The sequence below is a fragment of the Ochotona princeps genome, chromosome 24, assembly GCF_030435755.1.
Source record: "Ochotona princeps isolate mOchPri1 chromosome 24, mOchPri1.hap1, whole genome shotgun sequence".
Lineage (NCBI taxonomy): Eukaryota > Metazoa > Chordata > Mammalia > Lagomorpha > Ochotonidae > Ochotona > Ochotona princeps.
This window is the reverse complement of record NC_080855.1, coordinates 6352173-6422023: the sequence shown is the minus strand read 5'-3', so window position 1 is coordinate 6422023 and position 69851 is coordinate 6352173. Positions and strand designations below refer to the sequence as shown.

Genomic DNA, 69851 nt, shown 5'->3' with positions numbered 1-69851 from the left:
GCCCTGTCTGGTCTGGTCTGCCCCCATCCCAACTCAAGCTCTCCCATGGGAGTGGCTGTCCAGCAGGGGAGCCCATATTCCCCCTGCCAGCTTTGCCCCCTTCCTCCCTGGTTCTCACGTGTGCTGTTTGGGCACTGCAATCACATCTGGTATGGCTCACCCCACCTTGGGATTCCTTAATGTGCACTGGTTTGTGTCATGACTGAACCTAGCCCGACCCACACTGCATTCTGGTGCTCAGATTTGCCAGTGGGTGATGTGAACTGGTTCAGCCTGGTCTGCCGCTGACCTATGCCAAATGTATGCCGTGGGTATCTTTCTCTGGCCTGGTCTGGGCTGCTCCCTGTCGTGGTTCTTGTGCTCACCTGCATGGACTGTGTCCTACCAGAGGAGTTTCCCAAGCTCCTCCATCAGAACCTCTCCCAATGCCAGATCTTGCGTGTACTGGTGGTTCCATGGGCCAGCCCTCCTTGCTGGCCTTCAACCCATTCTGGTTCTTACTGTTGGATGTTTCGGCCAAGCCAGGCTTGTCCCTACCCAGACACTGCTCACACATGGCTCAGTAGGGGCAGAGACACAGCCTAGTCCATCCTACACCTACCCAGGTTCTCCAGAGCACCAGATGGTGCTGGCATCTAGCCCGGCTATGTGCGCCCAGCCCCAGTTTACACTTGTGCCAAGGGAGATTACAACCATATCCAGACCAGAACGCAGCCCCCACTCTGGCCCCCACACACTCCTGTGGGAACCCCGACCCAGCAAGGGTGTACTCTCACAGCTCCCCAACCGAGCCTATTCCCAGCCCTAGATTACACGCGTGCCAGTGGTTGCTGTGTCCCAGTGGGGTTAGCCCCTCACCTGTCTCAGCCTTTGCCTTTGATGCTGTAGCCTGGTATCCCTGGCTCATGCAGACCAGTCGTTGTAAGAGCCTAGTTCGGCATGACCTGTGCTCCATCCTGATTTCTGTTCTTCCTTGTGAGTTGAGGTTTGCTCGGCCCTGCCCAGTCTGCCCCCTTCCAGTTGCAACTCAGCCCAACCCACATCCTATTTTAGGATGCACTTTCGGGTGCTGCTGCCTTGACCTGCCCAGACTGTTGTTGGTTCCTTTACCCATAAGTGATGGCAGGTTCCGTGGTCACACCTAGCTCAGCCCATCACCACCCCAGCTTGTGAACTAACCAGTGGGCCTTGTATTTCCACAGGGTTCGGCCCACACTTCCCCCACAGAATCTACCCCTGGACCTGGTTCTCTGGCATGCTGGTTAGTGTCTTGACCCCACCAAGTGTGACCTGTCCACTGCTCCACCACCCAGTCAGGTACTGGTACCTAGCCCTGCCAGACAGGCCCCCATCAGTAGCTTTCGTGTGGACTGATGTGGGGCATTCAGTGATGCTCTACACTAACAGCCCATCTCAGGAGTCCCATATGGGCTGGGACTGGCGCCTATACATCTTATAGACTCTCCCCTCCAAACCACCGGGTCTCAGTCTCCACGTTTGCCAGAAAGTTCTATGACCCCGTTGCTGGGAATCCCCCAGAATTCATCTCTCACCTACACTCACACTGGCCTTATCCATGGGTGTCGCTAGGCAGCAATTACATATTCTAAAAACCCCAGAGCTCACCACCAGGCGGCCAGCAGGCAGAGCCTGGCACCACTTAGTGCAATGGCTGCCCAAAGCCTAGGACTCAGTCACTGCCTGTTGGCATTGACTTTGGCCTGAGTCCCCAGCTTTGGATCCAGCCCGGCTGGGGCACCTCCACAGCCGCCACATGCAGGGAGCTGCTTTTGCCCCAACCCTAAGGCCCGAACCCCTCCCAAACTTGTCTTGCCACAAGATGTTAGTGGCAGGGCAGAGCCAGGACCTTAAACCAGTTCCCAAGTTTTCCTCATGGTGTACTTACCCTGCGGGAAGCTCTCTCAGGCCTGGAGAAAGTCTAGGACTAGGTCATTAACTTTTGGCAATGAATTTGGTCTGAGTCCCCAGTGTTGGGTCCAGCCTGGCTGGGGCACTCCCCACAGCTGCCACACTGCAGGCAGCTGCTTTTGCCCCAACCCCATGGCCAAACAGTTGCCATATCCTCTTGATGCCTGAAGCTCACACAGTGGGAATGGCCCAGGGGACCCAACAGCAGAGCTGCTTCTTGGCTGTGGAGAGCCCTCCACTGCGACCACCCATTCCTGGCTCCATGAAAGGCCACTGGGTGGTGAATTCACGCACGCCACCACTCAGGACTGGCATCACAGAGCCAGAGAGACCTCAGAAGCCCAGCCCGTGGCACTTGGCAACTAGGGCAGCTGTGCCCCGGCTGTCTGTTCCCCTGGCCAGCACGCCTTGACCACAAGAAGCAAGGATGGGGCCTGAGGGTGTGGGCACAAGCACCTTGGCCTTTCTCTTGTCTGTGGGACCAGGAATTTTCCAGACAATGAGGTCCTCAGAGGCCTTTATGAGCCAGAACCTGACAGTGGGCTGGCAATCTGCCCTTGGAATGTTCCCTTTGCTGCATGGGGCAGCTGATGCCACACAGCCAGTACCCGGGATGGAAGTCACCTTGCTGCCCCAAGCTGCCAGCGTGGTCCTCACACATGCTGCCCGTCCATTCCACAAATGCTCCCCAAGATAGAGAGATGTCAGGAGAACCTGGGTCCCCAGAGGGGAGTGGGCCAGAACAGGGAGGTGTGGCTGCATGAGAAACTGCTGGCTGCAGACAGAGAATGAGCTGCTAACACCCCAGAGACCCCTTCAACCCCCTCCAGAAGAGCCTTCTAGACCAAGGCTCTCCGACAGAGCTCTCAAGGCCCCCGGAGGGGCTGTGCCATCTGCAGCCCCTTCATCATCTATTAATTTATGCATCCCTCTGTCCATCCACCATCATCCATCCATCCATTCCTCTATCCGTCCATCCCTCCATCTACTAATCCATCCACCACCATTCACTGTATCATCCAGCCACCCACCGCCGTCCACCCATCATCTATGCAGACCACCATCGTCTATGTATCTGTTATGTGTCCATCCGTTCATTAGTCACTCCATCATCCACCTAGCCCCTTCTTCTACCCACCTTCCCACCAACATGATCCAGTTCCTGCCACGTGCAGGAACAAGACCTCCAGCCCAGCCTCAGTACACAGCCTCTGCCCTGTGGATGGGGGTGGGAGGCCAGTGTCACCCATAGAGCTACTTGTGTGGTTTTAAACGTGGCAAACACCAGCAAAGACAATGGAAGTCCCAGGCTGGCAGGCGATGGGAGCTGGGAGTGGGGGGCATGGAGAAAGGCTCAGTAACCTCTGAGCTGCCCTGCAGGGTGACAGCCTGGGAGAGAAGTGACAAGGGATGGAGCCACATTCCCTGGGGCCGGGAGTGGGCGGGCTTTGGTGGGCAGCAGCGGGAGGGGAGAGAGACCTCCACCTGCCTGGGTGAGGGGCGAGCACATGGTGAACCAGAGACCGCAGGGCTCCAGGTCAGGCCTGAACTGGTCCCACCCTGGCTGTCCCCTTCTCATGGATCACTGGACAGCACTGGTCGTGGGCAGTTCATGTGTCCACTCAGCTGGCCGTCCCCTTGGTCCCGTCTTTAGGCAAAGGTGCAGCAGTCCTCTCCGACCAGCCACCTCCAAGTCAAGGTGGGTGGCCCCATGTGGCCTACTGGCCGCCTGAACGGAGTCTGTGCGGCTGTGAGGCACTGCTCAGGGACGGGAGCACCTTCTGAGGAATGTCTTGGGGATCCTTTCCTTGTTTTGCCAATAGAGAGGGAGACACACACGGGGCTGGGGGGTGGCGGTGTCTTCCACCCACTGGTTCACTCCCCAAGTGGCCACAACGGCTGGAACTGAGCTGATCTGAAGCCAGGAGCCAGGAGCTTCTGGGTCTCCCACACAGGTGCAGGGTCCCAAGGCTTTGGACCATCCTCCACTGCTTTCCCAGGCCACAAGCAGGGAGTTGGATGGGAAGTGGACTAGCCAGGATTAGAACCGGTGCCCATATGGGATCCTCCAGGCTATCGTGTCTGGCCCTCACAGCATGTTTTATTATATGAGATACGTACGAACAGGTGCCGCTTACTTATAGATACAGACCTAAGAGCTTGGTTCTGGACAACCACCCACCCCCCAGGAAGTACAGCCCGCAGGGGAGCCTGGGCAGTGCACAGTCCACTGAGGACGTGGGCAGGGGTGTGGTGCGAGCCCTCCCTGGAGGCCAGGCCGGTCCCTGGGCGGAGGGGCAGCCAGGCCCCAGGTGGCGCTCGGCCGGGGGCCAGCGTGGCCGGCTGCAGCAGCTCACAGGAAGCAGCCATCAGTCCCCTGCAGTGCCCTGTGACTCACTCCCCGCGGCCCTGTCCTCAGCAGCCCCCGCTTCCTGTCCTTCCTCTGAGCAGGAGCCAGCCGCCCCGCTGAGCCTTCAGCCCCCCCTTCTCCCCTTCCGAGGGGAGGGCGCCACTCATCTTGGCTCTGTCCCCCTGTCTCCTGGGAGGGAAAGGGACAGGAAGAGGAGGAGTAGGGAGGAGGGAGGGACCAAGTGTGGACTGTCCTACGCCCCCCCAGTTGTCACTGCCCCTGTCCATGGTGGCCCTGGCCATGCAGGGGCCTGAGGGGGTGGAGCCGGGTCACTGGGTGACATGGTCACTCCACGCTCCCTGTGCCTCTGACTGGTGACCCTCAGTCCTGCTCTGTCCCAGATGCTGGTCAGTTTCTGGGGGATTAGAAACAGCGCCCTCGACGGGTGAGCCCCGGAAGACTACAGGCCACACGCAGGCCCTGCCTGGGCAGGAGAGGACAGGGGCCTTGCAGCAGCCGCCTCTCAGGGGGCAGGAGAGGCTCCCAGGACACTCTGCTGTCATGTTTCCTGGACGGTGCACGGTCCTCTCACGGTTGCTGGAGGAGACCGAAGCCGAGCGGGGCAGGAAGTGCCCGAGCGGGCTGGTGGGGGGAGTGGCGGAGTCAGGGTTCAGGGTTCTCCCGGGGTCCCCCAGTTGCTGCTTCCTGCCATCTTCCTAGGAGCCCAGCTGACGTTTGGGCTTCCTCCTGGGGGACGTCATGACCCCTGGACTCGGTGCGGACGCAGGAGGTGGGAGGGTCCTGCAGGTGTGAAGGTCCCAGGCGCACCTGCAGACCACCAGCTCCTGGAGGGGGGGCTGGGGGGTAGGTGCTAGGGGTGGGTGCTGGGTGGTGGGTGCTGGGGGTTGAGTGCTGGGGCTGGGTGGTAGGGGTAGGGTGCTGGGTGCTGGGGGTTGGGTGGTGGTGCTGGGGGTGGGTGGTGGGTGCTGGGGGTTGGGTGCTGGGGCTGGATGGTAGGGGTAGGGTGCTGGGGGTGGGTGGTGGGTGGTGGGTGGTGGGGGTTGGGTGGTGGTGCTGGGGGTGGGTGGTGGGGATGGGTGGTGGGGGTTGGGTGCTGGGAGTTGGGTGCTGGGGATGGATGCTGGGAGTGGTTGGTGGGGATGGGTGCTGGGAGTTGGGTGCTGGGTGATGGGAGTGGGTGGTGGGGGTGGATGCTGGGTGGTGAGAGTAGGTGGTGGAGGTTGGGTGCTGGGGTGGGTGCTGGGGTGGGTGCTAGGTGGTGGGTGCTGGGGGTGGTGGTGGGTGCTGGGGTGGGTGCTGGGGGTGGGTGCTGGGTGCTCGGGGGTGGATGCTGGGGGTTGGGTGGTGGGAGTGGATGCTGGGGGTTGGGTGCTGGGGCTGGGTGGTAGGGGTAGGGTGCTGGGTGGTGGGTGCTGGGGGTGGGTACTGGGGTGGGTGCTGGTGGTGGGTGCTGGGGGTAGATGCTGGGGGTGGGTGCTGGGGGTGGGTGCTGGGGTTGGGTGCTGGGGGTGTGTGTTGGGTGCTGGGGGTGGGTGCTGGGTGTGTGTGTTGGGTGCTGGGGGTGGGTGCTGGGGGTGGGTGCTGTGGGGTGGGTGCTGGTGGTGGGTGCTGGGGTGGGTGCTGGGGGTGGGTGCTGGAGGTGGGTGCTGGGTGGTGGGTGCTGGGGTGGGTGTTGGGGTGGGTGCTGGGGGTGTGTGTTGGGTGCTGGGGGTGAATGCTGGGGGTGGGTGCTTGGGGTAGGGTGCTTGGGGTGGGTGCTGGGGTGGGTGCTCTCACATACGGGGCTGAGAGTCCTTTTTGCTTCTACCCCTGCACCTGACCTTATCCTGTACTCACTGGGGAAGGGCAGTAGCGGTGGGAATCCGAGGCCAGACTGCTCCCTCCATCTGTAATCTTTGGTGTGTGTTGGGGGCTGCTGCTCCGTGTGTCTGGGGGAAGGAAGGAATGAGTGTCCCTCTGCCTTCCTCGGCAGGTGCCCAGAGGTGGACCCTGCTGAAGGGACCCAGCAAGGTGCATGTCCTGACGCCCTATGACCACCAGGTGGCGCTGACGCCCCACAAGGAAACCCAAGGTCACTCCTGCTGAACCCCCAGGCACCGGGGCTGGGCCGTCTGGGAGCCAGCCGCATGGGTCTTGATTAGCAGCTGGCCATCCTGCCCTGGAACCAGAAGGGCGTGACCTCTCACCGTCTCCTGCTTCTGCTCCAAGCGACTGGCCCTGCTCTGCAGCCAGGGTCCTGGCCGGGGTGCAGACTTCAAGCCCCGGGGCTCTCACCCTCTGGCTGGCTGGCTTTGCCTTCAACTCTGGACACCCCATCTCTAAACCCGGGGCAGCCTGGACAGGCAGTGTTCCCTCCACCTACCTGGGTGAAGCCCACTGACCACTGCCCTCTGACACCCTGGGATTCCCAGGGGTGTACCAGCCAGCTGGCAGGCCCCCTACCATGCTGCAGCACAGTCTGGAAACACCGCCCAAACTCTTGGTGCCATTCAAGCATCCCTGGGTGAGGCAGCTGGCTTGATGCCCGGTGGACATCCAGGAGCGTGGGCAGGCAGACCTACGTGCCCAGCTCCCAGCTTTCCTGGCAGGCCCTGCCAGAAGCCACTTGGGAGAGCAGGCCAGTAGTGTGGCCGGTGGGGGGTTGGGTGGGCAGAGGCAGAATCAGGCAGGAGGGTCGGCTGCGGCGGCCAAGAGGAAGATGGCATGAGGGCTCTGCCATTCGCTGAGAAGGGCGCTGGAGTCCGGGCGGCCGATTGAACAGCTGTCATGGCGAATGGCAGAGGTAAATCAGGCTTGCTGTGGACAGGGTGGCAGGAGTTAATTAGGGAAAGGGAAACAACCGCACCGTCCAATCCCAGAGAAGCCGTCCCCTGGAGGACGTCCCGTGGGATGCCCGGCTGCCCTAGGGGCCCAGCCTGGTCCTGCCGCCCGTGCCCTGGCAGTGGGGCCGTGTGTCTCCTGGGCTCCAGTCGGGGGACCAGGGCTGCGGACGGTCCTGAAGCCGAGAAGGGGCTGTGGGGAACAGGGAGTTGTGGTTCTGCGTGCTGAGGGGGTGTGGGGGCCCTTAGTGCCACAGGGAGGCTTGGGGGAAGTGTGAGGGGAGCGCTGTCGGGGGCGTCCTGAGGAGGAAACCCCACAGGCCCAGTGCCATGGGCAGGCCAGCTCCAGCCCTGCCGCCAGAGCAAATGCGCCTGTGTCCTGGTGGTCAGGACTCCGAGGTTCCCTGCTCGGCACACGCTGGGCAGCCCCCCTTCCCTCTTTGCGGACCCCATCCAGCATACGCTGCCCCAGAGAGCGGGCAAGGCCTGTGGGATCAGCAGACGCACGGGGCACAAAGTGACACGCTGCCCTAGGCGCAGGTGGGCACACAACGCAGCCTGGCTTCAAAGGGGCAGGGTAGACCAGCTGTATACCCAGGAGAAGGGAGCTGGTGCCAGGTGGGGGGTCAGCTGGCAGCCTCTGCTACCCCTGCGAAGAGTAGGGGCTACCCAGACCAGCTCCCCGTGGCTGGAATGTGAGTGTGTGCAGGCATGCATCCTTGAGCGTGGCCACATGAGCGCTCATTTGCATGTCGGTATGTGCCTCTGTGTGTGTGAATGTGTGTACAGCTTGTGACTGCGTGTGGCTACGCATGTGCGTACCCATGAGCACGTGTGTGAGTCTCTGTGCATGCGTGTAGGGGCCGCATGGTGTGGTCAGCCCTCTGGGTAGGGAAGGAGAGTGGGTTGGGGGAGCCCCTGGGCAGGTGGGCCCTGGCTGTGTGCCATGGGAGTGATGCGGGCGGCCGCGGGGGGTGAAGAGGTGTCCGGCCTGGAGCTGCCCCGGCCTGGGGGCCACTGAGCCGGATGGCGGCTCAGGCCTTGTGGGAGGCAATCACTTCTGCTCTGCAGCGTTTCGTAGGAACCTGTGAGTCCCTGGAGGGAGGGCAGGAGCCGCCCTCAGGGACAGGGAGGCTTGACCAGAGACCAGGGCCAGGGATGGGGAGGGTCCAGGGGCATGACAGAGGTTCTGCCCTGGCTCCTGACACCCTTAGGAGATTGGTCCCCTTTGTGGGCACCATGGACAGCCAGGGGCCCCAGGCCGGGCAGAGGGGCCCAGGGATGGCTGGGAATCCCTAGGGCTGCACTGTGACCGTGTCCTGACAGTGCCAACAGCCCTCCTGGCATTGCCTGCCACCTTCCCCCGTCCCTACAGCTCCTTCCCCCCAGGGTCTCAGGCTGTCGGTGCCTGGTGTGGGTGCCATGTGACTAGGGGGCATGGAAGGCTGTGACCTCCCTCCTGGGCCAGCGGTGAAGGCCAGATGAAGAAGTGCCAGGTGTAGCCAGCTGCCCTGCAGGGCTGCGGAGGGCGGGGCGGGGCGGCAGGATGACCTGGGTAGGGTTCCCAGAGGAAGAGCTGCTGGTGCACGGTGCTTGCCTCAGTCCCTCCTTGCTGGGCGTCCCGGCTGTTGGGGCCCAGGAAGCACCGTGCCACCCGGTTCCCCGGGTCCCCGGCCACGCGTCCTGTGGCTGGCTCATGATGCTCTGCCCTCTTTCTTGTCTGATTGCAGTGCTGCCGCTGTGGGCCCACCCTTGGTGGAGGCTGTTCTATGGTGCCTCAGTTTGCTGCTCAGTGGAATGGGTCCATAGCCCCACTGCCTGTGTGCGACGAGTAGGGGGGTGTCCGGAGTGCTCGGACGGTAGCTGCCCTGCCCGAGGCCCAAGGGGAGTGTCAGGGCGTGAGGATTAGATGCAGAATACTGCAGTCTCCGATCAGACCCGTGGCTGTAACTCAGGCCGCAGAAGCTGCCAGCGCTGTAAATCTGGGAGGAAAACGCGGCACCAGCAGTTTGTGTGTGAGAGCGGGGGAGGCCGGTGACTTACAGCCACGGGGGAGGCGGGGGCCCCTGCCTGGTGTGTGAGCCAAGCCAGCGATTGATTGCTCACTGGCTTTAATGAAATTGAATTTTAATTTATATCCTAGCCCGCGGTGGGGGTGGGTGGGGGCGAGGGCGTGCCTGTGCAGCGTGGGGGAGGGGGACGGGACCAGCAGAACCCTCTAGAAAGGAACAGTGGTGGGGGTTACAGCCCCAAGTGTGCAGTCCTGCATGCATTCCCTTGGCAGCACCCAGAGGCTTCCTTGGTGGGCGTGGGGGTGGGGGCAGCAGTCTCAGCAGCTCGCGCAGGTGCGCCTAGTAGCACGTGACCGCCTGAGCTCGCTAAGCCCCCGTCGGGCCAGCCTGGACCAGGTCCTGCCCAGACTAGGGGGATTGTGTGTGATAAGGACAGGGCAAGGACAGGCAGGACCCCACCCATCCCATAATACACAAAGGATTTCCTGGAGCAGGCGCCTGGGGCTGTGAGGCTGCCTCGTGTTCCGCTCGCAGTCGGGAGGGTCACACACGATGCCATTCTGGCTGGCAGGGAGTCTCCCACGGCGAGGCCTGCCAGGCGAGGCTCCTGTGCCCAGCCCAGCCCTGGCATCCTGCTAAGGTGCCTCCTCAGAGCCACCCTCCACACCACTGGGGAATTCAGGTGCCGCCCTATCCGTGTGCCTAACTGGCGACCATGCTGATCTCGGAGCCACGTCCCATGGGCACCACAGCCTCTCAGGGAATCTGGGAGTCATGTGGCCATCCTAAGGGTAGAGGGCCTGGCACCGGGCTCACAGCTACCCAGGGCAGGGGGTGGGGGCAGCGGGCCTCCCCTGAACTGGCTGGTTTATTCTTTGCTTCTCCTACCCTGGCACCTGCATGCCCACCTGGGGCTGCTCATGAACCAGCCGGCAGCAGCAGCTGGCAGGTGCAGAGGGGACGGGCTCTCACCTGAGGTCCCTTGGCCAGGCATGGGCACAGCCCCGCACTCCCCGAGGGGGAGGTGGGGGGACAGGTGGCTCTGGAAAGGAGGGCCACGTGTACTGCCTGTGCAGTCGTCACCGTGTAGGCGGTGCCGCTGCGTCCACATGATGCCCGCCCGGGTCCCGGGATCAGCCCACACTGGATGCCAGCCCCACAGGGACCCTGGAAGCCCCACAGGGACCCTGGAAGCCCCACAGGGACCCTGGAAGCCCCAAAGGGACCCTGGAAGCCCCACAGGGACCCTGGAAGCCCCACAGGGACTCTGGAAGCCACACAGGGACCCTGGAAGCCACACAGGGCCTGGGGGACACATCATCTTTCTTGGAGTGGAGTTCACCTTTTGTGAACACCACACCCTGATCATGAAAGGAAGCTTAGTGTGGGAAATCAGCTTTGCCTGCCAGCCACAGCAGCAAACAAACACGCCTTCCACACACCTGACTTTCTTACATATTGCCTATTGCATCGGCAAGTATGTGTGAATCGGTATTCTTTATACATGTTGCATATACAAGGATGTTTTTAAAAGTTCACTGACATGGCATCTAAAAACATACCTGAAAGGCAGAGTTACAGACAGAGGAGGACATGGGGACAGATCTTCCAGCCACTGTTTATGCCCCAGCAGGAAAGACTGGACCAGGTCAAACCCAGGAGCCAGGAGCATCTTCTGGTCTCCCCTGCGGGTGCAGGGGCTCAAGGTCTTGGGCCTTCCTCTGCTGCTTTCCCAGGCGCATTAGCAGGGAACCGGATGGGAAGTGGAGCAGCTGGGGCTCAAACCTGCATGTATGTGGCAGCTCAGCCAGCTGGGCACAGCACTGGCCCCTGGGGTTGTTGTCAAAGGGGTGTGCAGCCCCCGCTCCCTCCCGCAGACGGGAAGCGCTATGACGGAGCTCTCTTGGGTCCGGACTGTCTGCTGCAGTTGCTGTGGGTGTGGGCACCTTCTGCGAAGGCAAACCTGCCTGTAAGGTGTGCTTGAATCTGGGCAGGGTGGCAGGTGGCAGGGTTCTGGGGTTGGGGGCAGGGTGCTAAGCCATCGTCCCAGCACCACAGGCATTTACCACCTGCCTGGAATGCTGGGTTGTGAGCGGCACAGCGAGACTCCTGTTGGGGACCCTTTCTCGGAGGTGTTCCGTGACCCAGGAGACTCCACAGACCAATTTCGCCTCCCCAAGGCTGTGTGACGATCTGGATTCCTCGGGGCCACTTTCAAGGCCTGGGACCCTCTCCTGGGGGCTAGGGCCTAGGTTACAGAGCAGGAGGAGGAAGCCCAGACCAGCCTGCCCTGGCAGCTCTGCTTTGCAGGAGTCCATACTGCCTCTCTCCAGCAGGCAGGTGCACAGCCCCGTGGCCCACAGGGTGCCGGGAGACTCAGGGTCAGGGACGGGGTCAAGGGCAGGGGTCTGTCAGGGGGCTGAGTCTGCTGAGCTGGCAGGGTTCTCTATGGAGCAGATGGGAAGTGGGGGCTGCCCGAGAGGCAACTGACGCCACCCCTGGAGGAAACAGGCTAGCAGTAGGACTGGGGGTGCCGGGGTGCGGGCGGAGGGGCTGTGCGCATTGCAGTGCCTGCCTGAGGCCCACCAGGATCTGACGGCTCATACGCCGGGATGAGCAGACACCTGACTACACAGCCACACACACACACACACACACACACCCTACACAGCCACACACACACACACACACACCCTACACAGCCACATATGCACACACAGCCTGCGAAGCCTACAGAGTCACACAGCCACACACACCCTACACAGCCACACACACACACACACACCCTACACAGCCTGCAGAGCCTACAGAGTCACACACACACACACCTGACTACACAGCCACACACACACACAGAGCCTGCAGAGCCACACACACACACACCCTACACAGCCACACACACACACCCTACACAGCCACACACACACGCCCTACACAACCACACACATACACATACCCTACACAGCCACACATACCATACACACACACAGCCTGCAGAGCCACACACACACACACCTTATACAGCCTCACACATGCCCTACACAACCACACACACACGCCCTACACAACCACACACATATACACACCCTCACAGAATCTACAGTCACACACACACCCTACACACACAGCCTGCAGAGCCACACACACACACACCCTACACAGCCACACACACACACCCTACACAGCCACACACACACGCCCTACACAACCACACACATACACATACCCTACACAGCCACACATACCATACACACACACAGCCTGCAGAGCCACACACACACACACCTTATACAGCCTCACACACGCCCTACACAACCACACACACACGCCCTACACAACCACACACATATACACACCCTCACAGAATCTACAGTCACACACACACCCTACACACACAGCCTGCAGAGCCACACACACACACACCCTACACAGCCACACACACACACCCTACACAGCCACACACACATGCCCTACACAGCCACACACACACACATGCCCTACACAACCACACACACACCCTACACAGCCACACACACACGCCCTACACAGCCACACATACCATACACACACACAGCCTGCATTGCCATACAGCCCCCTGCAGACACCCCCAACACACATACATGCAAGCACACGCGTGCACACACGGCAAACACAGGTTCCATGTATAGGACGTGCAGTGGGGCTGTGCTACCACGAGAGGGGGCTATAAGTCTGCCAAGAAATCCCTCTGCTATCACACACCTACACAGAAAGAAGGAAAAGATATTCCTCCAAAACCACCCAGCGCTGAGGGCTGTAAATCCTGGAGTCCGGCAGGTAATGAGGCAGCGGGCACGTGTGTCTATGTGTGTCACTGTTGGCTTGAAGCCCTTGAGGTCTCCAAGGCGTGGGGAGACGTGCTGTGGCAAATCGAGACTCTTCTTGTCCACTGTCTTATTGTTGACACCTTGGGGTGCCCAGCTCAGTTCTAGGTCAGGGCCATTGTAGGTGTGGCCAGAGGGGCCCCTGCCCTGGACCCTCAACCCTCACCAGGACCAAGGCTAAGTGTGTCCACTGTTGCTCAGAGACCCTGGTCCTCTTCTCTGTGAAGCTGTCTGGTTGCCCCTGCCTGTTTCTAGAACATTCTTATAGGCCCCAGCCATGCTGGTTTGGGGAGAGGGGCTGCTGGGCCAGCCCTGATTGCAGACTGCAGGGTGGAGGGGACAGGGCTGCTGTGGGGGCTGGAATGCCCCTAGTGCCAGCACACAGCCAGATGCTTGTGGGAGCTCAGTTGGTGGTCTGTCAAGCACTTACTGAGTACCCGCTGGGTGCCAGGACTGGGTGGGGCCAGGGATCCCCAGGCTGTGGCCATGTTGCCCTAACCTCTGCCCTGCCTCTGTGGGTCTCCCATAGCCTCTCTGATGTGGACCCCACCAGGGGGTGACGAGGGGCTGCCTTGATGTGACGACTTCGCCCAAGGCCACAGCCCTGAGTCTGCCTTTGTGTGTGTGTGGGCACAGGTCATTGGCTAAGGGGTGGCAAGCAATGGACGGTAATGCGACACTCCTGCACGGCTCCCACTCCTGCTCCCCTAGCGTGGCCTCCGGAGCCCGCCTCCGCCCCGGCTTCCCATGGCGCACACCGGCCGGCCTCCGTACTGACATGTCCACTCTCTTGGCGTGGGTATGAACGCCGAGAGCCGGTCATTTGGACAAGCAAAGGTTCTGTTCAGGTCACGGTCGGAGGTCAGAAGCCAGCTCAGCCCACAGCCTCTTGGAGCCCTGTGGCAGCTGCTCACGGCGGGTGTGGAGGCTGGGAGGGAGAGTGGACCCAGCCCAAGGACACAGCCCACCCACCAGCCCTGATCCTTCCGGAGAGGCACCGTGCACCGCTGGGGAAAGCCACGGTGGGGCAAAGTCAATCACGGCCAATGGATGGTTTAGGGGCAGGTGAGGTGGCCCCCCACGCTTCCTGTTCCCCTTGCTCCAGGCTTGGGGCTCCTTGTGTAATGCTTGGATCTGTGGCAGCCACAATGAAATCTTTTTTTTTTTTTTTAAAGATTTTATTATTATTGGAAAGCCGGATATACAGAGAGGAGGAGAGACAGAGAGGAGGATCTTCCATCCGATGTTTCACTCCCCAAGTGAGCCGCAACGGCCGGTGCGTGCCGATGCGAAGCCGGGAACCTGGAACCTCTTCCAGGTCTCCCACACAGGTGCAGGGTCCCAATGCATTGGGCCGTCCTCGACTGCCTTCCCAGGCCACAAGCAGGGAGCTGGATGGGAAGTGGAGCTGCCGGGATTAGAACCGGCGCCCATATGGGATCCCGGGGCATTCAAGGTGAGGACTTTAGCCACTAGGCCACACAGCTGGGCCCCCACAATGCAATCTTGAGGCAGAGAGCTCAGCATGAGAAAGCCAGTTCCCACCTTGGTCAGTCAGGAACCAGCAGTGGGGCCTGAGACCCTGCAGGCAGACGACAGGGTCCTCTGTTCACCAGTGTGCACACCTGAGCCTGAAGCAGGTGCCCAGCCCACCTTACTCCCTGGTGTCCCTGCTGGCCCCCAAGGCAGCCCCAACAGCAGTGCACCCTGGGACAGGGCGAAAGCCTCGGGTTTCTAGGAGCCCCCCGGGCCAGGCACACGGAGCGGGAGCAGCAGGGGCCCCCCAGGCCAGGCACACGGAGCAGGCGCAGCAGGGCCCCCCAGGCCAGGCACACGAAGCGGGCGCAGCAGGAGGCGTCTGCCACGGTGGGTAACGCTCTGTGTCCAGGACAGCAGCCCCTGGCCCCACGTGGCAGCTGGACAAGTGAGCTGCATGCCATGTGCCACTTGGCCACACCCTGATGGCCACAGAGGCCCTGGGATGGGTGCGCCCCCAGCTGACCACGATGAAGGCGAGAGGGTGTGGGCAACCTCAGCCGAGCCACACGTGCAACGAGAAGGCGGCAAAGCGGAGGGCGGGGCTTGCGGCTTCATTCCTGGGTTTTGTAAAAATACTTCAAGGAAGCCAGTTCCTGTGCTCGACAAACTCTTCCAGAACTCCCAGTCGGACGGAGGTCTGCCAGACTCCTGCACGAGCCCAGTGCCACCCTCAAACAAGACATGACAAGGATAGGGACTGGCACTGAGCCATGGTGGGCAAGCCTCCACCAGCAAGGCTGGCATCATACGGGCACTGTTCACATCTGGCTGCTCCACTTCCCATCCAGCTTCCTGCGTGAGGTGAGACAGCAGAGGGGGGCCCGAGTGCCTGGGCCCCCGTTCCCACGTGGGAGACCCGGATGAGGAGGGGGGCCCGAGTGCCTGGGCCCCCGTTCCCACGTGGGAGACCCGGTTGAGGAGGGGGGCCCGAGTGCCTGGGCCCCCGTTCCCACGTGGGAGACCCGGATGAGGAGGGGGGCCCGAGTGCCTGGGCCCCCGTTCCCACGTGGGAGACCCGGATGAGGAGGGGGGCCCGAGTGCCTGGGCCCCCGTTCCCACGTGGGAGACCCGGATGAGGAGGGGGGCCCGAGTGCCTGGGCCCCCGTTCCCACGTGGGAGACCCGGATGAGGAGGGGGGCCCGAGTGCCTGGGCCCCCGTTCCCACGTGGGAGACCCGGATGAGGAGGGGGGCCCCGAGTGCCTGGGCCCCCGTTCCCACGTGGGAGACCCGGATGAGGAGGGGGGCCCGAGTGCCTGGGCCCCTGTTCCCTGTTCCTGACTTTGGCCTGGCCAAGCTCTGGAGGCTGTGGCCATTTGGAGAGTGAACCCCCTGGATAGATGCTCTCTAATGCTATCTTTCAAATAAATAAAAAATACATCTTTCTTCTGCTTCTAAAGATTTATTTATTTTATATTGGAAAGTCAGATATATAGAGAGGGAGATACAGAGAGAAAGATCTTCCATCTGTTGGTTCACTCCCCAAGTGGCCGCAACAGCCAAACTGAGCTGATCCAAAGCCAGGATTCTGGAGCTTCTTCTGGGTCTCCCACATGGGTGCAGGGTCCCCAGGCTTTGGGCCGTCCTCAGCTGCTTTCCCAGGCCACAGGCAGGGAGCTGGGTAAAGGTGAGGACTTCAGCCACTAGGCTACGACACCGGGCCCACATCATCCTTTTACAGTGTCCTTGGTGAACGTGATGGTGCAGAAATTCACAGTGCGGAAGTGGCAAAGCTGCACCAGGGTCCAGCTCACACCTCCCGACCCAGCGGGGTGCAGCCCAGAGAGCAGGTGAAGCTGTGCTGGCAGCGACTGCCAGTCACATCACAGAGCCAGGAGAGCCACGTGATTCGGGGAGGACGCTCTGCATGGGGCTCTGTGCCCTGCAGGGTCACAGGGTCACGGCCCCTGCACTGAGTGTCCCATGGGGTCACAAGGTCACAGGGTCATGGTCCCTGCACTGAGTGCCCTGCAGGGTCACAGGGTCACAGTTCCTAGCACTGCGTGGCCTGAGGGTCACAGGGTCACGCACTGAGTGGCCCACAGGCCGTGGGTGATTACACGGAGCGGCCGCTGTCTCCCCACTGCCCTGTTGGAGCTGGAGCCGACAGGGATGGCAGCAAGTGCCACCCCGACTCAGTACAGGACGGGAAGTGTGAGCCAGAGTGGCCACGAGGGGAAGGGCAGAGGAGGCCAGAATGAGCACGTGTGTGGCCGCTGTGTGCACCCGGCACAGCACGGCCGGAGGCTCCACACACGTGCAGCCAAGAGGCAGGGCCAGAGCTGGGGAGGTGGTGACACCCCACACAGCCTCAGCTCTCTCTCGGCTCCGTCCGTATGGCTCCCTCCTAAAGGCCTCCAAGGCAAACGGGGCTATTTGAGGCTGCTCCTCCAGCAGAGCCTGGGACTCCCAGGCTGCAGTCAGGGCCTGGCACAGCGACAGGAACATGGGGCTGACAGGTGCGGCCAGGCATGCTCACCCCTCCTGGGCTGGCCAGGAAGCCCCGTATGGCCATCGGCCATCGGCCTCTGTGTTCCAGGCTGAGGCAGTCACTCTGGGGTGTCGTCAGCGACCCTGGTTCCTTTCTGTGCAGTCATCCCTCTCATGCCTTTGGGGTTGCCTCAAGAGCTAAGATCATGGCTGGGGCTCCAGCCATCACAGCTGCATCCCAGGCAGGTCCCTGCAGGAAAGGGCTGTTTGTGTGTGTCTTTTCACCCCCCCTTCCACTTCCTTGACTGTCTTGGCTGCAGGAAAAGTGGCAGACTCCACAGGTCCCTGGTAGAGTTGGGATTCTGTAAGAGGGAAGCCAGGCACTGGTGTCCCTCACGGCGCCCCAGCCCTCTTGTGGGGCCTGCTCTGCTTGGGCTGCACGCTCTCCCTGGGCACACAGTTAGTGGGTTTGCTTGTGGGGGGCGAGGAGAGGGACTTCTGGGAGTCTGCTGTGCCAGGGCGCCCAGCTTCCCTGCAGCCCCAGCGCAGGGAGGCCAGGCGAGGGCGGGGCGCCCAGACGGCCACCAGAGGACCTGCTCCCATTTAGGACCCAAGTCAGGGTGCAATGGGGGTCTCTGAGGGACACGGCTGAGTCCAGAGTGAGGCAGCCCCACCCAGGGAGGCCTGGGAGCTGAAGACCTCCGAAAACCTTCCTGTGTTTTTGTAACCTGATTTTATTCTCTGAAAGACCGAGATCTCAGGTCTCCCGTCACATGTTCACTCCCCAGGTGGCTCCAAGAGCAGGGCTGGAGCAGGCTGAAGCCAGGAGCTCCTTCTGGGTCCCCAGGTGGGCGCGGGGAGCCAAGGCCCTGGGCCGTCCTCTGCTGCTCTCCCAGCTGTAGCAGGGGGCTGGACCGGAAACGGAGCAGCCAGGACTTGAATGGGTGCCCTTACGGGATGCCGGTGGCCCAGGCAGCAGCCTTACCGGCTGTGCCACTGTGTCGGCCCCTGCGCACTTGAGATGATTGGAACGAGCAGTCGGGAGGTGTTAATGCCAGCGGGCAAGTGCACAGCACTGGCCCCTGCCTGCAGGTGGGCCACACCCACCTTCCTGCCAGTCACTCTGCACTGCCACGGTGCCGGGCTCTGCCCTGGGGGCCCCTTTCGAGGTGCATCTGAGAGCCCGCGGCCACTCACAGCTGGTCCCTGCCGGCCCCTCCGTGGGTGCGTCTGTGCCGAGAGCCCGCGGCCGTTCACAGCTGGTCCTCGTCCACCCAGATGGTCTTGCGCTGTTCCTCGCTGATCTTGTCTTTGAGCACGCGCAGCAGCTCCTCCACGCTGCCCCACATGTCGGCCTCCACCGTGGCGTAGAGACAGGGCAGCGCCTCCAGCTCCTTCTCCTTGAGCCGGCACACCCGCAGGAACTCCTCCTCCGACTCGGGCCGGGCCAGCAGCTTCCTGCGGGGATGTGTGGTGTGCGGGAGCCATGGTGCCTGCTGGGGTGGCCCTGCCTCCCTCGCTGCCCTGCCCGGCACTGCTGCCTTGGACGACCCTAACTTGCGGGCCAGGCACCAGCTGTCCTCTGCTCAGAGCTGTTCCGGCACCTGTTCAGCCCGCCCATCACGGCAGCAGGCTTTGAGCCAAGGCTTCCCTGCACACCAGCCCTCCTGGTGCTGTCCGCCGCATGCGCTGCTGCCCGCGAGGACTGACGGCCCAGATTGGGTATCCCACCCATACAGACTGTGCACGGATGCGCGTGCCTATGTGGATAAGTGCATCTAACTGCATGAAGCCGTGCATATATGCATGTGTGTGTGGGGTGCTGGGGCTGGTCTCAGAACCTACCGGAACCTCTTGCTGTTCTTCTCGGACACCCGGATGAAGAGTACGATGGGGTAGATCTGGCACTTGATCAAGTCCCTGGTGCAGCCAATCCCGGCCTCCAACAGACAGTGCTTGTTCTGTGGGGACAGTGGCCCAGGCTCGGCAGGGGTCCTGACCGCCCCCGGGCTGTATGGGTGTCCGTGTGGGGCCTGCAGCCCAGGTCAGAGGACACAGGGACAAGCCCTGAGGGCCACAGGCTGGCCCAGCCCTGCCCCTTGCTCCGTGCACAGGCACACCGGAGATGAGGCCTCAGGAACTTTTTCAGTGGCATTCCTACCCCACTGGCCGGCCTGCAGAGGCACTCTGGGTCTTGGCCAGAGGGCACAGGCTCCAGGGAGGGAGGCGGGAGGCCAGGGGCTCTGAACCAGGAGGTCACATTCTGTGTGAGGGCATCACAAACCGACCTCGTGTGCAGACGCAACAGAGTCCTCGGAGTGCAGCTCTAGGTCTGACAAACTGAACCCACGGGGTGAGAAACACCTAGAACTTGGTGCGCCCTGAGGCTGGTCCCTGGGCCTCAGGGGTAGCTCTGGCCCTCCTGGCCACAGGCTGGGACTTCTTCTCCCGGGAGGAGCGGGAACTGAAGGCTTCAGCCCGTGAGGGTTACCAGGCTGGCAACTGCCCGAGGCCACAGACACACAAGGATGCCTTCCTGCCTGGCCACCGGACACCCTCCTGGTGTTCCACTTCTGCTGCCCGTTGGGCACTGCTCACCCTAGCTCTCACCCTGGAGTGCTGGCACATATTGTCACTGCCAGACAGATACATCTCCAAGGTGCGCAAACTCACAAAAATAGATGGTGACTCCAACGCGGGGAAGCCAGAACAGAGCCCAGGGAGACAGGTGCAGGGGAGAGGCAGGCAGGCATGGGGGCAGGTCTTCTGTTGCACTAGCCCGTCCAGCTTCCCCTGGCCCTCACCTTGGCTGCCACAGCTTCGATGTTGGCGGGGACGATGCACTCAAACGTGTTGGGGTTCTTCTCCCGGGAGTAGATGATGGTCTCTGTCTTCTGCTTCCTCAGGAACTCCTCTCGTGTGACGATATCTGCAGGGACAGGGTACATGGCGCAGCGTGCCAGCATCCCCCCACAGGCCCTGCCTCGCCTCTCTGGGTCGCGCAGAGCTGCATGGCCAACACCCTCCAGCTGCGTTTGTATTCTCTTCTTCCGGTGGGCAAGGCTAAGGCCCCACTCCACACATCAGGGCAGGCTGTAGGCTCTTGGTCTCCCTCCTCCTCAGTCTCACAGGAGAAGCAGATCAGGCACTGTGTGGTGATGCTGGTCCCCAGTGCAGTCTCAGTCCACTCATCCATCATCCATCCATCCATCCAACTACCCACTATCCATCCATCCAACTACCCATCATCCATCCATTACCCACCCTCCCATCCATCCATCATCCATCTAACTACCCCCTATCCATCCATCCAACTACCCATCATCTATCCATTACCCATCCACCCACGCATCCATCCACCTATCCAACTACCCACTATCCATCCATCCAACTACCCACCATTCATCCATCCAACTACCCATCATCCATCCATTACCCACCCCCCACCCATCCATCCATCATCCATCTAACTACTCCCTATCCATCTATCCAACTACCCATCATCTATCCATTACCCACCCACCCACCCACCCACGCATCCATCCATCATCCATCTAACTACCCACCATCCATCTAACCAACTACCGATCATCCATCCATTACCCCACCCACCCACCCATCATCCATCTAACTGTCCACCATCCATCTAACCAACTACCCACCCATCCATTCATTACCCCCCACCCACCAATCCATCATCCATCTAACTACCCACCATCCATCTAACCAACTACCGATCATCCATCCATTACCTCCCCACCCACCCATCATCCATCTAACTACCCACCATCCATCTAACCAACTACCGATCATCCATCCATTACCTCCCCACCCACCCATCATCCATCTAACTACCCACCCATCCATCTAACCAACTACCGATCATCCATCCATTACCCCCCCACCCACCCATCCATCATCCATCTAACTACCCACCATCCATCTAACCAACTACCGATCATCCATCCATTACCCCCCCACCCACCCATCATCCATCTAACTACCCACCATCCATCTAACCAACTACCGATCATCCATCCATTACCTCCCCACCCACCCATCATCCATCTAACTGCCCACCATCCATCTAACCAACTACCGATCATCCATCCATTACCCCCCCACCCACCCATCCATCATCCATCTAACTACCCACCCATCCATCTAACCAACTACCCACCCATCCATTCATTACCCCCCACCCACCCATCCATCATCCATCTAACTACCCACCATCCATCTATCCAACTACCCATCATCCACCCATTACCCACCCACCCACCCACCCACGCATCCATCCATCATCCATCTAACTACCCACCATCCATCTATCCAACTACCCATCATCTATCCATTACCCACCCACCCATCCATCCATCATCCATCTATCCAACTACCCACCACCCATCCATCCCACTGCCCATTATCCATTCAACTACCCATCATCTATCCAACACCTACCCACCCATCCATCCATCCATCCATCCATTCATCCATTCATCCATCATTCATCTATCCATCCATCCATCCAACTACCCACCATCCATCTAACCAACTACCCATCATCCATCCATTACCCACCCACACACCCACCCATCCATCCATCCTTCATCCATCTACCCATTATCCATCCCACTACCCATCCATCCATCCATCCATCCAAAAGGTTACTCACCTTTTGTCCATTCATGCACTCACCCACTGGCTCCACAGAGTCAGGGGAAGAGACTGATTAGAGGAAGAGAACCCTCTCCTACCCCCGCTCTGGTTACCAGGTGTGAAAACGTGGCAGCAGGCAGGAGCAGTGTGCAGAGGGGCTAGGGCTAAGAGGGCTCAGCCAAATCTGGCACCCATTGGAGTTTGCCTTTACTGAGGAATCCTGTCCCTGGACAGCCTGAGGCAAGAGCAGGGTGCCATCTCACCCTCAAAATGCCCTATAGCCCAAGGGCTGAGCTGGGGAGGGCTAGGGCATGCTGGGCCCGCCAAGGAGGGAGGTGGGGCCGCGGCCTCCACTGGGTGAGGCATGCAGCCCATGTCTGGGCACCATTAGCTCCCAGGGCCTGGAGCTGCCCAAAGGCTGGCTCTGCCTGCCCAACCTGAGCCACATTCCCAGATGTAGCTGCTGCTTTCCTGCAGGTGGCTGGATGCAGAGCCTGCCTGGCCCCAAGCTAGAGACGCGACATGGAGCAGGGTTGCTGGGACTAGGCAATGACCCTGAAGGAAGGATGGGCAGCTCTGGGGAGAGCTGGCTGAGGGCTGTGCCATAGCGTGAACCTCCCGAGGGGACTTCAACATGGGGAATGTGCACATTTTGTGTTATTTTTACCACAACAGACAAATCAGCCCTGGACATTTGTGGTGTTGCTAGCCACAGATGTTCAGGATTCTGTGAAGGTGCCAGGGTGAGCTGGGCTTGGGCTCCTCTCTCACTGAGCTAGGTGGCACGAGGGGGTGGTTGGCACAGTCCAGAGTGGGTCTGAGAAGGCCGAGGCTGGGCACTCCTGGGACCACTGGGAACTCGGGGAGCGCATTGGGGCAGCCCTGTGTCCCTGCACACCTGACTTGCATATGGTGAACTCCATGGCGCCCCCTGAGTTGAGCAGCTTCTGCACCAGCGTCTTGGCCAGTGTGGTGGGCGTGAAGAGCACAGGCCGGCGTCGCTGGCAGTGGAAGGCACGCACCAGGCTGTAGGGGATGAGGCTCAGTTTCCTGCTGAGCTCACTGTCCGGCTCCAGCTCTGGGGAAGGAGGAGAGGTCACCAACAGAGCCCCAGCACAGTCACACCAGCCCCTCCACAGGGCAGCCGCCCACGGCTGCTGGCCCCAGGGCTGTGTGAGGGCCTGGGCCGCGCCCTCCCTTGCCGGTGCCCACGTGGCCGGGGCAGGCGAGGCTGGGAGGGCGCATCAGGAAGGCTGTGGGGAAGGGCAGGGCCAGGCCCGCCGGTGGCCGTGGCTCCCCTTTCGTGCTGCTGGGGTTGTGTGTGGCGAGCAGGGGAGGGTTGGGTTGGGCGTGTGAGGACATGGCCTGTCCTTGGCCGCAGGCCCTGCCGGGTAGCCCCCTTTCCCAGGCACAGGGGCCGAGCGTGGCTGGGCTGCCGCCCCAGGAGGCCATCGTGAGCGCCTCCCCTTCCTCTCTGAGGGGTGGACTTCCAGGCCACACGCTCCTCACGCACCTTCCTGCTTCTCTGGCAGAAGTTTGGTGGCGTCCAGCGAGTTGCGGGCCAGGCTGCCCAGGGGGCTCCCCGAGATGATACGGACACGCTCGTTGCTGTTCATGCGTTTGTACTTGTTCTCAGACCTGCTGACAAACTGCACAGGGCAGGGTGGGAGGGCTGCACAGAATAGCCCACTCCCAGCACCTGCCGCCTCCTGCCGCCTCCTGCCGCCTCCTGCCGCCTCCTGCCGCCCTGGGCTTCAGTCCTGGCTCTGCCCCGGGCCCCATGGCAGTGTCATGACCGGTTAGAGAGAGGGCAGACACCTGTTCTCTAGGACCCGACCAGGTCCATGCCATCTCTCTGGAACAGTCCCTCCCCTTGCCCAGTGGACAGCTGCCTGGCACCATCTCTCTCTCCCTGCGTTCCTGCCCCCTTCCCCCAATCAGAGTGGTTTGCTGGGGGGCAGTGTGGATACCAGGTGTACAGCATATTCCTGGGGTGGCCTCTAGTCCCTCCAAACCTCTGCAACTCCAGTGAGGAGGCAGCCAGGGCTGCAGGGCTTGGCATCACGGGCCACATGCCTCTGGACTCTTGGTGAGCTGGGCTGGGAAGATGCCTGTTCCTGCAGGAAGGCCCCGGCCTTGACCCAGCCTCTTGCCTCCGGGCATCCCTCGGCCCCCTGGCCCAGTCCACCTGGGCTTTAGGACTCGCCTCCGCCTTCCTGAGAGCCCTCCTCAAAGCATCAGAACCCAGAGGAAATCACCCACTGGCATCCGCGGGATACTTGGGAAGTTCATGGGGAAGGTGGCGTGGTGAGACAGTGCCTGGGGTGGGGCCCGTCTCCGCCCCTGTGGGCGTGCACCCTTGAGTCCCCACCCCCCAAGTGGGAGCGCAGGAGGGAGTTCCTGGCTCCAGGCTCCAGGCTCCAGGCTTCAGCCTGGTCCCGCCCTGGGTCTTGTGGGCATCTGGCAAGTGAACCAGTGAACAGAGAATCTCTGTCTTACAAATACAATGAAACTTTGAAAATGTAGGCTTGTTTGGGTGCCGACCAGTGTTGAAATCCACGACAGCGTATTCACTGGGTACCTCTGCTTGGGGGCCCAAGGAAGACTCCTGCTGTGCCTGGATTTCAACACTCTTTTTCTGCACCAAGATAAAACCTTTGAACTTCATTCTCCACAAGCTGCTAGCTGTGCCCTGGGGATCAGCGTGACTGGCGCCCACATGGGGACACAGTCCTGGCTCCCGTTTCAGCTCACGCTCTCAGCATTTTGTGGGCTGCAAACAGGGCTTCCGCAATGGTGGGCCGTTGCCCCTGGACGCGGCACATGTGTGGTCCATGTTGTCGGGGCAAGGTCATGGCTGGCCTCAGAGAGGCGACCACGAGCTTGCAGACAGCAAGGTTCTAAAAAGCTTGCTGGCTTTCCAGTTTTTCTTTGTTCAGCCTGGTCTCCATGCAACTGCCACAGCGTTCTCCGGACCAATGCTGCTTCCGGTTTCCTATGGGACTATTACATTCCGAGCAGTCGGTTTCTTTTAGCCACATGCTTTCCCCATACTTGGGACAGTGGGATCCCCTTCTGCAGGCAGGGCTGAGGGCAGAGTTGCCAGCAGGCATTCTGAGGGCTTTACCTGTAGGAGCTGGCCAAACAGGAAGCTGGCCCGTGACAGGCGGGGACTGACACGGGGGTCGCTGGTGGAGAGCGCTTCTTCAGGCTGCAGGGTGTTCTGGGAGAAGTGGAGCAGTCATTGGTGGAGCTTACCATTCACCTGCCTGTCCATAGGCAGGGATCTCGGAGCAGGAGGAAACACGGACTCCGACAGAGTCCAGAGACAGATGCATCAAGGCCATGTCACAGCTGGGGCTGGAAACCTGGGCTCAGGGCTGGGGCTCCCCTGCCAGCCCTGGGACGGGGGGAGGGTTGGGGGTGGAGGGAGGGTGGCCCTGCCTCCTGGGCTTCCCACCTACCCGGAGTGCCCTGAGGGTGTGGTGGCCGCTGTCTGCCTCCTCCCGGACGCCCCGGTGCATCAGGCGCTGCAACTTGACCAGGAGAAGCTGCTGGGCTCTGGGGGGAGGGGGCGCCTTAGGGTTTGCAGTAGAGCAGAGTGGGTGGGGTGGGCGCCCAGAGGTGCAGGGGCCTGTGAGTCCTGCTTTGGGCACTGCCCTGCTGGGATGAGGCATCTCTGAGCCTCAGTGTGCCATCTGTGACCCTGGCCTGACCATGACCTGCTGGGCTCCAGGAACCCAGATGTGAGACAGTGGACACCTGCAGTGGTGCGCATCCACAACACCGCATGGGTGTGTGCACATGACAGAGACATGCCCTGCAGGAAAGAGGTGAGGAGCCCACACAGCGAGAGGGTTCAAAACGGAGCTTCCCTCTGTCCGGCAGCCCCAGGCAACATGTTTGGATGGACATAGTCGTGTCCCCGGGAGAAGGGGCAGGAAGGCCTCCTGGAGGAGGTCTGTGAGCTCCCCTGTGAGCCCCATGGCTGATGTCCCCACGTCCCCAGGGCCAGGGAGACAGGGGCCCCTGCTGCTGCTGCCCTCACCGGCTGTAGCTGGGTATGGTGCCCATGTCGAGGTCATGGTCGGTAAAGGGGTCGACACGTGCACACAGCCACTCATGCCGGTCCTGGTACATGGTGTCGCGCACATGCACAATGTCGTCACACTTGAGGGACATGGAGCAGGCGTCCAGCTGGCTGGAGATGTTGAGGTTCAGGCGGATGTAGAAAGAGTCGCCAGACGTGATCAGCCCCTCCTCCATGTCCTTCAGCAGCCGCCGGTACCCTGGGCAGGGACAGGCTTTCAGACACAGGCCAGACCCCGCCTGCCAGGCTCATCTGTGCACACCCTCTGGTGGCTGTTCAGGCCATCTGTCACTCCTGGAGTCTGCCCGTGAGGGCACCTCCTGGCCGCTCATCTATGCACACACCCTCTGGTGAGTGCCCATGCTGTCCATCACCCCCAGAGCCCACCTGTGAGGGCACCTCCTGGCTGCTCATCTGCACACACCCTCTGTTGACTGCCTACGCCGTCCACCACCCCCAGAGCCCACCTGTGAGGGCACCTCCTGGCAGCTCATCTATGCACACAAACCCTCTGTTGACTGCCTACGCCGTCTACCACCCCCAGAGCCCACCCGTGAGGGCACCTCCTGGCCGCTCATCTATGCACACACACCCTCTGTTGACTGCCTACGCCGTCCACCACCCCCAGAGCCCACCCGTAAGGGCACCTCCTGGCTGCTCATCTATGCACACACTCTAGTGACTGCCCACGCTGTTTCACCCCCAGAGCTCCTGGCTGCAGGACAGGCTTTCTTTCCTGGTGAACGGCAGTTATAAGTTTCTTTTGCCTTGGCTGCCAGGAAGCCCAGGGCTCAAAACCATGCTGAGCCACATTGACACCCTGCACTGGCATGTCTGTTATAATCTCCCCACCTTTCATGTCGTGGTAGGGACCTCATGTTTTGTTTTCCTAAATGGATGTGAAACTTAAAATTAATGGTCTATGCTCTCAGACGTGCCACCCACAACTCACTGTCAACATCCCTCCCCAAGGTGGTCTGCATTCCGGTGCCTTCCGGAAGTCCCTTTAAGGCACATCCTTTCAAGGCACCCAGGGGCTACCAGTTCATTGTGGGCACACCTGTCAGATTCAGGGTCAAGGTCGGTCTCCTTCCCTGTGGCTTCTGCACTCACAGGTTCAACCAAATGTCAGAAAAAAATTTCCCAAACTGCACCTGTCCTAAGGTTCCAGGTTTTCCCAACACTGCTCCCTAAGCATTGCAGTGTAACAACTGTTGACATTGCTGCAGGTGCCAGGAATCTCTGGAGGTGTGTGGGTTCAATGTGCTTTATGGTGGGGCCCTTAGAATGCCAACTGTCAGCACAGGCAGGGTCATGGCAGCCTGTGGGGTGGACACTCCCAGCTCCAGTCCAGTGCTGCAGGAACTGGACTCTTGGCTAGGGCTCCTGACTCCCTCCCAGCCCAAGCCTGGCTCCCTCCAGCCTCTCCCTGGCATCTTGGCACTAGAATCATTTCCCGGGAATTCCTGGAGGCCACACAACTCCATGGGGCACCCCTCACCCTGCAACTGTTGGCGCTGCTGCCTGGGGTGCACAGCATCATCCTAACTTACTTCAGGGTGGGGACGCCAGGTCTGGGAGCAGGGGTGCAGAAGCCAGGTCTGGGAGCGGGGGTGTGGAAGCCAGGTCTGGGAGCGGGGGTGTGGAAGCCAGGTCTGGGTGCGGGGGTGTGGAAGCCAGGTCTGGGAGTGGGGGTGTGGAAGCCAGGTCTGGGAGTGGGGGTGCTTGCTGACACACGGGGCAGCTGGGGCCAGGCTGCCATTATGAGCCCCTCTCCTCTACAGTAGAGCAGAGTGGCTGGGTAGGGGTAGGAAAGCTGCTTAGTCATGCTCTGCTGAAACATTCATAAGCCCGTGGCTAAAAGTCAGTCCCAACTCCAGATGATCATGGAGGCGAAAAAGGACCCAGAACTGACAGTGTTGGCCAGGAAACAGGAGCTTGGATGAAAACCTGCTGGGGGCCTGCAGAGGGCCCGGGAACATGGCACAAAGCCACGCAGTTGGTGAGGCTACCCTGCAGCTGGAGAAAGGAAACAAACCTCAAACGTGGCAGAAACAGAGTCCTCTAACACTGTCCTGGGAGACATGGTGCCTGTCTGGCCTAGCTGGCAGCCCAGGCAGGTGCAGGTGGACCCCTGAGGGAGCATGGAGGGCTCATTCATCTCACACAACAGGGGAGCAGTTGGAGGTCTGGATGGTGCGGGGCTGGAAGCTCACCTTCCTGGTTGACCTTGTAGTGCAGGGTGATGGGGCCGCTGCACCTCTGGATGGTCCAGTGGGCCTCCTCCTTGGTACACGTATCCAGGGGCACGCTCTGCCTCTCGCCTCGGATGCAGCCTTCAAGCTGGTATCAAGACACAGCATCCCCCTTGGCTCTGCAGGCAGGGTGCCGTGGGGTGGGGGCAGCCCACTCCACAAAGGAAGTGACGATTCTTCCCCAGCCAAGGGTGGAAACAAAGCTCCCCCACCTCCCAGGGGTGTCCATGTCTGCCCAAGCCCTGCCCAGGGGGTGCTCCTGCCCCCTACCCATCTACTCCCCAGGAGCAGAGTGTGTGAGTGTGTACATGTATGTAGATGTTTGTGTGTTGTGTTCACCGGCTCACAGACACACAAGCAAGGGGCTAGGGACAGGACTTGGAGGTGTGGGCAGCCTGGCTGCTCTCCGTGTGGCTCCTGGCAGGGCTCAGGGGTCCCCGGGTCACAGCCCAGGGCGAAAGCCGTGTGTGCCCTCTCCCTGTGTGGTCCCTCACCAGTAGCAGCTGGTGGCCCTCGTGCAGGCCCGCCTTCTCGGCCAGGGAACCCGGCTTGACCGAGTGGATGAAGCTCCCGCGGGCGTTGCCGCCCAGCAGGGTGAGCTGCGTGATGAGGCCATCACCATTGAGAGTTGTGTGCTGCACCGAGGGCCCGGGACCCCGCACGTGGCCCCCGGATGTGACTGAGGGTCGGAACGGTCTGGAATGGAGAGAAGACAGCGTCAGACTGAGGCTTAGCTGGGACAAAAGCCCTGTCCAGGACGCGCACATGCGGTGGGCTGCAGGGGTCCTGGGGATCTGCTCATTCAGCCACCTCCCTGGCCACTGAAGTGGGCACTCTCAGATGATCTGACTCCTGCTCTATGAAACATATGAGCAGCTGGCCACCCTCCTGGCTGCAGTGGCCACGGCAAGATGCCAGGACCTGCGCTGCCCGCTTCCCAAGGGGTCACAGAGTCTCAGCTCAGTGAGCTCCAGGTGCTGAGCCGGGCTCCTGCTCCAGTGGGTCTCCATGTCCTCGCCTGAGCAGGGCTAAGAGGAAGAAGCCTCGGACTTACGGATGCTCTGATCCAGGAGGGGCCCTCAGAGAAGCTGGGGTGCCCGGGGGCCCCTGTGCTGGGAGTGCCAGGTACCTTTCCAGAGAGAACTTGCGGAACATGAAGTTGACCTGCTCCAGGTCATAGGCGTCCAGGCCTTCGGACTGGTGTGAGGAGGAGGAGGAGTGGATGGAAGGGGGTCCGAAGGAGTAACGTTCGTGACTGTCATCTGCAAGGCAGGGGGCAGGAGGAGGTGGGCCCTGGCACGGGGACCCCAAGTCCCTGCATCTCGCGATGTAGCCCACCCCCTGCCTCACCAGCTTATCTGGGTTTGAGAATCTGCGTCTGGAGGGGGGTTTCCGAGCAGTTCCTAGTACTTTTCTATTTTGGAATGGTTGTGGGAATAGAACAAGGCAGGAAGAGAGGTAGGCCCAATACGGGGGCTCTGTCCTGCTTACCCACTCCCTACCCAGCTGGATGCCAAGCACCCTAGGGCAAGGTGCCCCCTACATGCCTAGGGATCCGGCGGGTGGCTCTGACAAAGGCTTCTCTACTCAGCTTTTCCTGACGCTGCAGAAAGCCTTTGGACACCTGCCCAGGAGTCTGTTCCCAGCCTTCAAAAGCACTCCCTAATTCTCCTGCCTTCAGAAGCTGTGCTCCCACCAACCACCCAGTTAGCACCTGCTGGCCTCCCACGGCTCAGGGCTGGGGAGCCCAGGTCTGAGGGGCTGCTGTCCCTGACCCGAGGCTGGCCACTCCTCCCGTGTCCCTCTGGCCCGAGGCCCACAGCCGTCGCTCCACAGCGGCTGCCCACGGGACACCTGCATCCCCTGCCTTCTCGGCTGGTGCCCCACTTGTACTCTGCTCTCATCCCTGACCTCGTGTGCTGCCCATCCGGGCCAATAGGTCACCCAACCCTAGGGCCCTCCCTCCCTTCTGCGGTGGCCCCAGTGTCCTCCAGTGCCTGCCTCTGACTGCCCACCTCCAGCACAGCGTGATATGTGCCTCTCCCTTGGTGCCAGCCCTGCCCCTGTGACTGTGCAGGTCGCTCTGCAGCCCACATGTGCACGGGTTCCTGACTCTTTCTGCCAACACAAACCCTGGGGTGCAGGGAGTGATGGCTCAGGCTTATAGGGCCAGCCACCCAAGCAGAATGCCTGCGCTGGATTCCCGGCTCCTGGCTTCGGCCACACTGCTGCAGGTGTCTGGGATGGGGGCACGCTGTAGCCCTCAGACAGAAACAATAGAAAACCCAGACTCGATTCCGACCTCTGTTCCAGCACCCAGGGTGGCTCCTGGCACCGCCCACGGAGTTCAGGTACCACACATTTCCCGAGGACCTACTATGGGCACTCTTCCTTCCTGGGGAGGTTCTGCTGGAGGTTCGAGGTCAGAGGTGTGTATGAGGTGGCCCTGCTCCCACTACACAGCACCTGTGTGGCCACGGTGCCTGCGACAGCTCGCGGACAGCTACATACCGTCCAGGTCTAAGGCATCAAAGCCGCCACTCTCGTTGTCTTCTTCAACTGTGCTGCAAGACATAAACGGGACGGGGAGGCGTCGTGTGGATGCCTGTGCAGGCGGGCGAGGGCAGGGAAGTTTCTGGAGTGTTCCAGCTGAGTGTGGGCAGGAGCACTGCAGGTGGGTGGGCAGAGGAGAGACGGTGGGACCCTGACAGCAGAGCAGGGGTGAGGGGTGCAGGTTCACGGGCCCTCTGTCGGCCCTGTGTGCCTCACCATACTGGCTGGAGCAAAGCAGGCTATGCAGGAAGACTGTGGAGCCGGGGGCCTGCAGCTGGACTTAGGCAGGACAGGCCTCTCTTGCTCACCCTGCAGCTTTACTCTGGACCCACTGGGGAAGCGTGGGCTCCAACAGTCTAAACCAGGGCCTGCAGGACCAGGGACACTGCCTGGTCTCAGAACTTCCAGAAGGCACTCCACAACCCATCTTTGCACCCGATGCATTCAGTACCCAGCTAATGCCAGGTGCACCTCAACTGTGTCCTTACTGGTTGAGTGAGAACTGGTGGGGAGGAGCATGCGGGGAGGGCATGAGCAAGATGCTTACTGACCTCTCGCTTTCAGGCAGGGACAGCCAAGAGCTGGGGCCGTGGGTCCCAGGAGCCAGCCTCCTGGGCAGCCTGGGGCCAAGCCCTGGCCTGTGACTGCTGAGGGGCCCCACTGCCTTCTCTGCACAGGTGGTTCCCAGGACTGCCAGGGTAGTTTGGTTGGTCCATGGCTGGGATGGGCCTCTGCCTGCCACCCACCTACGGTGAGGTGCGTCTTCCTTGTAGCGCCTGACGATGGAGTCGTTCCCTGGGGGCTCAGCCGTGATGGACATGATGCTGCTCCGGCTTCGGTGGGGCTGCTGCAAACATGGATGCGTGGGAACGTCATGGGAGCCAGGCTCTGACCCCAGGCCCCGGCAGCACGGACTGTGTGCACACAGTGGACTGGGGTCAGCCTGGCGCCGATGCTGCCTCCCACCGAGCTTGGAGCTCATCTGGTCACACAGCTGGTCCCAGGGATGGTGCCAGGGGGCACGGGCCCAGGCTCCGGCCCAGCTGGCTGAGCTTCAGGTCCCCAGCATAGGGGGAGGGCAGGGATGGGGAAGCAGAGACCCCAGCACAGCACAGCGGAGAGGCGGCCTCTGGGGCAGGCCTGCTAGCTCTTGGTGAGGGTGGCTGGCAGAGGAGCCTGGGGCTTTGCCACCCAGAGCTGTTGTTTGGCTTCTGTGAAAGCCTTGCCTCCCTCGGAAAGCTCTGGGAAGCTGAGCCCACACACCCACTAGGGCGTCCCCTTGGGGGCAGTTACTGATCCTGGGCCTGTTGATACCGACCCTGGGGGCTAGGACCCGGCCTGGCTCTGTCCAGCTTGGCTGGAGCCCAGGAGTGGGCAGGTGCTGGGTCAGGGGAGGGGTCCCTGGACCTCAGCTCTGTAGTGTGCCCGTGACTCCCTGCAGCTGCTGTCTTGCTGCCAAGACCACCTGGGGCTGATGAATTGCGGGAGGATTCGCAGCCGTCTGTGCCACAGCTGCAGCCCCTCAGGGACCATCTCCTCCCACCAAGTGTTCAGGAAGTGAGAAGGTGTAAAGACAAGGTGAGCCCCCCAAACAGCTTTAAAGAAGCGTCTTGCCACAGGGGGAGGGGGACGGTGAATGCTGCCGCTCACAGGTGCCGGCCAGGTCCCCGGGGCACGTACCATCTTGGTGAAGGAGCTGGTGATGGCCAGAGACCGTGAGGAGCTGGGGCTGGCATCCGTGCTGTCCTCCTCAAGCCCCTTGGCTACTCCTGAGCCAGGGCAGGGCAGGGCAGGGCAGGGCAGGGCAGGGTGGGGGTGTAGAGGTTGGAGGGAACCGGGGGAGAGAGAAGGAAATTGAGGGACCCTGGCCATGGAGCACAGGGTGTCCCTGCGAGGTTAGAGCCCAGCCCCTTCCAGCAAGGGTGCTGGAGGCTCCTCTCTGCCTGGGGGTTCAGCACCCCCAATTAGCTCCAGGGAGAATCTGTAAGACCTCCTCTGCCTATCTCCCCACCAAACTGCAGTCTCGGGGTGTGTGTAGGAGGGTGGGGGAGTGTGACCAAGCGTGTAGGAGGGTGGGGGAGTGTGACCAAGCGTGTAGGAGGGTGAGGGAGTGTGCCCAAGCGTGTAGGAGGGTGGGGGAGTGTGACCAAGCGTGTAGGAGGGTGGGGGAGTGTGACCAAGCGTGTAGGAGGGTGGGGGAGTGTGACCAAGCGTGTAGGAGGGTGGGGGAGTGTGACCAAGCCGGGCGACCCCCAGGGAGCCTGAATGCACCCGTCTGAAGATACAAGGGGGTCCCTGACTGACAGTCCTACTGCGGCAACAGGAAGAACAAGCCTTAGGGGAACAGGAACTGGCCCATCATCTGCACCTGCCACTCAGGGCTGGCCCCAGGGGAGCAAATGGGGGCAAGTCTAGCACCGCCCCCCTCAGTACCTCCTCACAGGGGCTTTCTGGTGGCTTGGGCACAGCCCTCTTCCCCCTCAGCTGGTAGCCTGGTGGCTCACCTTGGTTGCCCTCCACATGCCAAGTGTACCAGTGTATGTGTGCACATATGTGGGTACTTCAAGGGGAAGACCTTATACAGCACTGCCACGGGTTTCTGGCACCTCAGGTAGGCAGCCCAGCAAGGCCTGGTGCAGTGTCAGGTGGCCCGTTGGTTCCAGCAGACCCGCCCCTCCTTGCCTGACACACATCTTGGCTGCTCCAGCACCATGCCCTCTGGTCTAGAAGGTGAGGCTGCAGCCTTGAGGGAGCTGGACTAAACACCCATCTCTGGGCCCCCGGAGAACAGCCCAAAGTCACAGGCGGACTTCTTACTGTCCCAGCCACCCCCAAGTAGGCATCTGGAGGGAGGGCTCCAGGCAGGCATCATTCCCACCGCTGGCCGAGCAGCCCCCGGCACCCCTCCTCCCTTCCGTGGGCTCCTCTCTGGGTTGCCGAGTCCTCCTGGGCCAGACTCTGCCCTTGCCTTGCCCACTTCCAATGCACCCTGTTCAACAGACTTCTCCGACCCTAGCTCAAGGGCTCCTTCCCCTGGGCCGGCCTCAGGCCTGAGCTCTCAGGTGACTTCCTGCTACTGCTTCCAGCGCACCGGCACTGTTCACCTGGGTTAGCCCTTGCTGCCTTGCCACCACCCCAGGATAAGAAGTGGGGGAAGAATACAGGGGCTTAGGACAACGCTCATAGGCATGTGGCCCCCTGGGAGGTGAAGGAGTCCTCCGGCTGCTGAGCCAGAGGGTGAGGGCCAGCTGCAGGCTCTGGGCAGACCCCTGGGGAAGGGCGGAGCTCAGAATGGGGAGCCACAGGGATGTCCCGGGGTATGCAATGCAGATCACCATATGGCTGGACCGCCCCCTGACCCCACGCCCACTGTGGGACCCCAGGGCTGAGCCCAGGGTCTCCAGCAGAGGGGTCGCTGTGGTGGGTGGGGCAGCAGATGGGCCATGAAGAGAGCGACAGACGAATGAGCGAGCAGGAGGCAGGCTCTGGCTCACCTTGAAAATCCGTCGCACGTTTCAAGCTGATGGGTGATTTGGCCCTCTGCAGCTGGAAGACAGGGGAGGGTCCACGGCCAAGGACAGGGATCAGAGGAAGCCCTTGGCATGGCGGGGGGCTGGGGGTGAGCCCAGCAGGCCCTTGTCCTGGGCTGGCGCGCGCGCACACACACACACACACACACACACACACACAGCTCCCCAGCTCCTGGGCCAACACATACACGGTCTTGCCCAGCTCCCTAATGTGATAACAAGACGTGGTCGCCTCCCTGGGCCTGGATCCCGTAGCTGTGTGCAGACAAACCACGGGGGGTGATGCATACGAGGTGGCTCTTGGCAGAGCGGAAGGGATGGCATGGGACATGTTGCCGAACAAACACATGATAGGCATGGGATGGGAGTGTTGGAAAGTGAGCATTTCATGTCCCCTGTCTGATCACACGGACACGAAGAGGGCATCGGTGAGAACATGCGTGTGCAAAGGCCCGGCGGCAGGGTCCCAGGCTGCCTGCCCCTGTGTGGTCGGGTACCTGGATGCCCTTCAGGTTCATCCTGCGCCGGGGTGGGTGGTACGGCAGGAAGTACTTGCTGTCCTCGGGTGACTCCTCCGAGGTGGAAGAATCGTCAGCCTCCTGCCCGTTGGTTCTGGGGCTGCCATCCCCAAAGTTCTGGGAGATGATGGTGGCTGGCAGGTTCCTGGGCAGACTCTGCAGAGACATGGCCTCTGGTGACGCAGCTGACAAGCAGGTGGCAGCTGACCCTGTCACTGGCCAGTCTCTCTGGCTCTACAGCGCTCCCCACAGGCCAGCCTGCCTGGCTGTGAGCCTGTGGCGGCTCTCACCGCCTTGCTCCATTGGAGAAGCTGCTCCCCACTGCCTCGCCCCTACATGTGACAGCCCAGCAGTGCGTGTCCAACTTCCAGGGCTGTGCTTAAGCCAGAAACGCAGCAAGCACCACAGACATCAGTGCCAAGAACAACCCTGACACCGCGGCCACGACCTCACCCGATCCTCATGAACCAGCCACGAGTGGCCACGACCTCACCAGATCCTTGTGAACCAGCCATGACCTCACCAGATCCTCGTGAACCAGCCATAACCTCACTGAATCCTCGTGAACCAGCCACGAGTGGCCACGATCTCACCGGATCCCTGTGAACCAGCCATGACCTCACCGGATCCTTGTGAACCATCCACGAGTGGCCACGACCTCACCCAATCCTCGTGAACCAGCCACGACCTCACCGGATCCTCATGAACCAGTCACGAGTGGCCACGACCTCACCAGATCCTCATGAACCAGCCATGACCTCACTGAATCCTCGTGAACCAGCCATGACCTCACCGGATCCTCGTGAACCAGCCATGACCTCACCGGATCCTAGTGAACCAGCCATGAGTGGCCACGACCTCACTGAATCCTCGTGAATCAGCCACGAGTGGCCACGACCTCACCCGATCCTCGTGAACCAGCCATGACCTCACCAGATCCTCGTGAACCAGCCACGAGTGGCCACAACCTCACCCGATCCTCGTGAACCAGCCATGACCTCACCGGATCCTAGTGAACCAGCCACGAGTGGCCACGACCTCACTGAATCCTCGTGAATCAGCCACGAGTGGCCACGACCTCACCCGATCCTCATGAACCAGCCATGACCTCACCAGATCCTCGTGAACCAGCCACGAGTGGCCACAACCTCACCCGATCCTCGTGAACCAGCCATGACCTCACCGGATCCTCGTGAACCAGCCATGACCTCACCAGATCCTCATGAACCAGCCATGACCTCACCAGATCCTAGTGAACCAGCCACGAGTGGCCACGACCTCACCGGATCCTCATGAACCAGCCATGACCTCACTGGATCCTTGTGAACCAGCCACGAGTGGCCACGACCTCACCCGATCCTCGTGAACCAGCCACGAGTGGCCATGACCTTACCCGATCCTCGTGAACCAGCCACGACCTCACCAGATCCTTGTGAACCAGCCACGACCTCACCGGATCCTTGTGAACCAGCCACGAGTGGCCACGACCTCACCGGATCCTTGTGAATCAGTCACGAGTGGCCACGACCTCACCCGATCCTTGTGAACCAGCCACGAATGGCCACGACCTCACCGGATCCTCGTGAACCAGCCACGAGTGGCCACGACCTCACCCGATCCTCGTGAACCAGCCACGACCTCACCGGATCCTCGTGAACCAGCCACGAGTGGCCACGACCTCACCGGATCCTTGTGAATCAGCCACGAGTGGCCACGACCTCACCGGATCCTCGTGAACCAGCCACGAGTGGCCATGACCTCACCGGATCCTCGTGAACCAGCCATGCGCTTTGCACCAAGACTGAGTTGTCTTTCTCAAGCTTGGTGATGTCCCTGTACCAGAAGGCCAGGGCAGGAGGTGGAACCCTGGCCACACAGCACCTTCGTGTGTTGGCTGGAGCCCCGCGTACCCACTATCAGTGCCCACCACAGACTAAGTGTCCATGAGGCCACAGCCTCACCTCACAGATCTGGGGGCTGCTGCATGAATGTCGCACGGATCAGGCAGATAGTGCTGGGATCTGCCCCGGACCCGCAGCTCTGTGGGGCATTGGAAACAGCTGGGAAGAGCCTATCCCACAGGGCCGAGTTCCCGCGCTGGGCATCAGTGGGGCCTCCCTGAAGGAGTGTGAGGGGAAGGCACAGTCAGGGCAAGGCGGGAGGTGGGCTGGGTGGGTGGCCTGAGGCCGGTGGGAGTGCTGGGAGCCTGTTCCTGTGGCTCCCTCACCTGGGACTCAGCCTTGTACCTCCCCGTCGTCAGTGGTACTGCATCCTGAGCACCGCCATGCTCATGCCAGCTGCAAGCTGAGGCCTCAGGAAAGTGCCTTGCTGAAGGTCCTGTGGGCACCTGCCCCACAGGACTGGTGTGTGGGTACCTGTGCTGCTACATGGCACCTGCTGGGCCCACGGCTGCTGAGACGCCCCAGTTGGACTACGGAATCCATCCCCGGGTCTCCGCCAGCAGCAGAGAACAGAGCAGGACCTTGCTGGTGGCTTTGTTCATCTCTGAACACCTGGGACCGCACCAGGACACGTCTGTAAACCGGTGTTCACCCCCAGGCCCCGCCAGGACACATCCTCACACTGCCGTAAGCTGGTGTTTACACCTGAGCCCTAGCAGCTGCAGCGGGAGCAGCCGGGGGAGGCTCAGGGAGGCGACTGCTGGCTGTGGGTGACTGATGGACGTGAAGCTGGCCGCAGGCCCCGGGAGAATGTGGCCAGGGCAGGACCTGACCCTGCATTTTCCAAGTCTCCCCAGCACTGCCCAGCTGCAGCCGGTGGGCGAGCGGGGCAGGCGGGCCCACCTGGTCGAGGGTGCCGCTGTCCTTGGAGAGACGTCGCAGCTTGCTCTCCAGGTTCACGATGCAGGCTTCCCGCCGCACCATCTCGATCCTCATCTCGTCATTCTTCTCCTCGAGCTCGCGGATCTGCTTCCTGTACTTGTCCTTCTCGATCAGGCACTGGGAGTACTGGGTCTGCGCTTCGTCGCGGGAATGGAAGGCCTGTGGGCGAAGCAGGGCTAGGTCTGCCTGGGTGCTCACCCCAAACCCGGAGACGCCGTCACCTCCCACCCACCCTGCTGTCAGCCCCAGTGGCTGCTGCTGGCTTCCTGACCCAGCTCCCAGGCTTGTCTCCCTCAGGCAGCCTGTGCAGCCCGCCACGCAGTGTGCTGAGAGCTCTGATGTGGGGGCTGGGACACCTGTTGCCCAGAGTGGAAGGCCTGGGTTCCAGTCCTGGCTTCACCTCCTGTTCTAACTTCCAGCTGATGCTCATCTTTGAGGCAGCAGATGGTGACTCAGGTGACTAGGTCCCTGTCCTCCAAGTGGGAGACCCAGGTGGAGGTCCCGGCCTCTGCCCCCATGTGGGAGACCCAGGTGGAGGTCCCGGCCTCTGCCCCCATGTGGGAGACCCAGGTGGAGGTCCTGGCCCCTGCCCCCAAAGTGGAGACCCAGGTGGAGGTCCTGGCCTCTGCCCCCATGTGGGAGACCCAGGTGGAGGTCCTGGCCCCTGCCCCCAAAGTGGAGACCCAGGTGGAGGTCCTGGCCCCTGCCCCCAAAGTGGAGACCCAGGTGGAGGTCCTGGCCCCTGCCCCCATGTGGGAGACCCAGGTGGAGGTCCCGGCCTCTGCCCCCATGTGGGAGACCCAGGTGGAGGTCCCGGCCTCTGCCCCCATGTGGGAGACCCAGGTGGAGGTCCTGGCCCCTGCCCCCAGAGTGGAGACCCAGGTGGAGGTCCTGGCCCCTGCCCCCATGTGGGAGACCCAGGTGGAGGTCCCGGCCTCTGCCCCCATGTGGGAGACCCAGGTGGAGGTCCTGGCTCCTGGCTCTTGCGGGCATTTGATGAGGTTTAGTCTGCCTGTCTCTGTCCCTTGGCCTCTTGAAGCATCCCTGGGAAGTCATGCCTGCTGTAATTATGCTCATGTTACATGTGGACACTGAGGCAGCCAGTGGAGCCAGCCAAACTGGGGGCCTGGCACGGGGTTGGGGGGAATCAGGCTCTGTGACGTGAGTTTGAGCTGTTAGGGCCCAGCACACTGTTAGTTCTGGCAGACTTCTGGGATGGAATTCAGTGCTGGGGCTGTAGACCCACGTCACCAGCGATGGTGTTCTGGTCACACTGCTGGACCCGAGGGCTCCCGGACTTCCCGGGGGCTGTGTACCTGGTCCCGCTCCCGCTCCACCTCCTCCAGCTGCAGCATGACTGTGTTCATGCGGTGCTTGTACATTTCACAGTCCTTCCCCAGGGTCGAGCACTTGAGTTCCAGGTCTTCCTTCTCCTCCAGGTACTGCGGGCGACAGAGGGACACCAGGGCGCGTGACTACCAACACACAGGGCAAGCCGCTTCCCAGCTCGGCCGGCTGCTGCAGCGGGCTTGTCTGTTCCTGGGACAGGATCAGGACACAGCCTGCCCTTCTGAGAGCCAGCTGCCTGAGGGAGGGGCACATGTGTGCAGCTGGTGGATCGTGCCTGGGGGCACCGGAGGGCCGGGGTCCTGCCAGGGCAAGGCTGCCCTGCACAGCGCTGGGGGCTCCCACCTTGTCTCGCAGCTCCTCGGCCTGGCGGACCTCCTCCTGCAGGTTGTAGATCTTGCTGACCAGCTCCTGCCGGTCTTCCAGGGCCTCCTTCCGGTCATGCTCCAGTATGTCCAGGATGGCCTTGTCGGAGTCTGGCAGGCTGCGCTTCCCGGCCTGGATGGGTGTGCAGGAGGGCTTAGGAGCAAGGGGTGGGGAGGGGCTGGAGCAAGCCGGCCCCAGAAGGGTGGGAGACGGAAGAGCCAGCGACAGACCCCAGCCCTTATCAGAGCCCAGAGAGGCAGCGGCTGCATTGCTGGATTCGCACAGGTGACAACAAAAGGAAGACTGGTTGGCTTCCAGATGCCTCTCCCCAAACAGGCATCATTGGCTCTGAGGGCACAGGGTTCATCCCCAGCTCGCAGCCCATCCTGGGCAGTGACTGGGAGCATGTGTGTGGGGGAAACATAGCTTTCTATCTCTGCAGACACATATGTGTGGAACTCTACTCCTTGGCCACCGCCTCCTCTGGACCCACAGGACGCTGGTGAATGCTAGAGGGCACGCAAGGTCGGAAGAAACCGCAGATTTAGAAGGCAAGGCTGCTGGAATCTTTCAGCGTAAGGGAATTTCCAAGAAGCCCGCTCCCTGCTTACAGGGCGGGAACATTGATTCCCCTTTGAAGGAAGCTATGGCCCTGGACACATGCGTCTGCACCCCAAACTCCAACACTGCTCCCTTGGCTTTGCATACAAGCTGCCTTTGGCTTAATCCCTGCGTGTGCCCTCCCCTGTGTGCAGCCCGCCCTCCCCTGCGTGCGCCCTCCCCCATGTGTGCCCTCCCCCATGTGTGCCCTCCCCCGCGTGCGCCCTCCCCCGTGTGCACGCTCCCCTGCATGCGCCCTCTCCTGCGTGCATTGTCTGTAGTGTGCGCCCTCCCCCGCGTGCGCCCTCTCCCCCGCGTGCGCCCTCTCCCCCGCGTGCGCCCCCTCCCCCGCGTGCGCCCTCCCCCGCGTGCGCCCTCCCCCGTGTGCAGCCCGCCCTCACCTGAATGATGGACTGCAGCTCCTGGATCTTGGTCTTGAGCATCTCATTCTCCCGCTCCAGCTCCAGCACCTGCTCCTTCTTGGGCCGATTCTCAATGTCGTTCTTGAGCTTCAGCGACTGATTCCTCTCCAGCTTGCACTCCTCCTCCATCTTGTTCAACCGGTGCTTCAACTGATCGATCTGAAAGCCCAGGGTGCGGCTGGGGCACGGGGCTGGCCTCACCCCGTCCCACCGTGCCCTCAGCTTGCTGCCTCATGGAAACAAAAGCACCGCTTGCTCGTGGGGTTGGCACTGGCAATCTGGACTGGCTCTAACGGGCTGCCTGCCTCGCACCCTTCCCTCGGGGCTCTTGCGGGTGGAGCTGCTGTGGGTGAGGACAGCAGACGCCCAGGCTGTCCAGGCTGCTGCCCCTCGGAGGGTCCTGGGGCCATCAAAGAGGCTAGGAGGGGCCAGGGAAGGAACCTCTGGCGCAGGATTTGTCCTCTTGGGTTTCGTTTGAGATTTGCACAGACACCTTTGCCAACAACCAACGGAGCCCACCTGGCTAGCCTGCGGTCCCCTGGGCTCGTGGCCCGAAAGCGGCTTCCTGCTGTCCTCAGCTGTCCCTCGTGAGAGCTGCGCAGACCTGGGGGCTGCAGCAGATGTCTGGTCCTTCGTGATGGTGCCCGGCTGCTTCTCCTTGCCACCCGGCCTTGGTAAGCCGCTCCCCTCCCCCAACACACACCCACACAAACGCCCCCCGCCACACACACACACACACACACACACACACGAGATGCGCTCAAGACCTGTATAGCCAGGGTGGCACTCAAGGGGTGGGGAAGCACAGGTGAGATGAAGGCCCATGGAGAGACCAGTCCTGGATACTTTGGCAGACAGAGGGTGGCTGCACTGGCAAGCAAAGGCTTGCTGCCACACCCCGAAGGCCCGAGTCCATGCATAAAAAGACACACCAGAAGTGGCACAAGCTGAAAAATGCCCCAGGAACTCAGTTGGGCGGGGTGCTGTGAGTTCTGAACACATCTGGTCACTACAGGGAGGCAACAGCAGAAGTGGAGGGAGAGCCAGGAAGGGCCCTGCCACGGGTCAACATTTCCCCAAACTGGGCAAGCCAGACCAGAAACCAACTCCCCCATGACAAGTCCTCCGCATCCCGTGCAGGCTCAGATCTCCGGTCCCACACGCATGGCATGGAAGGCTGGTACCGCAGAGGGTTTACCAGGCCGTCCACTGCCAAAGACATCCATGCAGTGACTCACAGAGGCCAGGCCCTGGCATGTTGAGAACAACACCTCACAAATGAGGGCCCACAGCCCAATGCCAGACAAATGGTACAGCCAGAAGGCAGAACTGGATCCCAAACCTGCAGGACTCAAAAGCCCATGCTCTATTTAAAATGAGGTAATGAAGGAATTGAATACAGAGAGCAAGAGGGAAGGAGGGGGAGGCAGATGCTTCGTGCCTGCCATGCTTCGGAGCTTGGAGCTCAATAAGGGTCCTTCTCTGGGATGGCAGGGACCCAATGAAGTTGAACCATCCCCTGCTGCCTGCTACGACAGCGGGAAGGAATCCAGAGTGGGCTGGGACTGGAGTCCAGGCGCTCCAATATGGGAGGTGGCTGTCCCCGCTGTTCTAACCACTAAGCTAAACACCAACCTTGGGCACTCAAGTCCTTAACACTCGACTGTCCACTGTGCCACCGACTCAACTCGCCCGAATTCTCGTGGACGGCTGACGGATCCGTCTGCTCCACTAAATTGTGAGTGACTTATTTATCTCTGTCCCCTGCAGTGTTTAGTACAAAGCCTTACACATGGCAGGTGCTTCATAAATATTCCGAGAGTCTATTTTCCACCCAGCAGCCAGAGTGATCCTTCTAAGCCATAAATCGGTTGTGACTCTCCAGCTCTCAGTCCTGCAGTGGCTTCCCATTATAACCAGAATCAATTCCAACGTTCTTAGCAGGCCTCTCGTCCGGACCCTGGCCAGCCTGCCTGCCTCCGTTCATGCCATCTGCTCACTCAGCTCTAGCCCTGCTGGCTGTCCTGCCCAGTGAGCCCCTGCCCACGGCTCCCGACCAGCCTGCTCAAGGCCGCCCCTCGCTGTCTCCCCCTCCTTCAGCCCTTGCTCGAGTCTGGGTTTCTGAAGACAATGCAAGCTTGATCGTGGGAGCCTTCATCTTGAGTCCACATCCTTGGGCAAGAGCCTGGTGGCCATGGTGCTCAGGGAGAGGCGGGATGAAGGGTGCTGGTTGCCCTTCCCGCTCCCTGTCCAAGAGGTCAGCTCCCTCATGCCACCGTGCTGAGCTGACAAGGGAGACCCTCCCCAGGGGTCAGGCCCGCACACACCACTGACAGGCACCGTGCTAAGCTGAGTGGACAAGGGAGACCCTCCGCAGGGGTCAGGCCCGCACACACCACTGACAGCCACGGTGACAGGCACCGTGCTGAGCTGCGTGGACAAGGGAGACCCTCCGCAGGGGTCCTGCACACAATGTGCACCAGCTTCACCTCTGCCATCATTTCCCTCACTGTCACAGGAGAGGACCCCGGGTGTTGGACCTCCTCTCATCTTGCTGGTGTCGGTCCGCACACTCCTGCCTGCACATGCACAGAGCGAGTCTAGACTTTGCTCAGCCTGCTGGGTCTGGGCTTATCTGCACACGCGCACAGTGGATCTAGTGGCGGGGTGGAGGGGCAAATGGCGAACGGGTCCCCGGTGCCCCACCCCAGCCTTGCCCACTCGCTCGCCCGGGAGTCCCCGCCCGGAGCCGCTCACCTCGAGCTGAAGGTCCCGGCTGCGCATCACCGCCATGTTCTTCTCCTCACTGAGCTGGGCGTAGCGCATGGCCAGGTTGTAGTTGTCGTCCTTGACCTTGACCAGCTCGTCGTTGTAGCCGTCCCGCTCCTCCTTCATCTTGTAGTAACGCTCCTGGAAGGTGAGCAGCTCCACTCGCAGGAGCGCCAGCTGCTTCTTCTCGTCCTCCAGCTGCCGCGACTTGGCCAGCAGCTCGCAGCGCTGCAGGTCCTTGGCCTTCATCTGCTGCTGAAGCTTGATTACCTCGTTCATCAGGAAGTGCGTGAGGCCCTCGTGGCCCTCCTCCACTGCGGACGGGGCGCCGCTCAGACCTCCGACCGGCCCTGGCGGCGCACTTTCTCACTCATTCACTTGCCAACACTTCACACTGGGCACTGGGTGTGGGGTGTGAGCCGGACAGCTGGGTCTCGGCAGAGCTTAGGGTCTAGCAGGACAGACAGGTTAAGGAGCATGAAGCGATGACACACATACAGCAGGAGACTGCGAGAGCAGGGCGCTCCTGGGAAGGCGGGCTGCACTGTCAAAGCTCAGGGAGCAGAGCAGACTGAGAGAAGCCAGGTGGCCGATCGCAGAAGGGTGTCCGCGGGGACTGGAGCGTGTGGGAGCCTCAGGACGCTGGGTCTCTACAGCGAGGAGGGAGGCACCCCTGAGGGGCTGCAGCAGCGGGGGTGGCCTGGGAGGAGGGAGGTGGCTCTGGCAGGTTTGCAATGGATGCACTGAGGTGGTGGGGCTGGGGAGGGAGAAAATGAATTCCACAGTGGACAGGAAGGCAGATGAAGAAGCCCAGGTGCCCACGGGGCTCTGGCACGACAGTAGGCAGGGCAAGGGCAAGGTCAGGCCACCCAGTATCCCCAGGGATGCCTCACGGACACTCATGAGCAGGTCCTAATCCCCACAGTAGACACAGCAAGCCGCGGGGACTGGCAGCCCCAAAGTCCTCCACGCCACAGACACAGCTCTAGAAGGGTCGCCCTGTGGGACACACACACCCGCTCCTACGAGGCTCTGGGTGCTTCCACAGCCACGCCACTCACCCACAATGGTGGAGAATCTGCGGGTAGGCTCCTTCCCAGTCACCAGTTTGTACAGTTCTGGGTAGTAGAATTCCAGGCTCTCCAAGAAGACCACATAACCCCTCTGGCCCTTGGTGTGGAGAATGTCCAACAGCCGGCCTGGGGAGGGCCAGGACACTCGGTGAGAGAAGGCAGACCTGGAGGGGAGCGAGGCTCCACTCTGGTCTCACCCTAGGCCTGTACGCCCCGTTGCATCACACCTGAGAACCCCACCCCCACCTCCCACCCCCGGCCGCGTCCTGAAGTCTGAGGCGTGCAGGAGCGCCAGCCCTCAGCAGCGATTCAGGGCGTGCCCCGTGCCTTTCCTAACAAGCTGAGAAAACCAGGAGCATGGGGACTGCAGCCACAGGGAGCCAGCTCTTTGACAGCGCTCCCCAACAGAAGGGGTCAATGCACTGCACGGGCACCAGCTTGACCGTGATGGATGGACGCTGCCAGCACAGCGACCGTTACACGATGACATGGCGTTCTGCGATGGAGCAGAGACAGGCGGGGAGGGCTTGGGAGGGCGGAGCAGAGACAGGCGGGGAGGAGCTTGGGAGGGTGGGGAGGAGCTTGGAAGGGCGGGGAGGAGCTTGGAAGGGCGGAGCAGAGACAGGTGGGGAGGAGCTTGGGAGGGCGGGGAGGAGCTTGGAAGGGCGGAGCAGAGACAGGCGGGGAGGAGCTTGGGAGGGTGGGGAGGAGCTTGGAAGGGCGGGGAGGAGCTTGGAAGGGTGGAGCAGAGACAGGCGGGGAGGAGCTTGGGAGGGTGGGGAGGAGCTTGGAAGGGCGGGGAGGAGCTTGGAAGGGCGGAGCAGAGACAGGTGGGGAGGAGCTTGGGAGGGCGGGGAGGAGCTTGGAAGGGCGGAGCAGAGACAGGTGGGGAGGAGCTTGGGAGGGCGGGGAGGAGCTTGGAAGGGCGGGGAGGAGCTTGGAAGGGCGGAGCAGAGACAGGCGGGGAGGAGCTTGGGAGGGCGGGGAGGAGCTTGGAAGGGCGGGGAGGAGCTTGGAAGGGCGGAGCAGAGACGGGTGGGGAGGAGCTTGGAAGGGCGGGGAGGAGCTTGGAAGGGCGGAGCAGAGACAGGCGGGGAGGAGCTTGGGAGGGTGGGGAGGAGCTTGGAAGGGCGGGGAGGAGCTTGGAAGGGCGGAGCAGAGACAGGCGGGGAGGAGCTTGGGAGGGTGGGGAGGAGCTTGGAAGGGCGGGGAGGAGCTTGGAAGGGCGGAGCAGAGACAGGTGGGGAGGAGCTTGGGAGGGCGGGGAGGAGCTTGGAAGGGCGGAGCAGAGACAGGTGGGGAGGAGCTTGGGAGGGCGGGGAGGAGCTTGGAAGGGCGGAGCAGAGACAGGCGGGGAGGAGCTTGGGAGGGCGGGGAGGAGCTTGGAAGGGCGGGGAGGAGCTTGGAAGGGCGGAGCAGAGACAGGTGGGGAGGAGCTTGGGAGGGTGGGGAGGAGCTTGGAAGGGCGGAGCAGAGACAGGTGGGGAGGAGCTTGGGAGGGCGGGGAGGAGCTTGGAAGGGCGGGGAGGAGCTTGGAAGGGCGGAGCAGAGACAGGCGGGGAGGAGCTTGGGAGGGCGGGGAGGAGCTTGGAAGGGCGGAGCAGAGACAGGCGGGGAGGAGCTTGGGAGGGCGGGGAGGAGCTTGGAAGGGCGGGGAGGAGCTTGGAAGGGCGGAGCAGAGGCAGGTGGGGAGGAGCTTGGGAGGGCGGGGAGGAGCTTGGAAGGGCGGGGAGGAGCTTGGAAGGGCGGAGCAGAGACAGGTGGGGAGGAGCTTGGAAGGGCGGAGCAGAGACAGGCGGGGAGGAGCTTGGGAGGGCGGGGAGGAGCTTGGAAGGGCGGAGAAGAGACAGGCGGGGAGGAGCTTGGGAGGGTGGGGAGGAGCTTGGAAGGGCGGGGAGGAGCTTGGAAGGGCGGAGCAGAGACAGGCGGGGAGGAGCTTGGGAGGGTGGGGAGGAGCTTGGAAGGGCGGGGAGGAGCTTGGAAGGGCGGAGCAGAGACAGGTGGGGAGGAGCTTGGGAGGGCGGGGAGGAGCTTGGAAGGGCGGAGCAGAGACAGGTGGGGAGGAGCTTGGGAGGGCGGGGAGGAGCTTGGAAGGGCGGGGAGGAGCTTGGAAGGGCGGAGCAGAGACAGGCGGGGAGGAGCTTGGGAGGGCGGGGAGGAGCTTGGAAGGGCGGAGCAGAGACAGGCGGGGAGGAGCTTGGGAGGGCGGAGAGGAGCTTGGAAGGGCGGGGAGGAGCTTGGAAGGGCGGAGCAGAGACAGGTGGGGAGGAGCTTGGAAGGGCGGGGAGGAGCTTGGAAGGGCGGAGCAGAGACAGGCGGGGAGGAGCTTGGGAGGGCGGGGAGGAGCTTGGAAGGGCGGGTGGGGGGGGCCCTGAGCTCCTGCTGGTTGCAGTCGCTGCGTGGTCTAGAACACTGTAACCTGAATTGCGAGTGTCAGTAATCTGAGTTTCTTTTTATGAAGATTATCTGCAGGGTAAGCTGACTCCTACAGTGCCCACATGTCATACGAGCCCTGGCTGGGGTTCTGGCTGCTCCACTTCCAATCTAGCTCTCGGATCATGTGCCCGGGAAGCGGCAAAAGCTGACCCAGGTGCTTAGGCCCCTTCCGCCGGCATGGGACACCCAGATGGAGTTCCGGGCTCCTGGCTTCAACTGGTGTCACCCCGAGTGCTGGGTGGGGCTGCCTGGAGCACCCTGTGGAGGATTTTCAAGTAATGTTCCAGCTCAGCGGGAAGACAGGCTGTGTCTGAATGTCAGCGTGTGTGCGTCGGGTCCCCAGTCAGGCTGTGGGACACGGGCCGGGGCTTTGGGGTGGTGACCCTTGGGAAGCACATTTTGCCTGTGACCCAGTGCCTGCACGAGGAGGCAGAGCCAAGCAAGCAAATGTGTGCGTGGGCACTCAGAGCCGTGCAGAAAGGGCGCCAAGAGATGCTAATCTGGACGCAGACATTTCCTGGGATCCGTGCACTGGCATTCGTGCTGTGTGGTTTCCAGGTGTTTCCTGTGGTCCCTCCCTGCTCTAGGCAAGCAGCGCGGTCTGCTAATTGCATTTCCACAAGCTTCCTGGAGCACTTCATAACTGTAGACACACACGTAACATTCATAAAACTAATGCCAGTTTCCCAACGGAGCTTGCCCCCAGATCCTAGAAAAGGGACTGCTGATCAGACAGAATCCACCAGATCCCAAGGAAAACACGGGAATTTGCAATGGGCGAGAGACCCGCCTTCACTGACGTGGAATTAACAAGGTTCCCCGGCTGCCGGGCACTTCAAGGAAGACCCAAGGTGGGCCGCAGCCTTGCCCGGCGTGAGGAGGCTGCCATTCTGTGAAAGAAGTCGTGGAAATTCCTGACCACAGCAGACATGACGGGTGCTAGGGCTAAACTTCAGGTCAGGCTCATCAGGAGACGCAACAAAGACACCCCACGTTCACACATCTCTGATGTGTGCTCAGGGGCGCCAGTTAGATGAGCCCCGAGTGACCCCAAGAGCCCTCAGGCTGGTCCTGCTGCCTGGGGCGACCCACTCGCCCTCCGGGCTCCCGAAACCAGCTGCCCTCCAAGCTCCCAAGCCCAGCTGCCTTCCAATATCCCCCACACCTGCCCTCCAGGCTCCCCGTCCAGTCTCCCCAGTCCAGCTGCCCTCTAGTCTCCCCAGCCCACCTGTTCTCCGGTCTCCTGAGCCCACCTGCCCTCCGGTCTCCTGAGCCCAGCTGCCCTCCAGTCTCCCCAGCCCACCTGCCCTCCGGTCTCCCCAGCCCACCTGCCCTCCTGTCTCCCCAGCCCACCTGCCCTCCGGTCTCCTGAGCCCAGCTGCCCTCCGGTCTCCCCAGTGCAGCTGCCCTCCGGTCTCCCCAGCCCACCTGCCCTCCGGTCTCCTGAGCCCAGCTGCCCTCCAGTCTCCCCAGTCCAGCTGCCCTCTAGTCTCCCCAGCCCACCTGTTCTCCGGTCTCCTGAGCCCAGCTGCCCTCTGGTCTCCTGAACCCAGCTGCCCTCCGGTCTCCCCAGCCCACCTGCCCTCCGGTCTCCCCAGCCCACCTGCCCTCCTGTCTCCCCAGCCCACCTGCCCTCCTGTCTCCCCAGCCCACCTGCCCTCCGGTCTCCCGAGCCCAGCTGCCCTCCGGTCTCCCCAGTGCAGCTGCCCTGCGGTCTCCCCAGCCCACCTGCCCTCCGGTCTCCTGAGCCCAGCTGCCCTCCGGTCTCCCCAGTCCAGCTGCCCTCCTGTCTCCCCAGTCCAGCTGCCCTCCAGTCTCCTGAGCCCAGCTGCTCTCCGGTCTCCCCAGCCCACCTGCCCTCCGGTCTCCCCAGCCCACCTGCCCTCCGGTCTCCTGAGCCCACCTGCCCTCCTGTCTCCCCAGCCCACCTGCCCTCCTGTCTCCCCAGCCCAGCTGCCCTCCGGTCTCCTGAGCCCAGCTGCCCTCCGGTCTCCCCAGTCCAGCTGCCCTCCGGTCTCCCCAGCCCACCTGCCCTCCGGTCTCCTGAGCCCAGCTGCCCTCCGGTCTCCCGAAACCAGCTGCCCTCCTGTCTCCCCAGCCCAGCTGCCCTCCGGTCTCCTGAGCCCAGCTGTCCTCTGGGCTCCCCAGCTGCCCTCGGGGCTCCCCTGCACACCTGCCCTCCAGGCTCCCCCTCCAGTCTCCCGGGCCCACCTGCCCTCTAGTCTCCCCAGCCCACCTGTTCTCCGGTCTCCCAAGCCCAGCTGCCCTCCAGTCTCCTGAGCCCAGCTGCCCTCCGGTCTCCCCAGCCCACCTGCCCTCCGGTCTCCCCAGTCCAGCTGCCCTCTAGTCTCCCCAGTCCAGCTGCCCTCCGGTCTCCTGAGCCCAGCTGCCCTCCGGTCTCCCCAGCCCACCTGCCCTCCGGTCTCCTGAGCCCAGCTGCCCTCTGGGCTCCCCAGCTGCCCTCGGGGCTCCCCTGCACACCTGCCCTCCGGGCTCCCCAGCTGCCCTCCGGGCTCCCCTGCCCACCTGCCCGGTTGATCTTGGAAGGCAGCATGGGCGCACTAAGCACTTCGTCCTCATCTTGCTCGTCGATGACTTTGCACTGCCGCAGGTAGGGGGTAAGCTTGGCCGGGTTGATGTAGCGACTCAGCATGTGCCGGTTGCATTCCACATTCTCCCACAAGGCGTCGTCCTCATCCTTCAGCGTCTCCATGTAGTCATCCATCTCGGGCCCTCCTACGGGACACAAACCGCAGCAGGTTAGTGCAGGGAGCCTCACTGCCTGGAGGGCGCTGTCCAGCTGCACTGTGGAGCGGGTGCTGGCAACACAGGGCCCGGGTGGTTGCATTCCCAGGCCTGACCTCTGCAAGCGCAGGTCCCGGGAGGCAGTTAGTGGTTTGAGTAACCCACACGGGAGAGCGGGACTGAGTGCCTGGCCAGCCCAAGCCGTCGTGGGCATCTGGGGAGTGAGCCAGTGAATGGGGCTCGCTCTGTCTCTCCTAACAGCCCAGCAGGAAAAGGTCAGAGTGGATTTTACTGTTCAGGAAGGAAGGGGCTAAGATCCAACCTGTGTGAGCGTTCACCATTACCCACGGAGGACTCGAGGCTTACCTACAGGGGACTGAGGGAGGCCGTGCCCTGGCAGGGAGCCTTGGTCGTCTGTGCTTTTAATAATACTGAGAATATGAAGGTATCTTTCTCAAGACAACACGTTAGGGGTTTTTTGCAGTAAAATTTAGCATAAATCGTGCCACACTGTAGGTCTCTTTTCTTCCCCCTCTGAACACTTCACAGATCATGAGAATACCAATTAAACGATGCGTAATCCCATCTTTAAAATCCACCGGAGGGGTGGAACAGTTATCGCCGCTGCCCAGGATTACTGCAGAATATTTCTGTCCTTAAAAAAAAGAAACCCCACACCCGTGGGTGGTCCCTCTCAGGTCCTCCGTCAAGCTACGTTCTGGCTCCACAGACCTAATGTGGACACACAGAATCCTAAGACACGGTTTAACATAACCAGATCTTGCGGTTTGATCATGTCAAAGCATGTGTCCACTTACTGATTTTTTTAAAAAAAAGATTTATTTATTCTTATTCGAAATTCAGATTTACAGAGAGAAGGAGAAACAGAGAGGAAGATCTTCAGACTGCTGGTTCACTCCCTAAGTGGCTGCAATGACTGGAGCTCAGCCAATCCAAAGCCAGGAGCCAGGAGCTTCTTCTGGGTCTCCCACACAGGTGCAGGGTCCCAAGGCTTTGGGCTGTCCTCGAATGCCTTCCCAGGCCACAGGCAGGGAGCTGGATGGGAAGCAGGGCTTCTGGGATTAGAACCGGCACCCATATGGGATCCTGGCTTGTTCAAGGCGAGGACTTGGGCCACTAGGCTACAGCGCTGGGCCCTGGACATGATTTTGCGGGCAGCATGCTCTCCGGAGTGGAATTCCTGAAGCCATATGCTACTTGTCCGTTCAGCATTTTGAGGAATTGCCAACTCTTTCATAGCAGCTGCACCATTTCACACTCCCAGCAGCGATGCAGGAGGGTCCTAGTTTCTTGCCAACACTTGGTGTTGTCTGTCTGGTTGAGATGAGAGCCACCCCATGGGCGTGACGGGGCTCACTGTGGCTTGTCTGTTTTTTTTTTTTTCCTAACGACTAATCACAACTTTTCATAAGCTTACTGGACATCTTGGAAGAAATCCTCTCTTTCAATCCTCCGGTTTTCAGTCTTGTTCTTGTTGAGCTCAGGACTTCCTCGCGCTTTCTGGATCCACATCCCTCCCGCAGAGTGTAACTCGCAGGGATCTCCTCCCAGGGAGCCTCTGCTCGCGTCCTTGTAGCAACGTGTATCGCTGCTTGCTTGTCCCACTCAACACTCAACGGGATGCAACTGCGCTTTTGTCTCAGAGTTGTATTGTTCTTATGTTCAGGCCTATGCGTTGCATCTGTGTGCTGCAGGGTCACACAGCACCCAGCTAACTGCATCTAGTCTGCAGGGTGACAGCACCCAGCTAACTGCATCTAGTCTGCAGGGTGACAGCACCCAGCTAACTGCATCTAGTCTGCAGGGTGACAGCACCCAGCTAACTGCATCTAGTCTGCAGGGTGACAGCGCCCAGCTAACTGCATTCTTCTGTGTGTGAATGCCTACTTGTCTCAGTCTTGGCATGCTCCCTGAAAGCCAGCTGATCGTACAGAAAGCACGCTTTGGGCTCCCAGCTCCGCCCTTTGGACACTGTGCTCATGTCAGCAGCACAGCAGCTCACCGACTAGGAGGCTGGAGGAGGGCTTAGACGTCTCAAAGTCCAGGGCCTCCAGCCTGGCTTCTTTTCAAGACGGCCATAGCTGCTTTTCACGATTTCATGAGTTTTTGATTAATCTGTCCCCTCCTGCAGAAAAGCAACTGGCATTCTGACCTTCATTAAATGTGTAGACTGATGTGCAGAGCTCAGCTAAGGATCTTGCTTTCAGGTCCATGAATACGGGATGGCTTCCCAGTTATGTCAGCCGTGTTTTGTAGCTCTCAGCGTACACACTTAGTCCTGTGTATTTGTACACATACTTACTGGGACGACAGAATGGCAGAGACGGACAGAGCCAGCCATCCACTGGATCACTCCCCGAAAGCCTGCAAGAGTTGGGGCAAGGCCAGGCCAACATGCAGACCCTGGCATTCCCTCTGAGCTCCCACATGGGCGGTGGGGCCCAAGTTGTGGGGCCATCCTGACCGCTTTCCCAGGAGCGTTAGCAAGAAGCTGGGTCTGAGCCGCAGAGTGGCCAGGACTGAGGCCAGTGCCCGCATGGGATGCGGGCGTCCCCCGGGCAGCTTCCTCTGCGGTGTCCCTAACACCTGGCCCTCTCACGACTCTGATGGGAGGCTCACTGCCAGGGTACGACTACGGAAATGGTCTTTGCACGTGGCTCCTGTATTCTGCCATGTTGCTAAAATCACTGAGGGCTCGTCTGGTCTTTCCTTTCTCGCCCAACAGAAGCTCGGCAAGTGAAGCTGTGTTTTGTTCCTGTCTTAGAGGGGAAGGCACCCCCTTTCTGAAAGTCTCACTGCAGGACACGCCGTGCCAGGCTGAGGGTTTCCTTTCATTCCTGCTCTGTTGCGTGAAGAATCTGACTTGGTCAAAAAGTTTTAAAAAGTTTTATTTGTTGAACTGATTATGTGGCTTTGTTTCTGTTCTGTTGACATACAGCACGCTGATCGTCCGACGGCGAGCAGTCCGGCCCCCTGCGCATACCGCTCCCAGCATGCTGCTGGCTTCTGCTCGCCGCTCTACGTACGTGCGTGTACACCTTGTCGGTCTGTGTACATGTGTGTACACCTTGCTGGTCTATGTACGTGTGTGTACACCTTGTCGGTCTGTGTACGTGTGTGTACACCTTGTCGGTCTACGTACGTGCGTGTACACCTTGTCGGTCTGTGTACGTGCGTGTACACCTTGCTGGTCTATGTACGTGCGTGTACACCTTGCTGGTCTGTGTACATGCGTGTACACCTTGCCGGTCTATGTACGTGCGTGTACACCTTGTCGGTCTACGTACGTGCGTGTACACCTTGTCGGTCTGTGTACGTGCGTGTACACCTTGCTGGTCTATGTACGTGCGTGTACACCTTGCTGGTCTGTGTACATGCATGTACACCTTGTCGGTCTACGTACGTGCGTGTACACCTTGCCGGTCTGTGTACGTGCGTGTACACCTTGTCGGTCTATGTACATGTGTGTACACCTTGCCGGTCTATGTACATGTGTGTACACCTTGCTGGTCTTTGTACATGTGTGTACACCTTGTCGGTCTGTGTACATGTGTGTACACCTTGTCGGTCTATGTACATGTGTGTACACCTTGCCGGTCTATGTACATGTGTGTACACCTTGCCGGTCTGTGTACGTGTGTGTACACCTTGCCGGTCTATGTACGTGCGTGTACACCTTGCCGGTCTGTGTACATGTGTGTACACCTTGTCGGTCTATGTACATGTGTGTACACCTTGCCGGTCTGTGTACATGTGTGTACACCTTGCTGGTCTTTGTACATGTGTGTACACCTTGTCGGTCTGTGTACATGTGTGTACACCTTGTCGGTCTATGTACATGTGTGTACACCTTGCCGGTCTATGTACATGTGTGTACACCTTGCCGGTCTGTGTACGTGTGTGTACACCTTGCCGGTCTATGTACGTGCGTGTACACCTTGCCGGTCTGTGTACATGTGTGTACACCTTGTCGGTCTATGTACATGTGTGTACACCTTGCCGGTCTGTGTACATGTGTGTACACCTTGTCGGTCTATGTACATGTGTGTACACCTTGCCGGTCTGTGTACGTGTGTGTACACCTTGTCGGTCTGTGTACATGTGTGTACACACACTCAGATGTTTTTCTCTTTGACTCACTGGTTGTTTAGGAGCACGGTGTGCCATTTCTCCATACTGCTTATGAATTCCCTAAATTTCTACTTTATTGATATTTAGGTTAGAAAATATAGTTCATGTCACTGCAATCCCTCCAAGGTCGGAGAGAGGCGTGTTTGTGGCTTAGTACAAACACTTTCCTGGAGCATAAGTCATGTGTGTTGGGAAAATCCGTTACTGTGTTCCGTGGGAGGGGTTTTGCACGTGGCCTGCTACAAACAGGTGAGTGCAGTTCCTGGGACTGCTGAGCTGTCTTGCCGGTCTGAGTGTCTGTGGGCTCTGGCAGGTGCATATCCCTGGAACTGTCACATTCCCTGAGTGGAGTGACCCTTTTGCTATCATGAAGCGTTGCTCTTCAGTCTAGCAATATTTTAAAAAGCGATTTGCCTGGTATTAGGATGGCTACTGGAGTTTTCTTACACTTGTTGTCAAGGAATATCTTCCTGTCCTCTTACTTTTAAAGGTTAATTAATTTAAAAGGCAGAGTGACAGAGAGAGGAGAGGAGACAGAGAGGGTGATCTTCCATCTGCAACCTCACCCCTCCAACGGCTGCAACAGCCAGCGCAGAGCCGGCTGAGGCCAGGCACGTGCGTGCAGGGGCCATGGACCCGGAGCCTCCCCACCGTCCCAGGCATGTCAGCAGGGAGCCGGCTTGGCAGCAGAGCAGCCAGGAGCCACCCTGGTGCTCTCACAAGGGGTGTGGGCATTGTAAGTGGCAGTCAAACCTGTTACGTGTGGCCTGTTCTTTTACGCTTGATGTCTGCAGCCTTTGAATTTAAAGTATGTCTACCATAGATAGCACACGGGTGATTTCAAAAATGCTTATCTAGGGCCGGTGCTGTGGCACAGTAGGCAAAGCCTCCGCCCGTATGGGATGTTGGCGCCATCCCAGCTGCTCTACTTTCAATCCAGCTCCCTGCTGTGGCCTGGGAAAGCAGGAGAGGACGGCTCAAGTCCTTGGGACCCTGCACCCACATGGGAGACCTGGAAGAAGCTGGCTTAGTTTCTACCACTGTGGCCATTTGGAAAATAAACCAGAGGATGGAAGATTTCTCTCTCTCTGCCTTTCAAATAAAAATATAATGAATCTTTGAAAAAAATTCAACCTGACATTCTGTCATTTGATTGGACCATTCATTTTCAAACTGTTCCATATTTTTCCATGTTATGAATGGGGTCTACTCATCTATTCGCCTGTTACTGGGTACATTCAACTTGCCCCAGTTCCTCAGCTGGGACACTTGGAACTGTTTCTAACAGGAAAACAAAGGCAACAACCCAAGTGCCTGTTAGTGGCTGTTCCTGATCCTTTCCTACCAGAAACAGGGACATGAAAATCTCCAGAGACACTTTGACAAGCAAGCAAGTTTTAGGACATATACAAAAGGCTTTCAAAATGTTCACAGAAAATGTGCATTATGGAAAAAAAAACTACTTATGAAATTCAGATTTTGTTTGCACCAAAATAAACTCATTTTTAACCTAATTTTCCGATGAACCTGTGTGTGGCGTGGAATCAGAGCCAGCACAGAGTAGGACTTCACCACGTAGGGGTGTGTGTGTGTGTGTGAGAGAGATTTCAAAGGATTGGACTGCAGTGTTTACATATGAGAAGAACAGTGAGTTCAGGGGTTTATGCTTTACACTATTTCAGTATTTTATGAAAGATGTGTGTATCCAGGGATTACTTGAACAGCTTGGAGATTTTAAAAAAAAAGTTAATAAAGATGAGAGCCAAGTTCAGAGTAGTAGAGACCCCATATCTATCTTTCTGCCATTCTAAAGGCCACACCAGTTAGCATGGCAGTTGGCACCAGGACGAGCCCTCTGACCACATCCAGTGTCCTGCCCCCAGGCAGGTCAGCAACACGTCCCTGGGCCCGTGGCCAGTGCTAGGTGTAGCACGTAGGCCTGCTCTCAGGGATGCCTGACCACACACGGGTGATCTTGGCTGTTCCACTTCCAATCCAGTTCCCTGCTAATATGCCTGGAAAAGCAGCAGAGATGGCCTCAGTCCTGGGGACCCTACATCTGTGTGAGAGACCCAGAAGAAGCTCCTGGCTTCAGACTGGCCCAGCTCCTGCAGGGTGGCCAGAGTGAATGGCTTTAGACTGGCCCAGCTCCTGCAGGGTGGCCAGAGTGAACGGCTTCAGACTGGCCCAGCTCCTGCAGGGTGGCCAGAGTGAACGGCTTCAGACTGGCCCAGCTCCTGCAGGGTGGCCAGAGTGAACGGCTTCAGATTGGCCCAGCTCCTGCAGGGTGGCCAGAGTGAACCAGCAGACTGGCCCAGCTCCTGCAGGGTGGCCAGAGTGAACCAGCAGACTGAAGATCTCTGTCTCGCCTTCTCTGTAACTTTGCCTTTCGAATAAACAATCACAAGTTTGAAAATATTGCTGCACCTGGGGACTTCCTGTTGGAGCAGAGGAACCGAGCCAGAGGGGGCTTCAGGGAGGCCATGGAGGCTCCAGTGGGCCACAGGGGGCAGAAACATGGGCAGGGAAGAGGGAAGGTGGCAGAGGCACAGCACCTGGGCGTGGAGGGCACAGCTCAGCTCTGTGCCTGGGAGCCCTGGCCCTGCGGTGTCTGGCTCTTGGCACAGGCTTTCTGTAGGGAACCCCGAATGTGAGCTGTTTTAGTGGGATTTTGTGGGATTTTGCTCCATGTAGCCAAAGAAGAGTTGCGGCATTTCCTTTGGGGATGATTCTGTGGTTTCCCTTGAGTTCTGTGGGAGGCACAAACAGGGGACCCTGCCATGCACTTTTGGGGTGCTGCTGATGGAGCACATGAGATGCCAGGGCTTACTCTGTCAGGCCTGTGCCCCAAGGCCTCCTTTGGGGGTGAAAGCCAAGACTCTCCAGATGGTGGAGCCGAGCGAAGGGGAGCCTGGCTCCTGGGGTTGAACGAATCCACCTGGAGCCCTCCCACCTCAGCATTCTGCTCTGTAAGCTGACAAGGCCCTTTGCTCTGAGCTGTGCAAGCCTGAGCCAACCGTGGCTGGCAGCCTGCAGTCTCTGGTAAATGCGGCTCTTACATATGGAGTCGGCTCAGCGCCGTGCCTGCAGACCGCTTGCTGGCAGCAGGTACCAGGAGCTGGCACTTGGCGCCTGGGCAGGAAGGCAGGTAGGTACGAAGGCACTGAGCTGTTTCCTTTTTCTTTGGGTTGTTTGTGTTTAGTTTATTTATTTGCAGCAGAGGGACACAAAGAGACAGACAAGCTCTCTACTGCTGCTTCACTCCTCAAATGTCTGCAAAGTCTTGGAGTGGACCGGCCGCATCTGTGCACACACGCAGCCCGCTATGGGGAAGTGGAGGGGGCTCCCTGGGGGCACCCTCGGCAGCACTGGCACCACCAAGCAGCAGGACCTGAGTGCAGAGGTGCCTTGGAAAACAAATGCAATAGGCCTGTCCATGTGCCTGTCAGAACCACGCAGCATGGGACTCTCCTGTCAAAGCCACACAGCACATGACACTGGGCACCCAGAGACTGCACAGAACTCTGGGGAACAGAAATCCAGAATGGAGGCTCCCCTGGGGAGGGGAGTGAGCAGAGGTGTTGCTGCAGGGGCAGCTAGTGGACACAGGGAGTTCTGTGACCACGACTCTGCTGGGGCCACGAGCACCCGTTTTCACACTCGTCCCTGTGGGCTATGCTGCGTGCTTACGAGAAGGGGGTGGCTGGAGCGTGGCCAGGCCGGGAAGGACATTTCAAGGCGATCGTCTGAGCGCATCCCGGGAACCCAGCGGTGTGTGTCCTGTCCCCGGCAGCTCCCTGAATTGTCAACTTGGGCTGCAGTGGGCTCTCCCGCACTGTAGCCCTGAGCTGGCCAGCCCATCCCTCCCTCCATCTCAGCCATGGCTGTTGGCAGTTCCCATGGGCCCCTCAACAGGGTCTGCCTTCTGATCTCCAACAACCAACCCACAAGTAAGCTCAAGGCCCCCAGGGCCGGCTTCATGAGAAGGGCAGTTTTGCCCACCTTCTTGCGGGATCAGGACCGGCAGAGCAGCTCCTGCCTGTGCACAAACCCTGTGACAGCTACTGGGCCCCTCCCCCTCCCGCAGCCATCACAGGCACCTGCCTTGCAAGCAAGGCCCCATGCCATCTTCTGCAGCCAGCCTTCCGTCTCTTCACAGCTGACCTGGGGGCAGCCCCCAGGACTCGGCCCTGCTGTCTCAGGTAACCTCCCATTCTGAGATAGCAGGGGTCACGTACCTGGCATACAGCAAGTGCCCGGTGGGAGGGAGCTGCCCTCCTGTTACAAGGTCTGCCTTTCCCGCCTTCTGGCTGGATCTTGTCCTGCCTTGAGCCAGGCTCCTGCTGGAGTGGGGATCCTGGGATCTGGGAACAGAAAGAGAGTCAGACGTACAGCAGGGGCAGAGGTTGGAAGAAAGGGAGCCGCCCACGCAAAGGAGACCAGGAAATCCAGCTGACAACAACTGGCCGATGGTGCCAGGAGCTGCAGGGGGAGAAGGGCTGAAGCTCACTGGCCACAGGGCCCGAGAGAGGGACAGACAGCTGCCCTGGGGCGGCTCTGGGCCGAGGAGGTGGACAGCAGAGTGGAGCCTCCCTAACAGCCCTTCCCTCACTAGGTCAAAAGCAATAAAGCCCGTCGTGGAACCAGAGGAGCTCCCTTCACTTGGCCTCAGCTTGCAAGACCCCGTGGCTTGGGCTGCAGCACGCCACGGCACGCGCGCTCCATGATTTCCCAGAGGTGGTGATCCTTTTGGTGACTGACAGGCCAACACTAAAGTCCGCTTGACTGCCCAGGAGCTGAGGCTGTGGGCTTTTTAGGGAGGGGTCAGCTCTCTCACAGGCCAGGGAGAGGGAAGGAGAGGAGGGGCTTCCCACCCCTGTGACAGCTGCTCCAAGACCACCCCACTTGCTGTGGCAAGGACCCTGGCTTGCTGCTGTGTCATCAGGAACCTGCTTGGAGTGGATTAAGCACAGACGTTATCGGAGTTCCTAGAGGTGAGAGAGCTGTTCTTGTTGGGCATGGGTCACTGCTGTCAAGACGTCCACAACGACCTGCTTCTCCATGGGATGCCACCTCCTCAGGCTCCACAGCCAGGCTCGCAGATGCTCTGAAGGCCAAGTGCCCAGCAGCACACAGGTGTGCCAGCCCCAAGCAATATGGAAGATGCTTCCTGCACTGGTGTTGATGAAGAATGAATGCTTCCTTTATGATCAGATGAGAAAACGTGACAGGAAAGGGCAGTCTGCCCAGCTGCCCATGCTGGCCCATCTCCCCACTGCCAACATGGCCTGGGGAACCACGGCACACGCCCCCCAGCAGTGGGGCTCAACTTGCTTCTGCTCTTAGACACTGGATCAAATCCTTTGAGGGTGTGGTCCTAAGGTCACGGAAAACTTCAAGGCTGTTATTTGGCTAACATCGCCTAATGCTTGCGTTCACTAGGAGCCAGATATCCTGGTAGAGCAGCTGACCAACCACAGAACAGCTCAACTTAGGTGGCACCGTCAGCATTCCCATCATTGACAACACCCCTGTCACTATTGTCACCATCATCCCTACTGCATTCATCGCTGTCACCACCACCACCACCACCACGATCATCATTGACAACATCCCCCACTTCATCACCACCTTTGCCAAACAGCACCACCATCACTAACACCGTCATCACCATCACTAACACCATTACCACCACCATCTCTAACACCATTACCACCACCATCACTAACACCACCATCATCATCACCAACATCTCCGCCAATAATAACCTGGGAACATTCTAGGTCACATTATTGGCATCAAAGGCAGAACTAAGGTCTTCCAATTTCTACTGATTGCTACTAAACAGCCTCTAAAACTATTTTTTCTTGACCAACCACAAAGAAGTCCACTTTGATCACAGGGCTGTAACAGCTGTAGAGAAGGTCCCCAAAGGACACTGTGACATGACAGCTGAAGAGTGGACTGAGATGGTGGGGATTGGCTCAAGGTTTAAAACAACCACTGCTTCCTGCAGAGGCGCTACTACTTAGTGGCTTAGGAGTTCCTCATCACCGAAGCTAAGCCGGCCGGGGGCAGGCAGGACCCTGGGTTCTGCTGCCTCTTCCTGAACTCTCTACTGCAGCTCCCTGCTGGTGCGCATGGTGGGGGCAGAGCTGCGGTGCCAGGATCTTGTGCCCGCCACCCACATGGGAGACCAGATTGGCTGCCTGGTCAGTTGATGCACAGCCATTGTGGGCGTTTGGGGGTGGATGGTTAGGTCTCTCACCCGCCTTTCAAATAAGCAATCAGTAAAGATTTTGAAAATACAGACCTAAGGATCGCTAGGTGTTTTAGCAAATCCTCCCCATGAAAGACTGGAATCAGCCAGGACCCAAAGCCACGAGGACCCTGCTGCAAATGGACAAAGCACGGAGAGTGAGAAAACACACTCAGACAGGACGCAAGAAAGCACGCAGTAGCTGTGACCCATTGAGAGATTAGATAATTCTGCACCCATCAAATAATAGCAGTGCCCTAGGAGCAATCAAAGAAGAAGAAAGAGATACCGGACATTAAAGCCACAGCAGCACGGACGGCACATCAACACATGATTTAGGAGAGAAAGTTAAGGACGTTTCCCAGAAGGTTAAAGAGGAGGAAGACAAGGAGCTGGGCAGGCGGACCAGGTCCATGTAGAAAATCGGACATCCCAAAATAGGAATTTCAGATTATAGAGATTGTGGCTCTTTTCTTTTTTAAGCTTTGTTTATTTGGAAGACTTTATGACACAGTGAAAGGGAGCATGACTGTGGGAGGGATGCAGGGAGGGAAGGAGAGAGGGGAAGAAAAGGGAGCGAGCGAACGAGAGAGAACGAGAGAGAGAGAGAGAGAGAGAGAGAGAGAGAGAGAGAGAGAGAGTCCTTCCAACTGTTGGCTCACTTCCCAAATGCCTCCAATCGCCAGGGCTTCAACAGGCCAAATTCAAGAGCCAGAAACTCTATCCAGGTCTCCCAGCTGGGCCCTCCCTGCTGCCTCCCAGAGGGGCAGTAGCTGGGGGCGGCGTCAGGACAGAGGTGCCAGGACTTGGACTGTCACTCCAATAAGGAATGTGTTCATCTCCAGACGTGACTCAATCCACTGTGTCACAGGTCTGCCCCCGTGTTTCCTCTCTTTATTTTACTCTTTTTATTGGAAAAGCAGAGACAGAAAGATCTGCCATCTGCTGGTTCATTCGCCAAGTAGCCACAACAGTCAGAGCTGAGCTGATTTGAAGCCAGGAACTGAGAGTCTTCTGGGTCTCCCACGCGGGTGCAGGGTCCCAAGGCTTTGAGCCGTCCTCGACTGCTTTCCCAGGCCACAAGCAGGGAGCTGGCTGGGAAGTGGAGTTGCTGGGATTAGAACCAGTGCCCATATGGGATCCCAGCGGAAGCAAGGTGAGGGTTTTAATCACTAGGCTACCATGCTGGGCCCATGTTTTCTTTCTTCCCTTTAATTAATTAATTTAATTAATTAACTAAAATGTCTTTTAAATTTTTTTTGATGATGTTTGCATAGTTGATCAGGATGGGAAGGATTGAGGGTTAGAGGAAAGTGGGTGAGAGAATTATTTCCAAATTGTCTTTTTCTTCCTTCTGTATCTGGGGGACAGGGGGTTATGAAGGGAGACGCTGCACCCAGCCTCCCGGCTGCCTCAGTACCCGGGGATGGGGAACGGCCACCCAACGTCATCCCAGGGTTCCCCGTGTGGATCATGCTCCGAGGGTTCTGCTCAAGTGGTTTCAAAGTTCTGCAATACTGTTGATGGCACCAATCCAAGGGTGAGGAAACCCTTCCAAGGTCCACTGGCTGACACAGTCCACCTTAGGGTCTCCGTCTGCCCGGATGTTTGCTGTCAAGCTTGACTGGGGTAATTGACCAATTTGTTCTGCCTTCCTTCCTCTGCTGTGGTACCACATGTCCTCTGCAGGCCCCAGTGGACTGCCACATCCTTCATGTGCTTCTGGGCATGCTGTCCACTGCTGCATCTGAGCCGCTGAGGAGGCCCAGGTCTAATGCTTGCACGCCACAGTCAGTCCACCGATCCTGCAATTCTCTCTGATTGGAGTACTGATTCCAGTGGTTCAGTTGGGGGGATCCCCAGAGAGGCCTCACCTGAGGTGATCTCAGACTTGATCCTTGTGTGTGCTTCCCAGTGTGGGGACTGGTTCTGTCCGCCACCCTCATCAGCCTATGCTCATACTGGTAGTTTCAACCGCTGGGTCAGTTCTGCTTCCAGCCCCATCTCTCTCTCTTTTTTAAAATTAATTAAAAAAAATACTTCTTTTTATGATTATTATTGTCATTTTATGATGCAGATCCACAGGCCCTGGGATTTCCCTAACCCCTTCCCCAACCCCTGCCCCCTCACTGAGTTCCCCTATATCATTACTATAGGATAGTTCTTCATACACAGTCATATGTCCATCATTGCGGGCACGGACAATGGCAGAGTCCAGCATCCTATTGTCAAGATACAGTGAACAGTTTCATTGACAGTTCGTCTTTGATCTGGAAGTAGAGATGCATGCTGCATTGTACCCTCACATCTGGATATGTTAGTCTCCATTACACAGTTACTGTACATCCCCTTAAATGGAAAGCCACAACACAAAATCAACAACAGGAAGAAAAAAGAAATTAACAATGTCATGAAGTTAAATAACATGCTACCAAATGACTAACGTATTGCTGAAAAAATGAAAAAGAAAATCAAGAACTTTTTTGAAGAAAATGATGCTATTGTATGATCTATGAGTCATTGAAGAATTTACTGAGGAAGAGTTTTGAAGAGATGAAACTAAAAAAAAAAAATCCATGAGATATTGTTTCCGCTTTGTTGGTGAGATGTCTCCTGAAAGCAACAAATAGGTGAGTTTTGTTATTTTAATCCAGTCTACTAATCTATGCCATTTGATTGATGAGGTTAAGCCATTTACATTCAGGGTTGATATGAATGGGTGGTCATTTGGTCCTGTCATTTTAGCAGTGGGTTGTTCATTGACTTAGTCTTCTGTTGTCATTTTCCTGGGATGTTCTTCACATTTGCTTTTGGTTTTGGTGGGCGCTATTCCTCTTCTCTGTCAAGAGAACATCTTTAAGTATCATTTGTAGGGCAGGTTTGGAAGAGGCATATATTTTTTTAAACTTTTCTTTACTGTGGAAGAATTTTATTTCATTTTTAAAGACAAAGGAAAGCTTTGCTGGGTACGCTATCCAGGGTTCAGTCCCATATCTTACAGAAACCAATGGATGCTGCAGCCCAGACCAGCTCTGCCCACTACACACTCAGCCTTCACATAAACCAGTGGGAAATATAGTCTAGTCGGGGTGACCCCCAATAACCTCCACCAAGCCCACTCACAGCTCTGGTTTCTGTGCTTGCCAGTATGTTCAGCAGACTGGTCTAACCTGCCCTACATCCCATTCAGTTCTGTATACAACAATGGGTGTTGGAGCCTAGCTCAACAGAACTGGCCTCATTATCCAGTCCATACTCATGCCAGTAGGTGCTATTGCGTGTCTGCCCGGCCCGCCCCTAGCCCTGGTTCTCATGCTCACTAGTGGGAGTTACAGTCCATCGGAGAGGTGCCCACAGTTTCCCTACTGGGCCCACTCCCATTCCCAGATTTTGCATTCTCTAGGTGGTTCTGAAGTCTAACTTGTCCCCAGTCCCAACACTTGCCAGTTAATGGTGTGGCTAAACCCAGCCAACCTGCCCTTACTCTGACTTATGCCTGTACCAATTGGTACCATCGGTTAGCCTAGCCTGGCTCTTCCACAACCCAGTTCTCCTGCAGGCCAACAGGTGTTGTAGCCCTGCCCAGCCAGGTCTGTCTTCAATTCCAGTTCTCATACTCACCAGTAGGAGCAGTGGTCCAGCAGGGGGGCTCACGCTGTCCCCATACCAGGCTCGCATCCCTCCCCTGGGGTCTCATGTATACTAGTGGGTGCTGCGGCTCAGTCTGGCATAGCCCGTCTCACCTCGGTATTTGCCAGCGGGTGCTGTAACCTAGCCCGGCTCAGTCTGCCCCCAGTTCTAGCTCACACTGGTGGGTGCTATAGCCTAGCCCAGCCAGCCAGCCTCCAGTCTCAGCCTTAAGGTGAACTAGTTGGTGTTGTGGCCTGACCTGGCCTGTCCTGCACCCGATCCTGGTTCTCAGATCTGGGTGGCCCCAGACCTGAGCCACAAGTATGCCGGCAGGCACTGTAACCTGGCCTGGTCTGGGCTGCTCCTTGCCTTGGTTCTTGTGCTCACCTGCAGGGACTGTGTTGTGACAGTTGTTCCCTAAGCTCCTCTCTCAGTCCTTCTCCCAGTGGCAGATCTTGCATACATTGCTGGGTCCTTGGCCCAACCTGACTTAGTCTACTTCCTCCTGTCCTGTCAGGACAGTGTCCTTGTCCAACTGGCCCGCACCCATTCTGGTTCTTACTGTTGGGTGCTACAGCCCAGCCACACTTGGTCCATGCCCAGACACAGCTCTCACATGGTTCAGTGGGGGCTGAGACCGAGCATAGACCTATACCCAGCCTGACTCGTACAAGCACCAGTGGGTGCTGCAGGCTATCCCAGTCTAGCACACCCCAGACTTAGTCCACACCTAGTCCAAGGGACACTGCAGCCATGTCCAGATGAGACTGACGCCCCCATTCCAGCTCATGTGCTCACCAGTGGGGACCACAACCCAGCCAGGGCATCCCCTTAGCTCCCCAACCAGGCTGTTCCCAGCCACAGATCTTGCATGTCCCAGTGGTTGCTGTGACCTAACTCGACATAGCTCATCTCCCATCTTGGCTTTTGCCATTCGATGCTGCAGCCTGACCTGTCCCAGCCTGCCCCAAGTCCCAACTCCTGCTGGCAGGTGTGCAGCCTAGCTCTGCCCAATCTGCTTCCATCCCTGGCTGATGCAAACTGGTAAGTGTGATAGTCTAGCTCAGAGTGACCTGCATTTCAGACTGGTTCCTGCACATGCTAGGGTGCTAAAGTTGGACCCGACGCTGCCCAATCCACCCCTCTCCAGAACCAATCACATACTTGCCACCGGGTGGAACCACCTTGCCCAGCCTGACCTGAATTGTATGCTCACCAGCAGGAGCTACAGTCCATCAGGGGAGTTTCCTAAGTTCCTCCACCAGGCCCACTGCCAGACCCAGATTTCACATGTGCAGTGGATGTTAGGCCTTTACCAGACAAAGTCTGCACTCTCCATCCAGGTCTATGTATGAGCCGGTGGATATTGTAGCCCGGCCTGCCACACACCCTATTCTAGCTTGCTGCAGCCTAGACCAGCCCAGCCTGTTCCCAACCCCAGTATCTTTTTAAAAAATATATATGTATTTTTTTTATTAATTACATTGCATTATGTGACACAGTTTCATAGGCTCTGGGAATCCCCCAACCCCTCCCCGTACCCTCCCCCCATGGTGGATTCTTCCACCTCCAACTCCAGTATCTATGAGTATCGGAAGGTGCCACGGTCATGCCTAGCTCAGCCCATCACCAACCCCATGCTCTTAAGCAAATCAGTGGAAATTGCATGTCCACAGGGGTGGGCCCACATATCTCCCACAGAATATATTCCCCAACCTGATTCTGTTGTGTGCTGGTTAGTGTCATGGCCCAGCCTAACATTTGCCTTCCCTGCTCCAACTCTCACTGGTGGGTTCTAATACAGCCCCGCTCAGGTAGGACCGCAGCCCTAGCTTTAGTGAGCACCAGTGAATGGAAGCTGGAGGTGGCTGATGCTAGCTAGCCTAGCTCAGATCTCCCACATGGGCTCATGCACTGGTCTGACCCTTACAGATTCTACAGTCTCCCCTACACACACCACTCGGTGTTAGCCCCTCGCTTACCTCCTGCAAGGGCAGTGTGGCCTTGTTGACACATGTCCCTCAGGGGTCATTCCTCACCTGGAGGTCCCAGCGCACTCCCACCTGTGCCATCCCCCAGACCCTCCAAGCCTACACCTCCAGGCCCCTACGAGTGCATCGCTGGATGGCCCATGGGCTTTGCCCAGCACCATTGGTGCCCCGGGCTGTCTGATCTGGGCTGCTCCTGCCCCTTCAGGGCCTGTGTTTCCTTTCTTATATGTGTTTTAGAATAAAGTACAAACCAAGGGATGAAATTATCTGAGGAATGAGGTCAGAGATTGCTTTAGAAGCAGTGTCCTTTTGGGTACAGTCAGTGGAACAGACTCTTCTAAGAATGACATCGCATTTCAGGCCACTAGGAAATTACAGAAGACCCTGAAAGTTTCCAGGAGAAATACCTCCAGTCACATGCAGAGAACTGGAAGCAAGCGCTGTCTCCAGTTCAACCCTGGGAGCTGAAGACAGTGATGCAATACGCTTTAGACTCCCAAGGCTGTACACAGCCCACACTACGATGCGTAAGAACAGGTCATTATTCCAGGATGGACAGGGACACGCTCCGGTACAATGAGAGGGTGCGGTAGTAACAAGGAGGACCTGGAGCCCAGGAAGCAGTGGCGCTCTCTGGGGACAGAGGTCAGGGAGGTCCCAGGGCGGGCGCGCAGTGGCCAGGACTGTGAGCTCCCACCATGGTGAGGCTGGCCGGGGCAAGGCAAATGAGAGACCTGAGAGGTGGGAACTCCATCAATGACGGATGACACATTAAAAATAACTGAGAAATGAGCGAGAACACAGCTGGGAGAGGCTGCAGTCGCTGCACACAGCCTGCCTGGACGTGAGCCACACTCACTGCGTCACAATGGCATCGCCGTGGCAGGTCACAGATACGACAGCCTATCGTGATCAAGCACCAAGGAGGAGTAAGCGCTGGGATGGCGTTCTGGGGTCTGCTTAATCATCGATTAATAATGCCTTAGAAATATCCTTCCTTCCAAGATTTCTTTCTTTCTTTAAAGATTTATTTATTTGAAAGGTAGAGTCAGAGAGAATCTTCTACCTGTTGCTTCCCTCTCGAAGCCTGCAGCCAGGAGCCCCGTCCAGGGCCTGGGCACGTGGGCCAGCCTCACTGCTTCCAGGGGCGTAAGCAAGGAGCGGGATCAGAGGCAGAGCAGCCAGCAGGGAGCTCTCCCTGCCCTGACGGCCTGGGCCTCCTTCTAAGTCCAATTGCAACGCACAGGATGCGAACACACTGTTGACAAGCGGGGAGCCTCAGCAGGAGTGCTGGAGAACTGTGGTGGCTGGGTGGGACCCTGGCCATTTCCTTACCAGCCTACGCGCCTCCGAACTCCGCTTGACCCATGGATTGTGTTTCATTTTGAATGTTGTTTATGTAGTTGAGAAGGACATATGCATATGTGGGGCACTGATTAGGTGGCGAGAATTGAGGCACGCAGGGAGAAAGGTGGGACAAATGTTTCCAGCTTTTTCTCTTGTATCTGTGGGGGATGGGAAAGGGACAGGGCCGCTCCCAGGTGCCAAACCACGTCAGCACCAGGGATGGCGACAGTCAGTTGATGACACCTTAGAGACCCCAGCGTGGGGAACAATGTTCCGAGGGTGTGACTGGAGTGGTTTTGGGGGTTCTGAGAAGTGGTTGGTTTCACTGCTCCGGGGTTGAGACGCCCTGCTGGTTGACAAAGTCCCCCTTTTAGTGCGTCCACACGCCCACACGCCCACACGCTTGCTGCCCAAGCTTGGCTGGGAGCTGTTCCACTTGCTCTGGTCTCTGCTCTCTGCTGAGGCCACCAAAGTCCCTGCTGGCCTCGATGAGCTGCTGTGTTGTTCCTCACGTGCAGCTGGACCTGCTGGCCACTGCACAGGCACCAGCAACCGAGGAGGCCCAGGCCCGACGTGTGCAGCCCGAGGTCGGACCTCACATCCTGTGACTTTCCCTGTGGCTGGGGACAGTCCAGCGGTCTAGTTGGGGAGCCCAAGAAACCTCATCCCAGGTGACCCCAGACTTGGCTCTTACGTGTGCCAGCCAGTCAGGGTCAGACAATTCATGTATCAGTGGATGCAGCTGCCTGGTCAGTCCTGCCCTCAGCCCCATCTCTCACCCAACCCTGCCTACCACAAACCCAGCACTTGCAGCATCAGCAGCAGGAACAGCAGCCTAGTGGGGCAACTCCCAGTGACCCCCAGTCCCAGTTCCTGTGTGTGCAGCGGCCTAGTCTGGCCCACCTCGCATCCTCTCCAGTTCTCGCACACACCCATGGGTGCTGCAGTTTAGCTCAGCCTGAACCACCTCCAGATCCAGCCCTGGAGGTCGCCGCTGCTGGCCCCTTTGCTGCTGCAGCGTCCCGCACAGTCCCCAAGGCTCCCAGTCCTTAGAAGCCAGCCACGTTTAAAATAAGGACGCCCGGGGAGGCGATTTGGCACAGCAGCGAAGTCACTGCTTAGAATGGGCACACCCCACATCAGGTGCCCGACTCTGGGTCCTGAGCCCAGCTTCCCGTTCACGCAGGAATGAGGCGGCCCTGCCAAGGCGACTGGAGGAGGCAGGACCAGAAACCCATCCACAGCAGGCTCATGCTTAAGCTGATCATCTGGCTTTGGCAGAAGACGCGTTCTTTGTCCCTGTTGTTGCATCCTGCGGGAGGCAGCAGGCGACGGCTCAAGTCCTTAGGCCCCTGCCAGCCACATGGGAGCCCTGGAGGGAGTCGCCTGGCCCAGCCCTGGCTGTGGTGGGCATCTGCGGAGTGAATCAGCAGGTGGGGGGTTTCTCTCTTCTGTCTGCCTTTCAGATAAACAGACACTGTGTCCACATAAGTCACTGGGCCACAGAAAGGAAGTTGGTTCTGAAACTGACACTGTGTGGATGAGCCCTGAAGACACGTGGTGTGAACGAGCTGGCCACAGGGGAGCAAGCGTCCTGTGGCTTTGTTAAGACGCCTGGGAAAACCCTGGGAGTCATCCCAAGTGCTTGGGCTTTGCCGCCCACGTGGGCTCCTGGCTCTGGCCTGGCTCCACTTGGGAGTGACCACTGCTGGCCACCTGGAAACAGGTGTTGTCCAACGCTGAGGATGCACTGAACGGCCCTTGAATAGGGTGGGTTTTATGTCACACGGATTTCCCTCCAACAAATAAAATAGATTTGAATAGCTACAGTTGAGCTCAGGTGAGCAGGGCTCAGGCCCTGCAGCAGCAGTAACCACCCTCCCTCAAAGCCCCAGCCAGGACAGTGTCCTTGTCACTGGGGGGGACCCAAGGTGACTGAAGCTGGAGAGGGAGGCAAGCTCGCAGCTGTGAGTAGGGGGTGTCCAGTGGCCACCCACGTGGAAGTGGCAGGGGTGGGATGTGCGGCTAGGACAGAGGAAACGCCAACTGGGGTTTTATTTAGTGCCCCAGGTGCAGAGCCGAGAGAGGGGGAAAGACCAGAGGAGAGGCAATGTACCGAGAGGGCGGAGGGGCTGCTGGCGCTCCTCTCCAGTTTCTTCCAGAGGGCGGCTCATCTCACAAAGCCCCCAACTTGCACTTCCCACACTGTGTGCCAGACAACAGGCGAGCGGGTCAGGAGAGAGGGACTCCAACGGCTGCCCCCGAAGGGCTGCCCCCGAAGGGCTGCCCCCCAAGAGCAGGGCTCTCCTTCCCAGGGGCCAGCAGTCCTCACACCGAGGTCGCAGGGTGGAGGGGCGCGGGCAGCGGCTCTTTCGTTTTCACTCTCCCATGAAACCCAGGCTGGTCTTTCCGACCTTGCGCTTCCTCTGCCCCAGCTGTGACAGACACACATGCCTGGTCCCTGGTGGGAGAGGAGTGGGGGGCGCTGCATGCCGCCGTTAGCCACGAGGGGTGACACGTGGGGGGCTGCGCCCCGCAGCTGCACCTGGCGCGGCTGGACTTGGGGCTGCTGGGAGCACACTCCCCCACCGTGCAGCGAGGGGCACAGTTGGCTGTTGTCGGGTCTCTGGTGTTGGAATGCCATCTGGGCTGCCCCCAGCACATGCCCGGTGTCCTGTGACAGGTGTCGGCCCCTCCCCCAAGACATCATGTGTGTCTTCTGGTCCTCTGAGGCCCGCTCACTTTTTCTGTGCAGTGACATCGGGTTAGCCCTACGAACCATGCCAAAGGCCGGGCGATGCCGAAGCCGCCAACGTCCTGCTCTGTACAAGTCTCGAAGTGTCCCACTAGGAAGTGAGAAACTGTCTGGCTTCCTACAAGAAACCCCGGAGGAAGTGACCGTGCCCTCTGGGGCCCTGCCCTGCTGTGGCCTTGGGAAGTGCCTGCCAGCACTGGCTGTCATTTGCATTCTGTTGGTGGGTAGGGGCTGGGCTTGGGGCTCACTCCTTGGCATCTACACCCTGTAGCGTTGGGCTGTGGGGGGTGGGAGTGGGTGGGCCACGGAAGGTCTTGGGGGTGGGAGGCACGGCAGGAGTCCTACCCAGATGCGGGGGGCCACCCAGCAGGGCTGTGCTGCCCATAGAACGAGACCCTGCAGTGCCACACAGTGCCTGGACAGTGCCTTCCCACAGGACCTGCTCCACATCTGGTATTGTTCTTGGTCAGAAGACAAAGCCACAGCCCAGGAGACTGGGGGTGCCTGGGCTCCAGGAGGTCTGAGGGTGTGGTGTGCATGTTACATACAT

General features: G+C 59.4%; 1 protein-coding gene across 1 annotated transcript; it reads right to left on the bottom strand.

Moving 5' to 3' along the window:
• Window positions 1–17829: 17829 nt before the first annotated feature.
• CARD11 (caspase recruitment domain family member 11) lies at window positions 17830–49159 on the bottom strand. Its single transcript, XM_058680748.1, has 23 exons — window positions 48949–49159; window positions 43975–44112; window positions 42902–43227; window positions 40124–40303; window positions 39102–39254; window positions 38726–38851; window positions 37371–37568; window positions 34546–34722; window positions 34013–34064; window positions 32199–32281; window positions 31265–31365; window positions 30477–30529; window positions 29095–29227; window positions 28460–28661; window positions 27927–28053; window positions 25669–25909; window positions 25085–25181; window positions 24748–24843; window positions 23134–23269; window positions 22519–22698; window positions 19766–19890; window positions 18807–18922; window positions 17830–18419 (listed from the first exon to the last, which is right to left on the bottom strand). The coding sequence occupies exons 1-23, from the start codon at window positions 49145–49147 to the stop codon at window positions 18215–18217; spliced, it is 3444 nt and encodes a 1147-aa protein (XP_058536731.1). The 5' UTR covers window positions 49148–49159; the 3' UTR covers window positions 17830–18214.
• Between the last annotated feature and the right edge of the window lie 20692 nt (window positions 49160–69851).

Coding starts and splice junctions, on each gene's coding strand:
- CARD11 (XM_058680748.1), bottom strand. CDS start 49,147: ATGGATGACTACATGGAGACGCTGAAGGATGAGGACGACGCCTTGTGG. Junction 34,065..34,545: donor TGAACCTGAAGGGCATCCAG/GTACCCGACCAC, acceptor CCTGTCTTCCAG/CTGCAGAGGGCCAAATCACC. Junction 31,366..32,198: donor CCAGCTCCTTCACCAAGATG/GTACGTGCCCCG, acceptor CCATGTTTGCAG/CAGCCCCACCGAAGCCGGAG.